Source organism: Apium graveolens, chromosome 3, assembly GCF_009905375.1.
Source record: "Apium graveolens cultivar Ventura chromosome 3, ASM990537v1, whole genome shotgun sequence".
NCBI lineage: Eukaryota > Viridiplantae > Streptophyta > Magnoliopsida > Apiales > Apiaceae > Apium > Apium graveolens.
In genome coordinates, this window is record NC_133649.1 from 160,694,101 (window position 1) to 160,766,189 (window position 72,089).

Genomic DNA, 72,089 nt, shown 5'->3' on the forward strand with positions numbered 1-72,089 from the left:
TGAGAATGCTCATATATTGTTAATTATTATACATATTATTTCGGTGGGCTTGTTGCTCACCCTTGCTTTCTTCTTTCATCACACAATAATAGATAGACAAGATAAACAGGACCAAGCTCCCAATTTACGAGCGGATAGGAAACGTTCTGCAGTTTCCTGTAGGCGTTGATGCCGCTGTAGCTGAGGTAGGAATTACCAATAGGCTAGGCTTTCAACTTCTGATGTACCAGACTTATGTATCTATATGAATTGTAATAATGGCAAAGAAATGTAAATTTATTCAGAACCCATTTGAGGTGTAATGACTTATAATTGTGGAATAAAATGACTTGTGTTATTTTTGGTTTTCATCTCTGAGACTATAACTTGTGGTGTGTGTGTGTATATTGTGGGGTCACAGTACGCAGTAGTTGATTGTTTATTAAGATTAAGTGTTATTAAGGGAAATGGAAGTCGTGACAACCCGGATCCCCGACCCTAGATTTGGGGGTGTTACATGCAAAGCCCCGATGAGTTCTTCATCGAGTACGCTTTGAAGGTGGAATTCCCAACAACAAACAACGAAGCAGAACATGAAGCTTTGATAGAAGGTTTAGGCTTTGTTACAGCTGTGAGGGCCAAGAATCTTAAAGTCTGTGGAGACTCAAGGCTTTTAGTTCCAAGTCAGCGGAGAGTTTGAGGCCAAATATGATACAATGGTGAAGTACTTCATAGTCTTGAAAGGAATATTGACTCAGTTCAATAAATAGTACGCAGAGCATGTTTAGAGAGAGGAGAACACGACGACTGATGTCCTATCTAAGTTCTCCTCATCTAAAATCGAGAACTATCCGAGATGTTTCTACTTCCAAGTCCTGAGGACCCTTACCATACATGTCATAAACTTGATAGCACCAATTGGTATGGAGAGTTGTTGGATTGATCCAATCAAAACTCATCTTGACACATGTTGGCTCCCCGACGATACCCAGGAGGTATGCAAGTTGACGGTGAGAGCATTGAGATAATCTTTGATTGAAGGACTTCTATACAAAAGGTCTTTCATAATTCCATAATAAGTGTTTAAGACCTTATGTAGTAGAGGATGCATTTAAGGATGCCGATGAAGGGATTTTTGGTAGCACTTGGGGGGAGGGGCAGGGTCCTCGCTCATAAGATAGCCCGATTGGGATTTTACTATCCAGTAATGCTAGCCGATGCAAAGGCTTATATGAGGAAGTGTGATAGATTCCAGAGACAGGCTCCTCTAGTTTGACAGCCCCCAAAGAGGCTTACGTCTATCAGCTTACCTATTCTTTTTGAAATGTGGGGCATGGACATACTTGGTCCCGTTCTCATAGCATCTGGATCAAGTAATTTCATCATGGTGGTTATAGACTACTTCACAAAGTGGATTGAGGATAAGGTGCTAGCTAAGATAACCACCAAACAGATTTCCCAATTCTTCTGGGAAAATATGATACTGATTTGGAATCTCATGCATCCATGTCAATTATAAGGAGCGTCAAATTTATAATGGAAAGTTCAAAGAGTATTATAATAACAACAACATGGAACTTTATTTCACCTCAGTTTCCCATCCACATGCAAATGGGAAAGTAGAGGTTATTAATCGAATCATCCATGATGGATTTAAGAAGAGGGTTGAACGCTCAAGGAACACTTGGGTAGATGAGTTACTATAGGCATATCGTACCATTTGCAAAGTTAAGACTAAAGATACCCCATTTATGTTGGCTTATGGAGCCGAAGTCGTGGTGCTTTTAGAGATCAACCATAGATCACCAAGGGTCAAAGCCTATGAACCAAAGACTAATAAAGATGCATGAGGCTCACCCTCGACCTAATTGACGAGGTTCGGGATGAAGCTAATGCCCGTAATATAGAGCATCATTGGAGAGCCTCCCTCTATTACAATAGAAGGGTTAAAGAAAGGTTCTTTCAACAAGGAGACTTGGTCTTAAGAAAGATTGAGGCATTAGGAGTCTGTGAGAAAGGAAAGTTATCCCCTAATTGGGAAGGACCTTACAAGGTCAAGAAGACACTATGAACACGATCCAACAAGCTGGAAATTCTAAGCAGTGACAAATAGATCAAACTTGGCACGCTACAAACCTGAAGGTTTATATGTTTAGGACATACAAGGCATGTTTCTAGAAATTATTAGTAAATATATAAATAAATTTGATGAAACCATTTTCCATTCTATGTAAGGGTTGAATCCATTTTCCAAGATATTATCTACTTATACAAGTTTATTTCTATCATCTTTTCTATCAATTATTTATATACAAGCATCTAATAGATGCAAGTCTTGAAGGACCATATACCAAAAATAAAAGACAAGTATAGAATCAAACTAATAGTGCATAAAGATAAAATATCCTGAAGGATCACAAGTCGAGTCCCGAAGGACAATTAGTAATTACACCGAAAATTTTCATAGTTCATGAAGGACCGCAAATAGATAAGAAAAAAATAAAAAACCGAAAGTGGTATATAAAGCCATGCAAGAGCACGATAATCACTCATCCAAAGAATCTTCACCTTCTTCATTATTTTCCCCTTCTGGTTGACCTCATCCTTTTCATTTTTCTTGGACTCGTCAGAAGCGGAAGAGGATGAAAAGCTGCCACACGTAGACACAGGCTGTCGAATCTTCCCGTAAATAGGTCACTTGGTATTAGGGCTCGTAGATGGAGGCTTTCATTTGGAGCCAGAATCTCTTTGGATTGAGCTAGAACCAGAATTTTACCAAATAATCTCAAGTCCAGAATCAGATGCTTGGCCAATAAGGGCAATATCAGGAATAGCCCAAGGGCTAGGAAAGCCTTGTAGGTCAACTACATCCGGATAGGTGCCATGAATTAAGTCAATGGCTTTGTTGCAGCCAATGGACATGTTGACAGGTTTCATCTGATTATCATGAGTTTCCATCAGCTTGCGTAAGTCCTCAGATTGATGATAGTCATTAAAAAGCTTCTTCCGCTCCATCTTTTTCTTCTTGACAATATCTAAATATTTCTTCTTCAAGTGGGAAGCCATGTCCTCTTCCAAGATGGATCTAGACTCCAAATTTTTAGATGACACCTCAAGTTTCTTCATTGAGTCCTCCAAAGCCATGTGCTCATTCCTCAACACATGGACCAATCCAAGGTAAGTCCAAGATTCCAAATAGTGAGTCTGACGTGCAAATCCCCCGGGATGGCTTAAAAGGAGTGTTACAGCTTTCATCCAAGCCCTTAACCCTCTTCTTTCCAGAGTCAAAAGGTTCTATGAATACAGAGACCTTCAGAATATGATTTGTGTCTTCATTGTCTTTCTTTGCCGTCCTCTTGGTGAGAATGTCGCCCTTGACATTAAGCCGATTCAAAGCTTTAGCGGCTGAAACAAAATAAAAAAATAATTGGTATAAGAACAAACTTGAATGAAAATGAGATAGAAGAAAATATATACCCTCTAAAGATATGCCACTAAGGCAATCCTCCACAAGTTTCTTTTCTTTAACAAAATGCCAAAAAGGGTTTGGCCGTTATCTTTAGTAAGATGATCGCGAGCATGTAACTCATGAAGGCCAAGGTCCAAGATAAAATATGTAAAAACCCAAATTATTGACATCGGTAAAAGTCCTTTATGAATAGTAACCTTGCGGTTTAATAAAAACTTTTGCTACCACACCATATACGAGTTTTTAATTTAAGATTCCGAGTTGATATTGTGATTATACGTACCAAGTGAGTGTATGTAAATGCTATAAGTTTTCGAAGAAAACGAACTTTGAAAAATGACCGTATCTATGAACCATCAAGGATTACGAGAATCACAATATAATTACAAATATAAAATCCTACAAATTCAAATCCAAGTACGATACTTCAAAACGTAAAGAACGTATAAGAAAATATTTACACCGTGAACCGTTTACGAGAGTTTATTACAAAAACCAATAAGCGACCAAGCGAACGCGTTGATGATTATATAAACGTATCAAACTAAGCTAACTATACAAGCTAATTATAGTAAAAAATTAACCATGGTTAAGTATCCAAATAGTAACCTAGCTAAATAGGAATGATCCCTTTTGATGAAAAAATGGACATTCCATTTCGACAAAAGACCCACACCCAAGTTCCATTATCCCGATCATGATTTTTCTACCCCCAGAGGGAACCTAAAAGCTAGCAAATAGTAACCAAGTACCTAAACTAAGTAGTATAGCTTGAAAACTAGGATGGCTAGCAAAGATTTCTATTGATTTAGTAGTAATAGGATATATAAAAAGATCATATCTCAAAATATTTCACAAGAAGCATCCAAGAAAATCACAAAAACTCTCCCTCTCTCTCTTCAAAACACAATGGTGATTTCAAGAACACCTTGGAAAGAAAAATTCATATCTCATCTTCTACTCATTCAAAAATCACCGAATTTTTAAAAAACCTCTTTTATATCATGGGTAAATCACGCACCAAATTTCAAACCCATCCATGAAGTTTTCAATTTTATAAAAATGTTTGAAGTTGAGGGTGAATAGTAACTCCGAAAATCACTAACTTGTTTTCTTGATTTTTCATGGAAGTTTAAGGCTCCTAAAGCTAGACCAAGGATTCATCAAGGATCTTAGGACTTTATTAAGTATTAAAAATCTTTAAAGAAGGTATAAACATTCATACAATTTTTTTTAAGTTTTAAGTTTCAAGAAAAGTAAGGATCTTGGATATAAGTATGGTTTTGATGATTGATTTGATATTTAGTTAGTTAGTATTAAGGTTGATGTTTGTTTCCTCAAAAACATGATGTTCTTGAGAGGATTTAGTGTTGAGATGATGATATGGTTGTTGTTGATGGTTGCATAATGATTTAGGACGTAAACGAAACTCAAATCGTAATCGTAATCTCGTTAAAATGAACAAATCACAACTTAAGTTTTCTGCAGAAGTTCCAGAATGTATAAACTGTAATTTATTGAAAAGTAAGACTTTATTATGATAGAAAATGTTATGAGGACGGTTTAGGTGCTTGAATCTCTTGATTTTAATTTACGGATCAAAAGTTATGACCGTTTTAGTAAAAATGATTTACGCAACAAAAACTGCTACAAATTACGAACTTTGTGAATACAAATGATCGACTTACAAATATTTAAAATCATGAAATTTTAACAGAGAGTAAAAAATAGAGTTTATTAAAAGCCATAAAAAGTCAAGTAAAAATATATATGGATATTTAGATTTTATAAAAATGTCGGAGCCGAGGTCGCGCGGAGTACGAATATTAAAAACAACCCCTGTTAGAAACTGCTTCTTCGGGATTTTATCCCTCTTCCCAGAAAACCAGTTTATAAAATTTTGTTCTAAATTTTTTCTAAATCGTGTACGCGAAAACAGTGCATCAATTGAGTTAACGGTTTCAGAGAAATCAATGTTTTAGTGAAAGCGGTATGAATAGTAAAACTCCGTAGTTGACTGAACTTTTAATATTCTTTTCACCTATTTAAACTCATTTTATTAAAATGAAACTTTTATGATCAATATTAAAAGAACTCAAGAACTTCCTTGAGGTGGTTTCACATTAAAGTATTATTTTTTCGATTTACTAAAAATGTTAGAGTACAAGTCATGTAATATTAATATTTGGTAATATCAACTCTAGAAGATTACTTTGACCGTCCGTTTCGACCAAGGATTGATACTTATTTCGAGTCGGTCGAATATTGAAAATTATGAAGTATTGTACCTATTAGAAATATAAGTTGGTGATGGGATTACTAATTAAGATTATGGTATTTGTTGATTAGAAAACCCGGAACGAGAGAAAGTCGGAAAACGTATCTTGGACTCCAGGCAAGTTTTAAAACCCTACATTTTAAGAACTGTTGTGTTGCGATTGCTTTTAAATACTGCGATATATGCATGATAAATGTTTTACGGTGATTTACAAACTGTTATATACTGAGTCATAAGATATGATAATTTTGGTATAATGGAAGTACCAGATTTGAAATGATATATTTAGACCGAGGATTGGTCGGTATAAGTTTATAAAAACCCGGAAATATTCCGGAGTTGTTATATTTGAGAAATGTTAACTCTAGAGAGTAGCGTGACATGTATATTGTAGACCGAGAGTCGGTCAATATGTATATTATAGTAAAAACCCAGGAATCATCCCGGTGATGTTTTGGACGATCAAAAGTCCGTATTTATTTTATTCTAAGGGACTCGATGTCCTTTTGTGAAATATTAAAGTACCTCGATTTTTATTTAAAAATGATTTTTAAAGATCGTATTTCCTCAACTCTATTTAATTACCCGAACAATGAATATTATTTCAAATATTCATTTAAAAAGGGAGAAGTATTCTCCAACGTTTATTTTATTTTAAAACCAATTATTTTATATATATTAAAGATTAATATAATTACTTAAACATAAATTAGTTGAGGAATATTATTTTAAATATTCTTTTAAAGAAGAACTATTCGAGGTTTAATTACTTAATAGTTATTATTTAATTATTCATTATTTATTAAATGATTTAATATGATTTAAAAATCATAAAACCTATTTTAAAATATTTTCTGAGTTTCAGAAAATCATAATAATACTTTCAAATCGTCGAAGAATATTATCTCGACATACCTTATATATTTTGACTATAGTTTCAAAAGAAATCCCCCTTAATTATTTATCTGTTGACAACGGTGAACTCACATTACCTTAGTACTTTCTCCAAAAATTCTCGGAAGTACATATATATACATATAAGATGAGTTGTTTATATCAACAAGCAAAACGCTTTGGGAACTTCGATGTGGTTCGAGTTCTCGAGATATGATAGGGTTCTTTAAAGGACTTGGAGGGGTAGACTCTAGTACGATGAGTACTAGGGAGACTACCAAAGGTACCGCAGGCGAAGGTACTTTGTGTACTCAGGAACTTGTGAAGTGTGTGCATACCTGAAATGAGACACATAGCTTGAATGCAGCAAGGGTAATAACCGGGATACGAAGGTGTCGTCCTTAGACTAGTAGAAAAGATTACTAGTTTCCGTCTTACGACTGATAATCGTAAGCGGTGGCTCAAGTGAATATCATATTCTTCCAATTGGAATTGAGATTCAATACAGTAACCCAAGCCTAGGAGCTGGGTTTACCATTAAGGTATTTGCAGACTGATAAGTCAATCAAAAACATTATTTTGAAAAGAGGTGTGTATCACCAAGAAAACTACTTGAATAAATACATATCCTTATACGGATTTATATAATTTCTTTAAACAGTCTTTTCATACTATTGATTATTATGGCTGTGCATTATTGCTCACTCTTGCTTTCTTTTAAATGTCACAACACAACAGGTTACCAGTATACCAGTGTGGACTTAGTCACTTGAAATTGTGGGGAGAATCCCTTACAGCTTTGTCTTAGGTGGACCAGAGTATCCAGATAAGTATAAGATGTTAGTAGTAATTATTGTAACTTTATGTATAGGTTACGAATAATTGTTTAAGATCCTATAAAGTATATTTGAGTGTAATAAAAGAAGATTACATTTTGTACATCATTTCTAAGGCTATAACTAGTGTGTGTGTGTGTGTGCGCGTGAGATTGGGGTCTGTTGGATTACTGAATCAATACAGGTTACACATGAGTGAAGGATGGCGTGATGACCCAGATTCCTGACCCCAGATTTGGGGGAGTTACAAAATGAGAAAAATCAACTGGACAACCGAAGTCATGTCTAAAAAGTTCTCCCCAATCTCCTCCTTCTCACTCAAGAACAACGAATTTCTTGTTCCATTTATGAATGGAATCTGGGGGAGAGTAAGAATTCACAACGTGAGGAACTCGAGGTCTATGGTGAATCTAAATCCATCCAGCTAGGAATTCTTTACCATAAAGATGCTCCTGAGCAAAGTCATGCTTAAAGAAATGCCATGGTCGTGGCATCGCACCATGAATACAACTATGAATGCCCAAACTTTGGGATAGAGTTGAAAATGATGAATCTTCATCTCTGCCAGCAAATGACCTATTAAAGGTGCACGGGAAACCTCACCCCAAAAATAATAGCTTCCCTAGACATGCACAACCTCATCTGGCTCCAGTTGCAAGACCTCTCATTGGATTTCACTTGGCGCACCTTGATCCACTCTGGAAAATAATAATCTGTCTTGATCTTACTCACTTTATCTCCGGTAAGCATACTCATTTGTAGACATGCGCGAGGTTAACATTTCTAGGATACACATCTGCTAGTTGTCTAGCATACTCTTCAATTTGTTTGAACAACAGTTAAGAAAAGGATGAAACTAAAGCTTTACATTTAAGTAACCAAAGTCGAGCATGCTTGTTCATCACTTTCTCGATAGAAAGAGAACGCTTATTGAATTTACCCTCGAATATATTGAAAATATAAGAACTTGAAAGTTCAAGAGCTTTAGAAGCAAAGAAAACTAGAAAGGGATTGAGAAATAATAGTGTGAATGAAAATGAGCACTACTCATCTTCTTTTACAGAAAAAAGAGTACCTGTTGTAGGGAGTCACGACACAAGCTGGTTCGCGTTTGCAGGTTGCACTTAGGTAAAGACCGTTAAAACGGAAAAAATCTGTCAAACAGAAGGAAGAAAAGACATAATAAACAATTTAAATGATACAAGATATCGAGTAACTGGTCCTTAAAGCAAGCTTAAGGAAAGCCCAAGTCAGGTATTAGTCTTAATCCAAGATTGATTATGTTAGTCATGCTACTCATAAAGAATAGGGAAAAATTAAGAGAAAAAATAAGGTTCGACTCTCACGCTACCACTTATGGCCGACTATAGCCACGAATGTGCCTCGGGAAGGCTACAGTTCAAGGAATTCATAGAAAAAAATCCGAGGAAGTCCACAAACCCACGCCCCGACCGCCTAGGGACCTCGCGGTTGAAGGTCTAGGCCAACCTTCCTATATTGATAGGTTTTGGGCCGCCTAGGACATTTTGGAAAGGACGTCCAAAGATGTTCAAGAATAAAGTATAGAGATGTCCCCAAACAAGGTTCTAGGATGTCCACGAACTAAGGTTCAAGTAAACCCATAAAAAAGGTTCAAGGAATCCACGAACCAAGGTTCAAAGGAACCCACGAAGAAGGTTCAAAGAATTCACGAACCAAGGTCCAAGAAATCCACGAATAAAGGCCAATAAAAGTTCTCGAAAAAGGTTTAAGGAATCTATGGGCAAAAATCAAAGGAATTCCATGAACCTACGCCCTGGTCGACCAGGGACTTCACGGTTTAAGGTCCCGACCGACTAGGTTGGGCCGACCTCCCAAAATGGAGGCTCTTGACTGACTACGACGTCCACTGACGGATTCCTGGACGACTAGAATGCCCTAAAAAATCAAGGAATCCTCGAATTGACGCCCCAGCTGACAAAGGACCTTGGTCGAAAGTCCTGGCCTACTAGAATGGGACAACCTCCCAAATTGGGGGCTCCTAGCCGACCAAGACATACACGGATGGAACCCTCGATCGGCTAGAACGTCCCCCAAATAATTTTTTATAGCTCATCAGAGAAGTTTTTTTCCAAAATGAAAAAATTCATATTTTTGAATTAGCCTTGATTAGGGCTTTTAATGAAACTGAGTTTAAATTAGGGCTTAATTAGGGCCAATTAGTGTATGTTGCTTAAAATTAGCCTATATCACGGGTAATTAGAAACTTGTGTGTTATAATTAGCCCCCATTAGGTTCGTTTAACTTATTTTTTTCTCATAATTAGACTAAACTAGGTTAATTAGTTAATTGCCATATTGATTTACCCCGATTAGGATAGATTAAACTCGATTAAGGTTAATTAGCGTACTATAGCCTAAAATTAGGTTGTATTGAGCTAATTAGCAGCTTATACATGAACCTTAGCCCTGATTAGGGCCCAATTAACAGCTGCTATCTTATAATTAACATTTGTTAAGGTTAAAAAGTGACTAACGCTCGTTCATCAACCCCTAATTAGGGAAGTTTATCTTGAAACACTACTCAATTAGTGTATACCAAGGCCCGAGGTGTGAAAAATCACGTGACATATGTAACTCATTATATATATGTAGGTCGCTCCACACTTTGTGTGATGGTCTCAACCCCGGGGTCAGGGGCTGATGTCACCATAAATATAACAAACCACAATATAATCTACTAATTAAACATTATTATACCAACACGACCCCAAAACCAAGATCCGATACAGGTTCAAATATTATTTAGGTTACAGACTAAAAACTACTTATTCGACAAGCCTGACACTCTAACTTATTACAACAACTCATCAGACAACATGGTCTGATACAAACTACCTCAGAGGAGCCAGGTCCTGAAGGGGTTGAGACTCGATTCTGCCAAGGTCTGATGGGTCTTCTAGACATCTGCAATATATATATAAATATATATATATATATATATATATATATATATAACAAGCTGCAAGGGTGATCAATCAATTGCTCAACAGTACCACTATATGAATAGCAATTAAAGCAGCTTATAAAAATAGTCATGGGAACAGAAATCATAACTTATTTACGAAAACAAGTAAAACAGTTATAAACTGGATATCAACAACTAGCATGCTCTATAAAATGTATCATCAGGTGTGTGCTGTGTGCATACCAGAGTCCAATTTTAGCATGCTATTTTCATTTATAAATCCATTGTTCCATTACAGGAAACACAAAATCATCTGTTCCGTTACGAGAACCACTAAACCAAAATCAGATATAGATATATATATATATGGATGAATCATAGGGATAGCTGATCAGTCTATCCCACCATAAATCTGTTCCGGAACTCAGAGACTAGCTAGGTCTCTGTCACGCTGGACTAAGTGGTTCAAATAGAGTGCGCAACCGACTTAGCCTCTTACGCAAACCCGTTGGGTTGTTACGGGCCTCTTACGCAACTATCCAATATCTGATCCATTTTATCCAGTTCCAAAATCACTCATACCTATCTCCTTTAAAACAATTATATCACAACACACTTTCTAAAATGTTTCCAATTTTAATCACAATTTAGAGATAGGCATTTTCATAAGTTACTTTTCCCCAAAACATAATTCAAACGAATATTTTCAAATACAGGGGATACATAACTTAAAATGTTACGTTACACTGTGTAAATTAAATCAGCAATTATTTATATATACTGAAATGTAAAAGATTGTACAGGGGTACTTGCCTTGCGAAGCTTTTCAACTAACCCTACCTCGACTTTAAACCGACTTTAACTTTTGAGTCCTTCCACTTGAACCTACAAAATCGAAATATCCTAGGATAGACGACCAGTTATGCTTGACATATCCTTGCTAGACACTTTACCCAAACGATAGCAATTCTCGACTCGTACTTATACGTATTAATATAGTACACGTAATAATCAGGGTTCATTTAATATTCAATTACAAATATATACGCTCGACTTGTATTTCATATTTAAAATAATTTTCAGGAAATTTGGACAACGACTCCTCTATTTATAAGCCTATCCGTCGAAACATAATCGACGTTCAAATCCTAATAATTCACAATCCACAATTTATGACTCGACACAACTCGTAACATAAATACTTATTTTCATTTCAAAAAAAATTATACGAACTAATGTATTTGTTTTATAAATTTAGGACTCATACAAAAATCATCACCGTCCACCGCCCGCTCGTGAAAATTCATCGCGGACGGCGACAAAATTTTAGGGGCACCCGGTTATTCGGATTCCAACACAAAAATTTCACCAATTATTTTAAAAATCATTTCCCCGCACGAAATACATTTAATCACAAATAATAATCATTTAATTTCCTGCAGAAAAATATTAAATACACAATTAAAATATGACCAGCAAAACGCGCGTGTAACATGCGCTAATCGGAAAACAGCAACAACACGGCCGAGAAGGGAAGGCGGAAAACAGGCAACAACCACATACCCATCCAATACCCACACATATAATCACACACGCATATATATATATATATATGCATATATGTTTAGTCGATAAATTGAAACAGAGATGGGCTGCTGGAAAACCAACCGGAAATAACCAAGGAATGGCAGCGCAACAGAGATGGGGAGCACATGTGAAGATGAGAAGGAGAAGGAGAGATAGAGAGATAGATTGAGCGAAAGAGAAGAAGAGAATACACGAGAGAGAGAGAGAGAGAGAGAGAGAGAGAGGAGAGATTGATACTGTGAGAGAGATAGAGAGAGAGAGACAAAAACTGTGATGCAGGTGTGTGTGTGTGTGTTTAATCTGATGCCACGAATAACAGTTTCAGGATACGTCGAAAAAACAATATTCTGAATGCATTACACGTGTCTCTGACTCGTGTTTTTGTAAATTTTGGGTTCGTTTTCTGTTAAAATGACGTACCAGCTACGCGTCAAAACACCTCGAAAAATTACAAACTTTATACCAAAATTCTTGAAATATTCAAAAGTTAATACAATAAAATTTTCATAATTTTTAAACCATTTTTGAAATGCAACTCATACCCACATTTAACGATTTAACGAACAAAGGCGCGGGTGAATTTAATCCCAAAAATTTCCAAAATAGTTTTAAAATTCTCATAATATTATAAACTTAATAAAATATGAGTTTCATATTTTTTGAAGAATTCTGGAATTAAATACTGACTTTACAAATAAATGCAGTCATAAAATTATTTTAAGACAATTAATTAATGAAATATTGATTTCTAAATTTTATAAAATCCAAAAAATAATTACTGAAATTATAAAATCATAAAAACAATTTTAGAGACAAATTAAATATTTATGAAAAATATATTTGCCATAAAATCACTTTTAAAAGTAAAACAAAAATAATGCAGTTCACAAACAATTATACGAATAATCCTCACGGACCAACAATCACATATAAATAATAATAAAATAATACATGGCTGACAGAAACCATACACATATTTTATTTAATTAATTATTCAATAATTACACCTTTAAATAATAAAAAAATTTACGGGTCATTATATACTTCCCCTTTGAAAAGATTCTGTCCCCAGAATCTGACTTAACAAAACAAATGAGGATATTTGTCTAGAATATTTAACTCTAACTCCCAGTTAGACTCTTCTACTCAAGGATTTCTCCAAAGTACTTTAACCATAAAAATAGGCTTATTTCTAAGGACTCGCTCCTTACGATCTAAAATCTGGATTGGCTGCTCCACATAAGACATATCTGACTGAAGCTTGATTAGTTCATACTCAATTATTTGATTCGAATCAGGAATATACAGCTTTAACATGGATACGTGGAACACATTATGAATATGCTGCAACTGCGGCGATAATGCTATTTCGTAAACAACCCTTCCTATTTGCTTCAAAACTTCAAATGATCCTAAATACCTTGGGCCGAGCTTACCTTTTTGACCGAATCGAACTAACCTTTTCCAGGGTGATACTTTCAATAATACCAGTGATCCCACTTCAAAGTTCATATCTTTTCGATATAAATCAGCATTCTTCCTCTATCTATCTTGAGCCACTCCTAACCTTTTTCGAATCAATGCTACTGCATCTTTAGTCTGTTGTAATAGCTCCGGTCCTAACAATTTCTTTTCTCCTACTTCATCCCAATACAGTGGTGATCTACACTTACCTCTATATAGGGCTTCATAGGGTGGAATTCTGATGCTAGCATGGTAACTGTTATTATAGGAAAACTCGATCAACGGTAGGTGATCGTCCAAATTTCCCTTAAAATCCAAGCACAAACCCTTAACATATCTTCTATTGTCTGAATCGTTCCCCCACTTTGGCCATCTGTCTAAGGATGATAAGCGGTGTTCATATTTAGCTTAGTTCCTAGACACTCTTGAAACTTAGTCCAAAATCTTGAATTGAATCTTTGGTCTCGGTCTGATAAGACAGACACATGACCTTCATATTTGGTTACTATTTCATCCAAATACAACTTAACTAACTTTTCTAGAGGATATCTTTCATTGATTAGGAGGAAATGTGTTGACTTTTTCAATCTGTCAATGATTACCCAGATAGCGTTATGGTTCGACTTCGTCTTTGGCAATCCTACTACGAAATCCATTTCAATCTCTTCCCATTTTCATTGAGGAATCTCCAAGGGTTGTAGCAATCCACTTGTCCTTTGATGTCCAGCTTTTACTGTCTGGCACACATGACATTTGCTAACCCAATTTGCTATTTCCTTCTTCATTCACGGCCACCAGAAGTGCTACTTCAATTCTTGATATATCTTGGTACTTACCGGGTGAATAGAAAACCTAGAATTATGAGCTTCTCGCAAAATCTCATTCTTTAATTCAGTCACATTGGGAATCCATATTCTTGAAGAAAACCTGAACATACCTTTGTTATCCTTTTGAGTACAAACTTCTTTTCCAGTCAAATTATCCAGTCCTTGATTCATAACTTTCTCTTGACACTTTCTTATTCTTTTCATCAATTCTGGTTGAAAAGTGATTTCATATATTTACTCTTTATTATATTCTAGCACTCGAACCTCAATTTCCAGCTTTTCCAATTCCTTTGCTAGTTCCTCAGAAACTTTGATTACATTCAATCTTTTCTTCCTCCTTAAGGCATCTGCTACCACATTGGCTTTTCCCGGGTGATAGTTGATGGAACAATCGTAATCCTTGATCAACTCCAACCATCTTCGTTGTCTCATATTTAAGTCCTTCTGGGTGAATATATACTTTAAGCTTTTATGGTCTGTGTAGATTTCATACTTTTCTCCATACAAGTAATGTCTCCACAGTTTCAACTCGAACACTATTGCTGCTAGTTCCAAATCATGCACTGGATACTTCTGCTCATGGGGTTTTTACTGCCTGAACGCATAAGTAATAACTTTATCATGTTGCATCAACACGCAACCTAAACCTTTCAAAGAAGCATGTCATAACCGGTATTTTATTTATTCTTAAATTGATATATATATATATGCGTGTGTGTGTATATTAAGTGGGTTAAATAATTTTTTTGTGAATATGTATTTGTGTGATTAGAATTGTGTTAACTAATTGTGTGATATTATTTAGAATTTTAGAAAAATAGGAAATACATTATTTGCTATTTATGTAGGTTATAAAATGCATTTTATTACCTAAGAAAAATTGTTTTTAAAATTATTTGTATTTATAAATTTCAAAATTTATCTTATTAAATCCCTAAAATTCTAAGCTATTTTATGACAACACTCTTGTAATTTTTAAAATTATATTTTTGTTTATAAAATTTATTCTCTATAATTAATTTGATTATTAATTAGCAAATTACCTAGATAGCCATGCATGCATTTTACTCCCAATACAAAGTCAAGGGTACCATTGGAATTTCAAACCCCACTAACTATTCTACACTAGCCAAGTTACTTAGTTAACCTTCAATGCAAATTTGGTGTATTAGTGGGAGAGGGGTAAATTGGTAAAAGCTTTGTCCACTCACCTTTGCATGTGAATAAAAAGCCAAAAGTGATGATCAAATGCCAATTCTACACTCCATCACACCACACCACTCCACTCCACTCCATTTTTCTCTCTTCTTCCTCCTCCCTCACTCTCTCGGCCGAACACCCCCATCCCCCACTCCCTTCCATTTTCATCCATTTCTCACCCTCTTTTAGTGTAATTTCACTTCCCATAATTAGTTTACTCACTTCCCAAAGATTTTTATGCTTAAAAGTTGATGATTTATGGTTGCATGTTGAGTTTTTGTTTAAACTCAAAGAGAAAAATCTTGATTCTTGTGAATCCAAGGCTTCTCAATGAGATACATTACTTATGTGCTAGTATTATGTTTTTTTGTAAAAGAAACTTAATAAAACTCTTTGCATATTAATGATCATTCATTGTATGGCTATTTCTAGTCTTTCATGTTAGTTTTAAGATGAGATTTTGGTGGAAAAATCATGATACTTTTTCTACTATATTCGAAAACATGCATGCATGATTAAACTCTTGAAATTCGAATTTATTTGTGCATAATAAGAGTTGTTGCCATGTTATTTTGCTAAAATTAGTTAAGTTAAGATAGTATGCATGATTACTAGTATTGGGTAAGTGTTGAAGTCAAAATTTGTAAGAAATGATCTTTCAAGTTTAGCCGAAATCGTTATAAATTGTTAACTTGAATTGTTTGTGGGAAATTATTTGCAAGGAGGTGCATTAGGGTATGAATGGTCTCCCCAATTGTTGAGGTATTAGTTGAGGGTATTAGTGCAATAGGGTTGCTTGGGGTAAGGTTGATTTCTTGGTTTTAAAGTGGGAGTTAAGGTGGAAGGACTAGAGTATGATACTTGGTTTTTTTCCAGATTTGCACACTAGTTGTAGGTGAGTTTTGAATGGGCATTTCTTAGGCCTTGGTAGGCCCGAGATGCAGAGAGTTGGTACTTGTGTTATACTTGAGTCCAGAAGCCTTAGATTAAATAAAACCTACCATTTAGTGAGGTGCACACACGATAACACAAAATATGTCGAAATAGGGGACAATTTAGGTTTGGTGTGGTTTGGAGGTCATAAAGTGGTGTTATGGGTAGGCCCTCATTAGGCCTCGATTAGCACTGATAATAGGGAGTATACCGGATGTTTGAAAGCCATAATTTGGTTGTTTAGAGTTAAAACTAAGGGTATAAAGTGAGAGAAAAATAGGGCATTTTGAGTGTCGCTGGGTCAGGGGAGAATCAACTTTTGGAGTAGGTCCAGGGAGGCGTAGGGTAGGCCTTGGTGGCATTCCAAGTGCACAAGTTAGTTTTAGGTTATGAGATTCCATTGTAGTAAGTTGAGTAGCAAACTTTGAGTGGAAGAAGGTTAAATGACACTAACAACCATTCAATGTCACCTAGGTGTCGCACTTAGAAGCACTTTGACTTCGCACTTAGTTTTTGAGTCTTTAGAGGTAAGGCCTGAGTTAACGATTGATTTCTTATGGTAGTTAGAGGTCATTAGGAGGTTAGGCCGGGGTTGTGGTCAAGTGAAATGAGGTTGGCTTGATAGGGCACTGCGAGTTTGGAGAGATAGTTGGTTTGCACTATACTAGTCGAGCACTTCGAGTCATTGTGTTTGTGGGGTGATATTATTCAATACTTATTAGTACACTATGTTTAAATAATATATTATGTGATTAAATGTGTTATGTGCTCCCAAATGACTATTTGGGACATGATGCTATTATGTGTATACTAGGAGTGGAACGTGTAAGTAGGCCTGAGTGCCACTATGATTTGAATTTTCTAATTAGGATGGAGATTTTGTGAGAGTATATCTTGATGAGGTCTAATATTTTGTGTAGGCTCAGGAGAAGATAGTAATCTTGTCGTCAAAGTCGAGTAGTGCTCCCGGTTTCTTCCACGATCAAGACGAGATTTAGTCTAACCTTCTTAAGGCAACTGTTTTTTCCCTCACTTATCGTTCTAGTGATGTTTTCTTTAAAATATATATTGCAAGTGTCCTTTGACCCTCTCGAGATATATTGGGAATTATTATGAACTATTAAGATGTGTTGCCAGTGTTCCGAACCACTCCTTTAATTTATGATAGCATGCTCGTATATTGATCATTAATATTGTTGTCACCATGATACATCGTTATAAATACTCTGATCTTAGATTGAGATATTGCAAATTCTATGCCATGCTTACGATTATTGAACTTGCTTTAAGTCTATGTATGTGCTTATAAAATCATACCCTTATCACTATTTTTTTCCAATTTGACCTAGTACCTATCTTTGACTTAAACCAAATGTCTTGGCCATTTCGAGATAACCTTATAAACTATAATACTTTATTTTCCTTGATTGTGTAATATCTCTTGATTAACCGCTATCCCTTTTCACTCTCACACCTCTAAGTTACCAACTCTTTACATAAATCCTTATAATCATACCCAATCTTTGTCACTAGATATATGCAATATATAGCCCTCAAAATTTGAGATCTCTATCTTGTTGAACAACTTTATGATTCTTTTTTAATACCTTCTTCCCTGGTTGTCAAACCATTTTTGTCCATCTTTAAAAACCTTGCTAGTGTGAAGTTAAATCATTCTGATACGAATTTCATAACTCGAAATCCTTGATTGATGATTTAAACCCCTTTGTTTAGATCTTTGTAAAGTTCTCCTTGGCATCAGTTTTATAAAAGATAATTGCTCTTTAAATAAAAGAATGTTTTCTTGAGATTGGTGAATTGACTAGGACGCAAGTCCCTCTCACACTTATTATATTAGGCTTAAAAGATGCCTAGGGATCTCATTAAATTGTTTAGAACCCAGCGAGGTTCGGGATTACTTCGCGGCTGATCACCGGCTGTAATCTGTTGCGTCATAAAATGATTTTGAGCAATGATTTGGTTACAAATGTTTTGACTTGAATAATGATGCCATACACCTCAATTTCCAATTATAAACACTGAATCTTTGCGATCTTGGATTATGTTGTTAATAGTCATTTGTAATAACTTTATATTTGTTAGGTATATTATGTTAGTTTATTTTGGGGCTGTGATAGGTGTTGGTATCAGAGCTAAGGTTTAGAGTCCCTGAACAGTCAATATAGGTTATATGATATATATATATATATAGGAAATACTAGAGTGTAAGTAGATATTATTCGAGTAAGTCGCTAATATTTCCTTCGTATATATTATTTCTCAACAAAGGATGCATTCTTCTTCGTTCTCGGCGCCATCTGATACTATAGCATTCTCCGTGTACGCTGACTTGAGGCTCCCATTTGATAGGCTCTAAGGGAAGTACGACCGACTTATGGAGCGACTAGATGTAGCTTTTCAGGATGATACTCGACATAAGGAGGAACCTAAGGCACAATTGATTGTGAGACTCCAGTTCATTAACACTAAGCTCGGGGAGATGCCAGCACACCGTAACCGCAGCAGCCAGTTCACCATCCAGATGGTAGCAGATGAACTTCAGGGCATTGTGAAGGTACTTCAGGGAGAGCAGTGGGAGAGATTTTGATAGCTCGAGATGTTAACGAGAAGACCTAGGCAGATGACCGTTAGGCTTATTTAGGAGCCAGACTTTCTATTCCCTTTCTGGTTGGCTATCCTTTATGTTGATTGTACTTCTCGAAGTATGTAGCTTCCTTATTTCTTTTCAGAACTATGATGTCGTTGACCTTTAAAATTCGAACCTTATTTGGTTGCATTGTAAGATAAACCTTATTTTAATAATTAATGAACTATCATTTTGTTTCATTATCGTTTCATTTCAATTACCATTTCATTTCAGTTTCACCTTCATTTCTAGAATTGTATATCACCTCTTTTGCTAATAATAGAAATCCGAATGAATGTGACCCCCATAATTTCATAGCACCTTGGCTTTGAAATGATTTCCATACTCCTAACTATTTTGTTAAACCTGTTATTTCAGAATCATGCTTGTGATTATCGCAATTGTTCCAAGCTTACTTATGCATTTTCATTGTCCCAATTTTACCTATCTTTTTCTGCTTTCCTGCTTATAATCATGTATAACTTTGTTAAAATCTAAAATCATGTGATCAAATTAACCCTATGATAACCTAGCTTTGAAATATCTGTCATAATCATACCTGCTTTTTACCAATTTTCTTTTCATAAATATGCCTCCTAAAAAGACAAAGCAAACCAGTACCGCTTCTGCAACCGACCCCAATATCCTTTGAATATTGGAAACTCTGCAACAACAAACTAATGCAATTACTCAACAACAACAAACTTTTCAACAACAATTCCAACAACAACAATTTCGAAACCAAGAGAATCATGATCAACACCAACATCAACCAGATCCACCTGAGCCACCTTAATAAATTGTGACTTTCAAAACCTTTCAGAGTGTGAACCCACCTTCGTTTCATGACACCACTGGTCAAGTAGTAGCCAACACTTGGATAAGAGAAATAGAGAGATCTTTCGAATTGGTTCGACTAGGGGAAGAACAAAAGACCATATATGCCACATATTTCTTAAAAGGGGAAGCAATTTATTGGTGGGATTCAGTCAAAGCTTTGGAAGAAGTTCAACCAGTTACTTGGACTAGGTTTAAGGAGTTATTTTTGGAAAAATATTACCCCTAGTATATACAGAAACTGATGGAGATGAAATTCTTGGAATTGAAACAGGGAAGTATGACAGTCTTGGAATATGAGAAGAAGTTTACATAATTTTTATGATTTTTGACCAAGTATGTGGATACTGATGAAGAGAAGGCTTAGAGATTTCAACAAGGGCTCGAATATTGGATTTGAGATAGAGTGTCGATCTTTGAGATTGGTACCTACGGTGGGGTAGTTCAGAAGGCGGCATTGATTGAAAGTAATGGAGCACAATCCAGAAAGGAAAGAGATAATAAGAAGAGGAAAGTTTTCATTAGAAGGAGAGGTCAGAATCAGGTTATCAGCAAGATAGAAATATGAAGAGAATTGGATTCCAGAAAGGATGGAATGCACATAATAAAAGGGAAGTGGACAAGAGACAAGACAATGAAGGAAACCATAAAAAGATCAGGGTCAAGCGAATGATGACAAACAGCCCAGGGTCGAATGTAGGCATTGTGAAAAGAAGCATTCGGGAATTTGCAACAAGCTCATCATGACATGTTATCGATATAATCAGAAGGGGCATTTGGCCAATGAGTGTAAGGTACATAAACCTGGAGTAGCATGCTACAAGTGCGAAAAAGTTGGACATATCGCTAAGGAGTGCAGGTCAACCGGATTAATTAAAAGCATGATGAATATAGCAATCACTAGCACCGCAGAACCACCAGAAATGTTGGCGTTACCTCTACCACCTACAATGAATCCACAAGCAACAACAAGGACTTTTAATCTAAAAATGAAGGATGTTGTTCAGAATTCCGAGGTGATAGAAGGTAAGCATTCGATAAACAATGTTCAAGCTAAAATATTGATTGATTCAGGAGCTACAAGGTCTTTTAAATCAGAAACTTTTGCTAATAGATTAAACTGTGATAAGAAAAATATGAGTGAAGTGATGAACATAGTAATTTCCAATCAAGATAAGATACATGTGAGTCAATTTTGTCCTCAATATGAGATTGACATCTCCGGGCATAAGTTTTCAGTCGACTTGATACTTTTCAAGTTAGGGGAGTTTAATATAATATTAAGAATGAATTGGTTAGGAAAGAATAATGCTCAGATAGAATGTAGATCTAAGTAGGTCTATTTATGAGAAAAATATTGGGAGTAAGGTGATATTTAAGGTCCAGAAGCAAGCGCAATTATTTCTCACCGCTATTCAAGCTAGCAAGCTACTTAGGAAAGGATGTGAAGCATATTTAGCCTATGTAGTAAATTCAGAGAAAGAAGTTCCTAGCATAGAGGATATTCCAGTACTGAAAGAGTTTCCAAATGTGTTTCCAGAGAAATTACCAGGACTACCACCTGATCGACAGATTGAGTTTGAGCTTAATCTTGCCCCAGGCACTGGACCCATTTCGAAGGCACCTTATAGAATGACACCAGCAGAGATGAAAGAGTTAGCGAGTCAGATACAAGAACTTTTGGATAAAGGAGTCATAAGGCCAAGTACGTTACCATGGGGAGCGCCAGTCCTTTTCGTAAAGAAGAAAGATAGAAGCATGAGACTCTGTATCGATTATCGGGAGTTGAACAAAATGACGATTAAGAATCGGTATCCGTTGTCGAGAATAGACGATTTATTTGATCAACTGAAAGGAGCAAAGTGTTTTTCGAAGATTGATTTAAGGTCGGGATACCACCAATTAAATATTAAACCGGAAGACATCCCAAAGATGACATTTAGGACAAGATATGGACATTATGAGTTTTTAGTAATGCCTTTCGGATTAACCAATTCCCCTGTAACTTTTATGGACTTAATTAATCGAGTTTTCAAGAAATACTTGGACCAGTTTGTTGTGGTATTCATTGATGATATTCTAATATATTCGAAGATGGAAGAAGAGCACGAGCAACACTTGTGGATAGTTTTGGAGATTCTTAGACAAGAGAGGTTGTATGCAAAGTTTTCAAAGTGTGAGTTTTGGTCAAAAGAAGTTCAATTTTTAGGGCATATAATTGGAAGAGAAGGAATTATGGTTGACCTCACAAATATCAAAGCGATTATGATTTGGGAGAGAACAAAGACTCCTACGGAAGTAAGAAGCTTTTTAGGATTGGCTGAATATGACAGAAGGTTCGTAAAGGATTTCTCAAAGATCGCTACGCCGCTGACCAAGTTGACAAGGAAGAATCATAAGTTTGAATGGAATATGGAATGTGAAGAAAGCTTGCAAGAGTTAAAATATAAATTGGTTACCACGCGACTATAGGTACTACCCGACGACAAAGGAGATTTTGTGATATATAGTGATGCTTCACATAAAGGATTAGGCTGTGTGCTAATGCAACACAATAAGGTGATTGCATATGTATCACGACAGCTTAAACCTCATGAATTGAAATACCCAATCCATGATCTGGAATTGGCAGCCATAATGTTCGCACTCAAGATATGGAGAAATTACCGGTACGGGGAGAAGTGTGAAATCTACACGGATAATAAAAGCCTGAACTATATATTCACCCAGAAGGAACTCAACATGAGACAACGGAGATGGTTGGAGCTAATCAAGGATTATGACTATTCGATACATTACCATCCAGGAAAGGCGAATGTAGTAGTTGATGCCTTAAGTAGGAAGGAAAAGTTAAATACGATAACCATGCCAAGGGAATTATCTGAGGAGATTGAAAGATTTGAGTTAGAACTCTATGTTTGCGGGACGTCAAAAGAGATTTGTCACACCATGACTTTTTAGCCAAAATAATTGCAGAAAATAAAGAAATGTCAAGAAGAAGTGATGAGTCGAGAGAATAATCAACTGACGGGGGAAGAGACATGTACGAAAAAGGATGAGCAAGGAATATTAAGATTTACATCAAGGATTTGGAACCCCTCAAGCGATTGAATTGAAGAACGAGATACTACAGGAAGCACACAACTCAAAATTTTTGATTCACCCGACGATCACAAAGATGTACCAAGATTTGAAAAAGAAATTTTGGTGGCCAAACATGAAAAGAGAAATTGCAGAATGGGTCTGCAAGTGTTATACTTATCAAAGAGTAAAAGCGGAACATCAAAGACCGAGCGAATTAATTTAGCCATTAAAGATTCCTTAGTGGAAATGGGAAAATATCGTCATGGACTTCATAGTAGGATTGCCTCGAACAAAATCCGAACACGACGCCATATGGGTTATAGTTGATCGCCTTACGAAATTGGCACATTTCTTACCCATCAAAGAGAATACTTCATTGGATAGGTTGGTTCATATGTACATGCACGAAATTGTGTTACGACATGTCGTACCGGTATCGATAGTTTCAGATCGAGATCCACGATTCAATTCAAAATTTTGGAGATAGTTTTAGGAAAGTTTGGGCACAAAGCTAAATATGAGATCTGCATATCATCCTCAGATAGACGGTCAAAGTGAGCGAACTATATAAACAATTAAAGATATGTTGCGCAGCTGTGCAATTGATTTCGCAGGAAGCTGGGATGATCACTTACCACTAGTAGAGTTCTCATACAACAACAGTTACCACTCCAACATCGGAATGCCTCCATATGAAGCTTTATACGGAAGAAAATGCAGATCTCCGACAAATTGGGACGAGGTAGGAGAAGGAAAAGTTATCGGCCTGAATTAGTTCAAAAAATGAAGGAAATAGTCGCCTTAATTCGTAAGAGACTAATTGTTGCCCAAGACAGACAAAGGAAGTACGCAAATCCTGCCCGGAAGGATGTGAGTTTCCAAGTAAGTGAAGCTTTATTGCTGAAAGTGTCACCATGGAAGGGTTTGACTCGATTTGGGAAAAAGGGGAAATTAGCACCGCGTTATATTGGTCCCTTTGAAATTTTAAATCGAGTAGGAAAAGCAGCCTATGAGTTAGCTCTACCACCTTAATATCAGCATGTTCATAATATATTCCACGTGTCTCTGCTTAAAGAGTATAATCCGGATGTCAATCATGTGATAGAGTATGAGCCGTTAGAAATTCAGAAAGATTTGTCTTATGTGGAGCAACCTGTCAAAATACTCGACTAGCAAGAGAAGAGTCTTAGAAATAAGTTAGTAAAGATAGTGAAAGTTCTTTGGAGAAATCCCAAAGTCGAAGAATCGATATGAGAATTAGATTCAGAAATGCGAGTCCGATACCCTCACCTATTTCCTTAAATTCTGAGGGCAGAATCCTTTAAGAGGGAGAGGATGTCATAACCGGTATTTTATTTATCCTTAAATCGATATATCTATATATGTGTATATTAAGTGCGTTAAATAAAAATTTTATGAGTATGTGTTTGTGTGATTAGAATTATGCTAAATAATTGTGTGATATTATTTGCAATTTTAGAAAAATAGGAAATGCATTATTTGCTATTTATGTAGGTTATAAAATGCATTTTATTACCTAAGAAAAATCATTTTTAAAATTATTTTTATTTATAAATTTCGAAATTTATCTTATTAAATCCCTAAAATTCTAAGCTATTTTATGACACCACTCTAGTAATTTTTGAATTTTTATTTATAATATATATTCTCTATAATTAATTTGATTATTAATTAGCAAATTACCTAGATACCCATGCATGCATTTTACTCCCAATACAAAGTCAAGGGTACCATTGGAATTTCAAACCCCACTAACTATTCTACACTAGCCAAGTTACCTAATTAACCTTGCATGCAAATTTGGTGTATTAGCGGGAAAGTGGTAAATTGGTAAATGCTTTGTCCACTCACCTTTGCATGTGAATATAAAGCCAAAAGTGATTATCAAATGCCAATTCTACACCATACCACTCCACTCCACTCCATTTTTCTCTCTTCTTCCTCCTCATCCCTCACTCTCTCGGCGGAACACCCCCATCCCCCATTCCCTTCAATTTTTCATCAATTTCTCACCCTCTTTTAGTGTAATTTCACATCCCATGATTAGTTTACTCACTTCCCAAATATTTTTATGATTAAAAGTTGATGATTTATGGTTGCATGTTGTGTTTTTGTTTAAACTCAAATAGAAAAACCTTGATTCTTGTCAATCCAAGGCTTCTCCATGAGATACATTACTTATTTACTAGTATTACATTTTTTTGTAAAAGAAACTTGATAAAACTCTTTGCATGTTAGTGATCATTCATTTTATAGCCAGTTATAGTCTTGTATGTTAGTTTTAAGATGAGATTTTGGTGGAAAAACCATGATACTTTTGCAACTATATTCGAAAACATGCATGCATGATTAAACTCTTGAAATTCGAATTTTTTTGTGCATAATAAGAGTTGTTTCCATGTTATTTTGCTAAAATTAGTCAAGGTAAGATTCTCTGAATGATTACTAGTATTGGGTAAATGTTGAAGTCGAATTTGTAAGAAATGATCTTTCATGCTTAGCCGAAATCGTGAGGTATTAGTTGAGGGTATTATTGCATTAGGGTTGTTTGGGTTAAGGTTGATTTCTTGGTTTTAAAGTGGGAGTTAAGGTGGAAGGATTAGAGTAGGACACTTGGTTTTTTTTCCAGATTTGCAACTAGTTGTAGGTAAGTTTTGAATGGGCATTTCTTAGGCCTTGGTAGGCCCGAGATGCAGAGATTTGGGACTTGTGTTATAATTGAGTCCAGAAGTCGTAGATTAAAAAAACCCTACCATTTAGAGAGGTGCACACATGAAAACACTTAATCTTCCGAAACAGGAGACATTTTAGGTTTGGTGTAGTTTGGAGGTCATAAACTGGTTTAGTGTCGCACTTAGAAGCACTTTGACTTTGCACAGTTTTTGAGTCTTTAGAGGTAAGGCCTGAGTTGACCATTGATTCCTTATGGTAGTTAGAGGTCATTAGGAGGTTAGACCAGGGTTGTGGTCAAGTGAAATGAGGTTGGCTTGATAGGGCACTGCGAGTTTGGAGAGATAGTTGGTTTGTACTAGACTAGTCGAGCAGTTCGAGTCATTGTATTGGTGGGGTGAGATCATTCAATACTTATTAGTGCACTATGTTTAAATAATATATTATGTGATAAAATGTGTTATGTTCTCCTAAATGACTACTTGGGACATGATGCTATTATTTGTATTCTAGGAGTCGAACGTGTGAGTAGGCCTGAGTGCCACTATGATTTTAATTTTCTAACTAGGATGGAGATTTTGTGAGAGTATATCTTGATGAGGTCTAATATTTTGTGTAGGCTAAGGAGAAGATAGTAAGCTTACCTTCAAAGTTGAGTAGTGCTGCTGGTTGCTTCCATGATCAAGACGAAAGTTAGTCCAGCCTTCTTAAGGCAAATGTTTTTGCCCTCACTTATCGTTCTAATGATGTTTTCCTTAAAATATATATTGCAAGTGTCCTTTGACCCTCTCGAGATATATATTTGAAATCATTCTGAACTATTAAGATGTGTTGTAAGTGTTCCAAACCTCTCCTTTGATTTATGGTAGCATGCTCGTATATTTATCATTAATATTGCTGTCACCATGATACATCATTACAAATACTCTGATCTTAGATTGAGATATTGCAAATGTTATGCCATGCTTACGATTATTGAACTTGCTTATAAAATTGTCAATGTATGCGCTTATAAAATACTCTGATCATTAATATTGTTGTCAATGTATGCGCTTATAAAATCATACCCTTATCACTATTTTCTACCAATTCAACCTAGTACGTATCTTTGACTTAAACCGAATGTCTTGGCCATTTCGAGACACCCTTATAAACTATAATACTTCATTTGCCTTAATTGTGTAATCTCTCTTGATTAACCACTATCCCTTTTCACTCTCACACCTCTAAGTCACCAACTCCTTACATAAATCCTTATAATCATACCCAATCTTTGTCACTAGATGTATGCCATATATAACCCTCAAAATTTGAGATCTCTATCTTGTTGAATAACTTTATGATTCTTTTTCAATATTTTCTTCCCTGGTTGTCAAACCATTTCTGTCCATATTTGAAAACCCTGCTAATGAGAAGTTAAATTATTATGATAAATGTTTCATAACTCGAAACCCTTGATTGATGATTTAAACCCCTTTGTTTAGATCTTTGTAAAGTTCTCCTTGGAATCAGTCTTATAAAAGATAATTTCTCTTTGAATAAAAGAATGTTTTCTTGAGATTGGTGAATTGACTAAGACGAAAGTTCCTTTCACACTTATTATATTAGGCTTAAAAAATGCCTAGGGATCCCATTAAATTGTTTAGAATCCAGCGAGGTTCGGGATTACTTCACGGCTGATCAACGGTTGTAATCCGTAGCATCATAAAATGATTTTGAGCAATGATTTGGTTACAAATGTTTTGACTTTAATAATGATGCCATACACCTTAATTTCCAGTTATAAATTGCTCTGTTGTTAAATTCTATCTTATGATATACCTTGTTGAGCGTTTGGCTCACTTCTTGCTTTTCATTCATAATATTTCAGCTAGCAAGTATGGTTAGATTCAAGCAGACTGCTCGTAAGTCTACCGGTAGAGATGTTGAGGCTTATGTGAGAGCTCAGGTAGCATAGTTGGCATTGGTATTAGGACCAGTATCTTTATATAAGTTGTAATAGTTGTAGTGTTAGACTGTTCAAACACTGAACCTTTGCGATCTTGGATTATGTTATTAACAACCGTTTGTAATAACTTTATATTTGTTAGTTATATTATGTTAGTTTATTTTGGGGCTGTGATAAAACATCACTGTAGATCATGAAATTTCCCGTTTCATCTGGAAATGTTAGCACTGGTGTTGTCACTAATCGCTTCTTCAACTCCTGGAAACTCTCTTCACATTTCTCAGTCCAAACAAACTTTTCTTTCTTCCTGGTCAGCTTGGTCAATGGAGTTTAAATCTTGGCAAAGTCTTTTACAAATCTTCGGTAGTATCCTGCTAGTCCAAGAATACTTCTAACTTTTGTCGGGGTCTTTGGTTGTTCCCATCTGGATACAGCTTCAATCTTCATGGGATGCACTTTGATACCATCTTTACCCACTATATGACCCAAAAACTGGACTTTATCCAACCAAAATTCTTATTTTGAAAACTTAGCGTACAACTGCTTTTCTTTTAGCCTATGTAGAGCAATGCTCAGATGTTCGACATGGTCGTCTTTAGTCTTCGAGTAGATGAGAATGTCATCAATAAATACAATAAAAAACTTATCCAAGTACTCCTTATACACCCGGTTCATTAAATCCATAAAAGCTGCTAGTGTATTGGTCAATCCAAATGACGTTACCAAGAACTCATAATTTCCATATCTGGTTCTGAATGCGGTCTTTGGTATTTCTTCAGGCTTAATCTTCAGCTGGTGATAGCCCGATCTTAAATTAATCTTTGAGAAACAACACGCTCCTTTAAGCTGGTCAAACAAGTCATCGATCCTGCATAGGGGATACTTATTCTTGATGGTTAACTTATTTAGTTCCCGATAATCAATACACAGTCTCATGCTTTCATCCTTCTTCTTTAGAAATAATATTGGTGCGCCCCACGGGGATACACTTGGCCTAATTACTCCTTTATCCAGAAGTTCCTGAAGTTTCTTAGCTAGTTCCTTCATTTCCACTGGGTCCATACGATAGGGAGCCTTTGAAACTGGTTCTGCTCTAGGAATTAGATCAATAGAAAACTCAATTTCACGATCTGGTGGTAATCCTGGCAATTCATCTGGAAAAACATTTGGAAATTCCCTAACTATTGGAATCTCATCCAGATTAGGTGCCTCTTTCTCGGTGTCTACAATATTGGATAAGTAGGCTTCACATCCCTTTCTCAACAATTTCTTTGCTTTCAGTATCGAAAGAAATTTCTTCTCCTGTTTCTGTCCTTATTAATTTATCCTAACATTATTCTCTGTATACATCAAAATTTTCTTTTTCTTACAATCAATATTTGCTTTATGTTGGGATAACTAATCCATTCCTAGAATCACGTCAAACTCTCCTAACTCAAAGGGTATTAGGTCCGTTGAAAAAGAATGCCCATGGATTTCTAGTTGACACTTAGGACAAAATTGGCTTACTGAAACTATATCCTGATTGGCCACTTCTATGGTCAAGGGCTCAGCTAAGTCTTCCAATATTAAATCCATTTTATTCACACGTTCTTTTGATATAAAGGACTTAGACGCTCCTGAATCAAATAAAACTTTAAAACATACGGAATTAAGAGAAAGCGTATCTGCAACTACATCCGAATCCTAAGCATTAGATCTCTTGAAGGTTCTGGCTCTTGCTGTGCTGGTTGCGATCCTTGGGATGCACTACCTCCCACGCTGCCCTGAGCGACCTTACAGTTTCCGGCAATGTGTCCAACCTTCCCACACTTGAAGCAGGTGACTCTGGGATTCCCTGAATTGAACTCTGACGCGTAATGGCCTTTCTGATCACATTTAAAACATTGGACGTCCTTTCTACATTGGCCATCATGCTTCTTACCACACGACCTATATTCCACTACTTGTTTGGTTGACTGAGCCGGGGTAGAAGCAACTGAGGTGACACTTGGTCTCACCTGAGGGAAACCTGGTCTTCTGAATCTCATAATCCTATTTCGGCCATATCGCTTTGGAAACTTCTGGTTGGATTCTCCTTGATCCACCTTGTCAGTATCGCCTTCAGACTTTATCTTCTTATCACCTTTTTCTTTGACGACCAACTTCTGATCACTCTCAATTACTAGGGCGGCTTGAACTACAGAGTGGTATGTCTTGAGTTGTAACGCCACAACTCCGCTACAAACTTTAGGCTTCAATCCTTGTTGAAACCTTCTTGCTTTCTGAATCTCCGTACTCACATATCCAGGAGCCAATCTGGCCAATTTCGTGAACTTGGCCTCATATTCTAACACACTCTTTTAACCTTATTTCAACTCCTGAAACTCGACCTCTAACTGATTCTGTAAAAAATATGGAAAATACTTCTCCAAGAATAACTCGGTAAACCTGGTCTAAGAAACAGGACCCTCTTCTTCTAAAGAACGAGTGGATTCCCACCAATAATTTGCTTCACCCTTAAGAAAGTAGCTCGCATAATCCATTTTAGAATCATCACTTACTTGAATGAGGGTAAAATCCTTCTCCATCTCCTTAAGCCAAATTCTGGCGGCAACTGGGTCTACTTCACCCTTGAACTCTAGGGGTTTGACAAACTGAAAGGATTCGAAACTAACGGTTTGGTTTGGCTCTCTTTGAGGGTGTTGCTGTTGGAGCTGCAACCATTGTTGTTGGATTTGTTGGTGTTGTTGTATGAATTACTGATGTTGTTATTGCTGTTGTACAAATTGTTGTTGCTGGAATTGTTCTTGCTGCTGAGCCATCTGTTAGTCGCTAAACACGCGCTAATAATACACGCAATATACGAGTTCACAAGTAGTATAAGATATAAATCAGATTCGATCCCACAGAGATTGTATTGGTTAACTAATCAACTCATGCACTTAAGCAACAATGTATGGTTATTATTCAATGCTAAGACGATAACAAAGTGAGGTTGTTTATAACTAAGAATTAAACTAATTATTAAAACTATGAGAATAAGATTGATTGAGTTAATATATATGACAGACATGGGATTCTAACTTCATTAAGTACTTCACTCAATAGCCTTATTATTCTTAACCTTAGCATGCAATGGTGATGAAACTAATCAGACAACACAAAACTGATAAACGCCAACTTTCATTGCACGAGTACCATTCTACCAGACATCCACAAAAGAGATAGAAGCGGAATAGGCACCAATTATATTGAGACCCTATATGTCTATAGAATTTGATAACATAACGGTTTAAGCACAAGTTATCTATCTTGATTACATAGGGCAAGTAAGATGGTTAAAATTACCTACAAATCATGCATAACAATACATGAACCTATGCTAGCATGGCAAGTTCTAAATCCTTAAATTCACTTTCGCTTCATTAAGAATTGACACACTATCTTATAAGTTCGCGACGCTCACAAGACGAATACGCACAACCAAAATAAGGATATCATAAAATCACCACATACTAAGGTATCAAACAATTTAACTAAAGAAATCCATAAATAAATTCGCTAGAACCCCACGATAACGATTAGCCCATTATCAAACTCATCGCCAACATGGGTTCCAATGACAACATGATATAGCAAACGTAGTATTTATACGAACAAATAAACCAAAGTACAATCAAGAATATAGATTCAGAAAAACAAGAAACAAGCATTCAAATTACAACTCAAAATAAAGATTCACAAGAATAAACTAGATCGTCTTCGCCTTTGTTGAATTGTGCCCAAAAGGTCTCTTGTCGTCTTCTCCTTGCTTGATGTCTTGATATCTCTGAATATCTCTTAAAAACAACCTAAGTTATGTTTATATAGCAGGCCATGTATCCCAGGAGTCCAGCAATTCGAATTATAAAAGAATCAGGATTGGTTTATCCCGACCCAGCGCGGTCGCGCGCTGCGCTTCACCAGCGCGCGGCCGCGCTGACTTCCTGATTTCCCGGCGCGGCCGCGCACAACACCAGCGCGGGCGCGCCTGCCTTCTGCCTAAAATTATTTTTTCTTCTTCTTTATTCCTTACAGATTTCAGCCAATCTTTCAAGCTTTTATTCCAGCACATCCTAAACACCATATTACCATCAAAATAATGCAAATTCACCTGATTCACTAAGTAAAGCCTGAAATGCAAAAACACTTGAAAACACGTTAAAACACAAATAACTTGAGTACAAATACACCAACTCAAAGCTTATTAGAGCATAAATAAGTGTCATAAATGCCACTTAACACACCCCAAACTTTCATCGATGCTTATCCTCAAGCATAAACAGACTCAAAGAACAAGAAATAAAAATGCATGAATGCAACTAATATGAATGCAGCGATTCCCAAAGAATAACTAAACAAATCAACCAGCAACACCTTTAGCAAATGCAATTATTCGCATAAAGATCCATCAAATCTCGCAAATCAATCTACACACCAGATACGTGCATGCAAATGCTTACAGATATACTATCGCAACTAGATCGACAATCATAACTCACTACTTATCAAAACAATCACAAGTTTATAAATAGAATAAAAGCTAACTCAAAATAACTTATAACACTTCAATTCTTATATCGGTGTTAACATGAATTCATGCTTTTATTCACAACAAATCAACACAAATATGCTTATTTGACAGTGCAATGAATGAGGTCCACAAAAGACTTATACAATAGTACCCATGTAGCGAGCGTTATGTTAGCGGATCCCATACTATAGAAGCCTTAGGTCACTAGGCACAAAGTTCTCTAAGAACTTAATAACTCGAGTACTAAAGAGCCCACTCGTGATAATTATACATAATACTTATTCTTTTTTTTCTCTTTTTTTTTTCAATTTCTGAATGAGTGTGTTTTGCTCCATCTCATTCAACCCTAGACTACTCATAAAAATATGAGTCGACTACTATCCATTTGACACCTAGACACATAACATACAATGAAATCTAATTTCTCTAATTTTTAAATATCCATGTCTTTTATTATTAAGAGAATACCCTAAATTCTAACTATAAATAAGCGATTAAACCTCGACAAACCAACAAATCATGATCATGATCTAGCACTCTAGCAACCTATAAGACTTAGTGAAATACAAATGTCTCTAGCATGCAAATCAATCCAATAAGACTCAACATCACTAAATACGACATCACTATACTAGCATCAATATCACCAATTAATCGGAGAAATTATCTAAGGGAATCATAATATAATGCAAATGCATGAAACTACATGAACAAACTATCATAAAAACTACAAAAAAAAACTACATGGCAAAATATATGCAACTATATGAAATAAAACTATCATGAACATGCAACTATATGAGACTCACACAAACATATTCCATAAACTACTACCCCCAAACTTAAAATATTCACTATCCTCAGGGAAGGTAATAGTAGGGAATCAGGCATTCCTACTGTGAATCAGAATCCTCACCCTCAAAGGGTGGAGTGTCAGGTGTGTCCGGAGGTGGATACACGGAATCTTCACCAAATATTGGCCACTTAATGTCAACTCCGGTGGCTCTAAATACAGTTCCAAGTGCCTGGGTGAGATCGCATGCAAAATGACTATGGATGTCGTGCATCACATCCATCCTCCTCGCAAGATGCCTATACTGCGTTGTACTCAAACCAGCTCCCATCTCTGCTCCTGTTGCCTCCTACGGCTGCTACGACGGACCAACTTCCTCTCCCAACTCGGCTCTCCAAGCCTCCTTGCTAGCCTGCTATGTACCACCGACATATGACTGAGGGGCTGGACATCCTCCTGGTAGATGATCATATGAATAACCAAGCCCCTTAGGATCGGGCTTCCCTCCATATCACTCGACCATGCTGTGCAGCGTAGAACTGTCAATAGGAGCACTGGGAATCTGAAGGTGCTCATGTGCGGGCCAATGAACACCAACTGCCATGCACAACTTCGTCACAATGGACGCATACGGAATTGCCCCAGTAGTACCTCCTCTTAAAAACCTTGGGATCCCCTGATATATGACCATCCCCAAATCAATGTAATCACCCTGCAGAATACCCCAAAGCAGACGAGCACAATCCATCATAATCTCATGCACATGCGAAGATGACATGATGTTTGCATAAATAAATGAGTTCCAAGCCCGTGTATACCTGTTTATGCATGAAGCAGGGAACGTGGAGTAATCAGTAGTGCCCCTCTTGAACTTCCAATGAGTCTCAGGCACACAGAGAGTAGCAATGATGAGATCCAAATCGAAGTCCTCAGGAGTCTTATCATTCCAAGTGTCATGGCCCACCTTCCTCGTAGACTACTCAATAACCGTCCTGATTGCCTCAGCACTGTACTCAACAGTCCTCCCCCTCACCACCGTAAAACCATTCTTCTCCACTTTAGCTTTGGCGTAGAACTCCCGCACAACACTCATGGGCACAGCAGTGGGAGCCTCACAAAAAGGAACCCAGCCCATCTCCAAAATCGTCACCAACAGCTTACCATCTTTTCCTGATGGCAGAAATCCTCTCTCCCAAGCAATAGGCTTCGAGAGAAGCCTCGTGTACTCCTCCTCAGCCTCAGGAGTAGAGAACCAGAGCCTCACACCACTCATAATAGAAGAATCGGTGGCGCTGCTTCCAACTTGAGTTCTCTGTCTTTTGGGTGCCATCGGGATTGACAAAGAGAGAATGAAAGCTTAAGTGTTTAGAGAGAATATGTGTTTGGGAGTTTGTGAATTGGTGAAGAAGATGTATGCAAGTGTATGTATTTATAGGTGGAGGGGTGTGAATCTGATAAGGAATAGAAGTGGGAATTGATTATGGGAATTGTGGGAATAATGAAATTGATTAGGAGAGGGAATAATGGGATGTGGAAGAGTAAAAATTGGGTTAAAATTGATTTTGGAATTAAAATCCCGATTTTCTCTTAATAAACTGCTATTTTTTATTTTTTTCTGAATAGGGACTCGGCGCGGCCACACGCTAGGACAGTGCGGGCGTGCTCACATTCTGGAAAACCGGCGCGGGCGCGCACTAGGACAGCGCGGGCTCTCTTGGTTACTGGAAAAATGGAGCAGCCGCGCCCTTGGCCAGCGCGGGCGCGCCCAGCTTCTATACTTGGCCCAGAGTTTTTTTCTTTTTCTGATTTTTTTGTGGTTTTCTATTTTTTTCTTGCTTCTTCTACCTACTAATGTACAACATACTTGGGTTGCCTCCCAAGAAGCGCCTATTTTACGTCGCTAGCTCGATGTAGAATCTCAAGATCAAGTGGATAATAAAACGGCACTAACCACCTCACGGTTTGTCATGTCACCATAACAATGCTTCAACCGTTGACCATTTACCTTGAATACTTGGCCTGGATCATTCTCAAAAATTTCCACCGCTCCATGTGGGAACACAGTTTTGATTATGAAGGGCCCTGACCATCTTGATTTCAACGTTCTAGGAAAAAGACGGAGACGAGAGTTGAATAAAAGAACTTGTTGCCCTGGCATAAATTTCTTGAGCACTAGACCCCGATCATGCCACCTCTTGACTTTCTCCTTGTACATTTTGTTGTTCTCATATGCTTGAAGGAGAAATTCATCAAGTTCATTCAATTGAAGCATCCTTTTCTTCCCATCCACATCAAAGTCCAGATTCAATTTCTTCAAAGTCCAATAAGCTTTATGCTCGAGCTCCACCGGAAAATGACACCCCTTACCATAAACCAACTGAAATGGCGACATTCTCAATGGAGTCTTATATGCTGTTCTATACGCCCAAACAGCTTCATCAAGCTTCAAAGACCAATCCTTCCTTGATGGACATACCACTTTCTCCAAAATGCGCTTTATCTCTCTGTTAGATACCTCAGCTTGACCATTTGTCTGAGGATGATAAGCCGTAGCAATGCGATGATTCACATTATACCTCTTCATCATGGCAGTGAACTTGCGTTTGCAAAAATGCGACCCCTCATCACTGATTATGACTCTTGGGGTCCCAAAACTTTTGAATATCTGCTTGTAAAGAAAATTAAGCACAACTTTTGCATCGTTCGTTGAAAATGCCTTAACTTCAACCCATTTTGACACGTAATCAACTGCCAACAAGATATACTCATTGTTGGAAGACAAGAAAAATGGCCCCATGAAGTCAATTCCCCAAACATCGAAGACCTCAACCTTTAGAAGCACATTAAGAGGCATCTTGTAATAACCCCAAAATTTTGAACTTTTTGTAACCCTTATGAATAGTGTTTTTGCTGATATTTTTGAATAAGAAAACTTTTCATGTCACACTATGTAGGGTTTCTTTTATGGATATTCTGAGATTTTATTGGTACTCTATATGATATATAAGTGTATGTAAAGATCGTCAGAATCCAAATTTCAACCTTTTGATTTTCCCGAAAATCCACCAGATATCGAAAGAATTGAGTATAAGGTAACATGATAAAAAGGATTTAAATTCAAGGATTTTAATAGAGGATCATAAAAAGGAATATAATGTATTGAGAAAGGTTAAGGGAACCTAAGTAATAAGATCCCGGGTATGATCCCTCAAACGATAAACGAAAACGAAAGTTAAGCGAACCGTATAACAGATCAGCGGTCATTAGCCAAGTAATTAGAAGCTAATCAAAGAGATTAGAGGGGATGATGTCATCCAACCAATGAGAAGAGGACAAAGGAGGGAGGGTGACATCACATGATGACATAAGCATGACATAAGGGAAGGAATTGTTGGATGATTGTGAACCACACAATAATTACCATGGTAAAAAGGTAAGAAATCAAAACAAAACAAATCAAAAAAATCAACCAACCAAAACAAATCAAAGCAAAACACAAAATCATTTCTTTCTTCAACCAAGGAGCTCTCGGCTTTTTCTTCATTTCAAGAAGAAGAATTTCAAAAATCAAGTTCCAAGCTTCCTTAATTGGTAAGATAATTATCTAGTACTCCTTATGCATAGATATAGCTATCCTATAAGTTTAAGCCTCCAAATCATTCACAATCTTCTCCAAGAAATCAATGAAGAAGATAATGAATAGTGATTTCAAGATTTTTAACTTGATTTTTCTTGTTTTTCCTTTAAGATCCAAGCATCCCTAAGACATCTCAAGGCTTCTTAAGGCTTCCTAGCTACTCCAATCACTTCAAGGAAGGTATAACATCTCTAAACCCTAGCTTTACTTTGTATATTAGGATGATTTTGATTGTTATGGTAAAAGAGTAGCTTGATGCTTGCATGTTTAGAGTTTGGGTTGGAGTTGTAGTATATTGAATGTTGAATCTTGTTGATTAGTAAAGGACTTAAGTATAGTTTTAAATTCAAGTTTAAGAATAAGTAAAAATTGTTAATGTTGAGTTGTTGGGGCTGTTATGATGTAGTATGGATGGAGTTTTTATTGGGTTGTGAATTGGGGTTGATTGGTGGTTGATTTGGAATGGTATAAATTTGGGAAATCGCGTAAACATAGCCGTCGTAATGTCCGATTTACTTTAGACTGCTTTTGTTCATAACATTAGGACCCGAGAACTCCCTACTAGATTTTGACCATTGCCATTTTTAGATAGTTCATGTTACGAGCTTCGTTTTGACATGTGGTTCGTTTGATTCCGATGTACGGTTTAGGAGAAACGACCGTTTTAAGTAACGACGTTTCACGAACGAACCATTACCCCTCACCTTACTTTGAAACATAGGTTAAAGACCTTAAAGGACTAATTGGAGTATGAAACAATTATGTTAAGTGGATTAGGCAGTTGGTAAGGTACTCGCGAAAGAATCGCCTTAAAACTCGTAATGGTTAATTTACTAAAAATGGTGGAGCCGAGGGTACTCGAGCGACTTAAGAGAATCAGTAAGCGCAAAGAGAGCGTTAGAGTCTAATTTGGTTAAAGTATAGATTTACAAGTGACTTTGGTTTAATTCCAACTTACATGTTGTTTATAGGTTACCAGACTCGTCCCGAGTCATTTGTAACCCCCAGTCGCTCAGGCAAGTTTTCTACCCGTATAACTGTTGTTGTGATGTATATGTGTATATGCATGATCTTGTGATAAATGCATATTTTTAATTAGCAAATTCTTGCGATATATTATAGCATGTGATATGGTATATATGCATGCCTGTTCGTATTCGTGATTTATATTTCAAATTCTTATTAGTCGCATAATACCTATGCTAGAGATAAGCGGTATTTGAGTTTACCCTTAGTATAGGGGATCAAAAGGTGAACTTTTTCTAAAACCGGGAGGCGAGGCTCTCGAGTATTATATATATATATGAATAGTTTTTAAAACTATTAATCGAATAAGGTTTATTCGATAACTTTATATTATTTAATGAATATTACTTGAATATTCATTTGAGGAATTATGACTCACTTTATATTATTTAATGAATATTACTTGAATATTCATTCAAGGACTTATGACTCACTTTATAATATTTAATGAATATTACTTGAATATTCATTCGAGGACCGATGACTCCGCTTATATTATTTAATTGAATATTATTTGAATATTCATTTGAGGACCTATGACTCCGATTATTTTCTGAAATGTATTCTTTATTTTACTAAAGAATAAGGTGTCGATAATCAAACTTATTTTGATTATTCAAATAAAGATAGTACTTTCGTATAAGTATATCTTTGGTTATTTAATACTCATTTCAAGTATAAGTTTTACAATTTCTACTTCAATTATTTGTATAAAGATTATTCTTTATGGGAATATTATTTAAATAATAATATTCAGATATTTTCTAATATATTGAGACTGATTTACTTTATTAAATCAGCATTACTCCAAACACTCTTTAAAGTGTTTTCGAGTCTTTAAAATAATTTTTAAAAAGTTAGAGCGGATCCCAAAACTCATTTTTATATATTTAAGATCTTCCTTTTTAAAGGGGATTTAAATACTCGCTCAAAACCAGAGGGATCCGGCTCTGTGGTGTATTTTATATTCGCAACAAGGTTGCGGTTTTGGTAAATGAATTGATTACTTACCCAACGTTCGGGAAGTAAGTCCATCTATCGAGTCGGCATAAGCAACATGGGCTCAGTGGGCGTCCATGATAGTGTAAGTGGCTCAGTGGGAGTCCATCAAATGCGTAAGTGGCTGAGTGGCAGTCCAGCATAAGGTCCTATTGCGACCAGGGTGATGACCAGTGGGGAATTCGTCCATCTACTAGTAGAAAAGGTTACTTATTAGTATCTTTGTCTGATCAGCAAGATATCGGGTTTATGCCACAATTCTTTTCCCTTCCAAAAATTTATTGGATGTTACAAACTCTGTTCATACTTTACATGACAGAGGTTTTCAGGAACTGTATAAAGAAGGTATATATATGTGTGGATATCTATATCGGAACTTAATGAAGTATATCATAACTTCATTTCCTTCAATAATACTTCAAAGATTTAATCTATTCAAATCTTGTCTTGTAGTCTCATCTATGTGATGAACTGTTGAAAGCTCCTTATACTTTGAACAGTGGTAGTTCAAGTAGCTTTATAAATGATATAAGTATAGTGAAGTATTTGGTAACTTCATCCCTTGTTTTTGCTTATATCCAGTAAGTAATTATCTTACACTTGATAAAGGATTCTAGTAAGTTATCCATTTAGATACTTGCATTATTGTTTACACTATATATTATCTTGCGAGCTGTAATGCTCACTCTTGCTTTATTTCTTCATCACACAACAACAGTTAGGAAAGATGGCCAGACTCAAGCAGACCCAGTGCAAGAGCGTGGGAAGCACCCCGCGCCTTCCCGTTGAGATCATAGCTGCTATAGCTGTAGAGGTAGATTTATCTGTAGATCAGACCTTCTACTTTTGGGAACCAAATATTGTATAATTATAACTTGTGGCAGATAATGGCAATTAACTGTAAACTTATCAAGTAATCATTTTGGGTTGTAATAACTTTTAAATTGTGGATTCAAGGACTTGTACTTATTTCAATTTCATCTCTGAGACTATAACGGGTTGTGGTGTGTGTTAGTATGGGGTCACAACATAAGGTTAATTATTATTAATTAAGTGAAGTGATATTGTACAAAGAAAGACCGTGACGACCCGGATCCCTGACCCCGGATCTGGGGGTGTTACAGAAATGGTATCAGAGCTAAGCGTTATAAACCTCAGAGATGATGCGACGATATAATAATAAACTCACAAAGATAATAAGAACTCTTGCCAAGTTCATGGTCGGACTACTTAAAGTAGCGTTGACAGTTAAAACCCTTACGGGAACCCTTATAAGTATCATGATAGTAACTTAGCTCATTTAATGTGTAGGCGCATGAGATAGAGGACCCTGAGATGTTCGAGCGTGAGCATGATGAGGCACTGCTAGATGTCGAGGATCAGGAGGAGCCTGAGATGGAGGAGGATGAGGAGGACCCCTCAGAGGAGTAAGAGACAGAGGTTGTTGCTATTTCAGATGAGGAGGACCCGAATGAGGTCCCAGTGGCTAAGGAGCGTGTCAGAGCTATGGTTGTGTACACTGGTACCCCTTTACCCACACTCCCGGTGGTCAGAGCTCCTACCCCTCCACCACTATTTTGGATCCCCTATGATGACAGCTCAGAGACCCATACTTCCGAGCCTAGGCAGACCGAGGAGGCACCCCCAGCGGCTCCGGATTCACCACCTCTCGACCCTGCCCATAGGCGGTCTTTGTTAGCCCACGGCTATGTTCAGGATGTACTGAGGACCCGAGTGGCTGTTGCTGAGGCCCGGCTGGATGAGACCAGGAGGGAGTTGGATGCGGAGAGGGCGGGTAGGCGTACCCGAGCTTATGAGACTAGGGCTGCTATACCCCGATCCTTGAGGAGGGAGCTGACGGGGATAGAGCTCACGTCCCGAGCGAGACTCAGATCGCTCCAGGGGGACAGGCATGGTAGGATCTCCAGGCGGCAGGCCGACTATATCTTCCGTCATGCGATGGAAAGGGTATGGGAGCTGACCCGCTCTGGTGTGTGATTCAGGATTGACGATGGAATAGTCTAGTTGTCTAGTTAGTCGAGGCCTTAGTAAGAGCCAATATTCCGGGATAGTTGACTTGTATATACCATCCCTTTTTCTGACTAGACAGATAGACTCTTGTGTATCACTTTTGGGACAGATGGCTGTAGCACTGTTGTACTTTTAACCAGATCAAACTATGTATTTCTCGCATTATGTATATATTTGTTTCCTTTCGGTTCAGTTCCTTAGTGACGAGATCACTGTTTTTATCATTATTATTACTGCACTTCTTATTAGAACTGTCATAATATAATAGAATTGCGAGATACATTCTCCCCATTATAGAGCTATGCAAGGCACAATGTTGTGTATGATTGTGACCTAACGTTGAATTTCTCCAAATAATTATCAGTATCATGTAGCCAAGAAAGATTGGAACTTGGGCGAACCCTGGATCTGAGGACCAGGGAAGCCATAACCAGGACGGTAGGAACCAGGAACACAGTGAAGAGGAAGATGAGGATTATGTGGAACAGGATGACTCCCTGTATGAAGAGGAAGAGGAAACATATGACGTTGAGGGATTTGAGATAGAGGCTGAAGAAGGAGAAACTGAGGTTGAGCAGCCAATACCAAACCCCGGCATGGATCCCATGGGCCAGTTCATGCAACTACTAAGGCAGAACTTGGAACGTCAACCCAACCCACCCCCTCAAGGAAATAACAATGTTGTGACAAACTCTTTCAGGGCTTTTAAGTCCCTTAAGCCCCCTGAGTTCCATGGATCAGCCGACCCAGTTGAGGCAAGGGCATGGTTAAAGGAAATGGAGAAATCCTTTGATATTTTGAGTACCGATGAGACACAGAAGACTGTATTTGCTACCTACCTTCTGAAAGGAGAGGCTAACTACTGGTGGGAGGCCAAGAAAAACATGGAGACATATGCTATTATAACCTGGGAGAGATTCAGTCAGTTGTTTCTGGGAAAATATTTCCCAAGGTTTATGGAAAACCAGATGGAGCTCAAGTTCTTGGAGCTAAAGCAGAATAACTTATCTGTGGCAGAGTACGAAGCAAAATTTACTGAGTTATCAAGGCTTGTGCCGGAATTTGTAAGCACCAAGGAAAAGAAAGCTAAGAGGTTTCAGCAGGGACTGAAACCGTGGATTCAGAATAGGGTGGCAATCCTTGAGCTTACGGATTATGCCACTCTGGTGCAAAAGGCAACAATTGTAGAAGCCGGAAGTGAACAGATACAGAAGGAAAGAGAGAAGAAGGGAATAAAGAGGAAAAGTATGAGCATGGGTGGGGGTTCCGCAGGAAGTAGCTTCCCAACTAGATTTAATCGAGGAGCAGTGTCCCTACCGAGAAAGAACACTGGGTTTAAGCGGCCAATGAGCGTGAATATGAGCCAGAGCGGCCAGAAGTCAAGAATGTCCTATTCCAACCAGTCTCGACCCCCATTGCCAGCCTGTAACACTTGTGGAAGGATACACACTGGGGAGTGTAAAGGAAAGCCAGTAACCTGCTTTAAGTGCGGTCGAGAAGGTCACTATTCAACTAAGTGCCCTTCATCAACCCCTGCCGTCATTCCAACCACCACTTGTCATCAGTATGGACGCCCGGGTCATTGGAAGAGGGAATGCCCAATGAACAAACCAGCAGCTTCAGGAGCCAGCAGGGCTGCCTCCAATAAGCCACCTACTGCGAGGACTTTCAACATGACAGTCCAGGATGCTATGAAAGACTCAGATGTGATAGCAGGTACCTTTTTACTAAATTCAGTCAGTGCAAATGTTTTATTTGATTCGGGAGCAACTAAATCTTTTATATCAAAGGACCTTGCGCGTAAGTTAAGACTTAAGGCTAAACCCTTGGTAGAACCCTTGCAAGTAGAAATAGCCAATCATGAAATTATTCCTGTTAACCAGATTCGCCCCGCCTGTGAGTTAGGCATAGGGGAGCAATCTTTTAGTATTGATCTGATTCCTTTTAAATTAGGGGAGTTTGATGTAATTTTGGGAATGGACTGGCTATCTAGCAATGATGCTCAGATAGACTGTAAGGGGAAGAAGGTTAAGTTAAATATCCCAGGAAAGAAAGAAGTTATATTTAGAGGAAAGAGGCAGACGCGGAAATTTTTGACTATGTCCCAGGCCAGAAGGATGCTACGAAAAGGAAATGAGGCTTACCTAGCCTATGTGGTGGACACGCAGAAGGAGGTGCCCAACTTATAAGATATTTCGGTAGTCAACGAATTTGAAGACGTATTCCCACAAGACCTTCCGGGATTACCACCCGATAGAGTGATTGAATTTGCTATTGAGTTGGCTCCAGGGACGGCGCCAGTTTCAAAGGCACCTTACCGGTTAGCCCCATTAGAAATGAAGGAATTAGCTACCCAATTACAGGAACTCTTGGATAAGGGTATGATCAGACCCAGTGTGTCTCCGTGGGGAGCACCAGTGTTATTTGTTAAGAAAAAGGATGGGAGCATGAGGTTGTGCATCGACTATTTAGAGTTGAACAAGCTAACCATAAAGAACAGGTACCCGCTACCTAGAATAGATGATCTATTCGACCAGCTAAAGGATGCTGTTTATTTTTCCAAGATTGACTTGAGAACTGGATATCACCAGCTAAAGATTAAACCCGAAGATATTTCCAAGACCGCGTTCCGTACCAGGTATGGGCACTATGAGTTCTTGGTTATGTCCTTTGGATTAAAAACGCCCCAGCGGCTTTCATGGATTTAATGAACAGAGTATTTAAGAAGTACTTGGACAAGTGTGTGATAGTTTTTATCGATGATATTTTAATCTACTCAAGGACTGAGGCAGAACATGCAGAGCATTTGAGGATAGCTCTAGGAATACTCATAGATGAGCAGTTATATGCCAAATTCTCGAAGTGTGAATTCTGGCGGAATGAAGTACAGTTTTTAGGACATGTGATCAATAAAGAAGGAGTATTGGTCGACCCCTCCAAGATAGAGGCGGTCTCAAATTGGGAAAGGCCAACCACACCCACAGAGGTAAGGAGTTTCATAGGATTGGCTGGCTACTATCGTAGATTTGTATAGGACTTTGCGAAGATCGCAACCCCTTTGACACGACTTACTCGTAAGACAGAGAAGTTTGAATGGACGGAGAAATGCGAGAACAGTTTTCAGGAATTAAAGAAAAGGTTGGTAACGGCCCCGGTATTGGCATTGCAAGACGGAAAAGGAGATTTTGTGATATATAGTGATGTGTCGCACAAAGGATTAGGGTGTGTGCTTATGCAGCATGGTAAAGTGATTGCGTATGCGTCGAGACAACTGAAGGAATACGAGATTAGATATCCTACTCATGACCTTAAGCTCGCGGCAATAGTCTTTGCCCTAAAATTTTGGAGGCACTACATGTATGGAGAGAAGTGCGAGATTTTCACAGACCATAAGAGCCTCAAGTACATATTTACGCAGAAAGAGCTCAACATGCGCCAGAGGAGATGTTTAGAGCTAATCAAGGACTATGATTGTGAGATTCTCTATCACCCGGGGAAAGCCAATGTGGTGGTTGATGCCCTTAGTAGAAAAGAAAGACTCATAATGATAACGACTTCGGAAGAATTGATAAAGGATTTTGAGAGAATGGAAATAGAAGTAAGGGTAACCGGAACCGGAACTGAAAAGCTTTTTGAGATCTCAATGCAGCCAGAGTTATTGGAAAAGATCAGATTGTGCCAAGAGAAAATAATGAATGAAGGCAGAGAGTCAATGACTGGAGAAGAGATCCACACTGAGAAAGATGATAAAGTGATAATGAGGTACTCCTACCGGATTTGCGTTCCGAATGTTCAAGAGCTTAAAGATGAGATTTTGGATGAAAGCCATAGTTCAAGGTATTCCATTCACCCGGGAAGCACCAAGATGTATAGGGATTTGAAGGAATATTACTGGTGGCCCAACATGAAGAGGGATGTAGCAGAATGGGTAAGCAAATGTTTGACTTGCCAAAGAGTAAAGGCAGGGCACCAGAGACCCAGTGGACTTTTACGACCCCTGGAGATTCCCGAATGGAAATGAGAACAGATAGCCATGGATTTTGTTGTCGGTTTACCAAGGACAAAAGCCAACCATGATGCCATATGGGTGATCATAGACCGACTGACAAAGTCAGCTCATTTCATTCCTATCAATTAGAGATACACAGTCGATAGACTGGTGGACATTTACCTTAAGGAAATAGTGACGCGACATGGAGTCCCAGCGTCCATTGTCTCAGACCGAAACCCCAGGTTCAACTCCAGAGTTTGGAGGAGCTTTCAAGAATGTGCGGGGATCAAGTTAAATATGAGTACCGCGTACCATCCCCAGATGGATGGGCAGAGTGAAAGGACCATCCAGAAACTAGAGGATATGTTGAGAGTCTGTGCAATAGACTTTAAAGGAAGTTGGGATGATCACTTACCGTTGATCGAGTTTTCTTATAACAATAGCTTTCATGCTAGCATCGAAATTCCACCTTATGAGGCCCTGTACGGAAGAAGGTGTCGATCTCCCTTATACTGGGATGAAGTAGGAGAGCGGAAGATGCTCGGACCCGAGGTGGTCCAAAGGACCAAAGACATAGTGGATCTTATCAGAGGACGGCTGGTAGCAGCCCAAGACAGACAGAAGAAATATGCAGACCTAGCCTGAAGGGACAAGGAGTATGGAGTAGGGGACTTAGTACTACTAAAAGTATCCCCTTGGAAGGGGTTAATGAGATTTTGAAAGAAAGGAAAACTAAGCCCAAGATACATTGAACCTTTTGAGATACTAAGACGAATTGGGAAGTTGGCTTATGAGCTAGCCTTACCTCCGAACCAACAACAAGTTCATAATGTGTTCCATGTGTCAATGCTATGGAAGTATCATCGGGATGCCAGACACATAGTGGAGTACGAGCATGTGGATATGCAACCAGATCTGACTTACGTGGAGAAACCAGTAAGGATTATAGATAAGAAGGAGCATGTGTTTCGGAACAAAGTGATCAAACTAGTCAGAGTGCTATGGCAGAATCATAACGTGGAAGAATCAACTTGGGAACTAGAGAGCGCAATGCTAGAAAAGTACCCCCATTTGTTTTCTATTTGATTCCGGGACGGAATCCTTTTAAGGAGGGGAGACTGTAATAACCCCAAAATTTTGAACTTTTTGTAACCCTTATGAATAGTGTTTTTGCTGATATTTCTGAACAAGAAAGCTTTTCATGCCACACTATGTAGGGTTTTTTTATGGATATTTTGAGATTTTATTGGTACTCTATATGATATATAAGTGTATGTAAAGATCGTCAGAATCCAAATTTGAACCTTTTGATTTTTCCCGAAAATCAACCAGATATCGAAAGAATTGAGTATAAGGTAACAGGATAAAAAGGATTTAAATTCAAGGATTTTAATAGAGGATCATAAAAAGGAATATAATGTATTGAGAAAGGTTAAGGGAACCTAAGTAATAAGATCCCGGGTATGATCCCTCAAACGATAAACGAAAACGAAAGTTAAGCGAACCGTATAACAGATCAGCGATCATTAGCCAAGTAATTAGAAGATAATCAAAGAGATTATAGGGGATGATGTCATCCAACCAATGAGAAGAGGACAAAGGAGGGAGGGTGACATCACATGATGACATAAGCATGACATAAGGGAAGGAATTGTTGGATGATTGTGAACCACACAATAATTACCATGGTAAAAAGGTAAGAAATCAAAACAAAACAAATCAAAAAAATCAACCAACCAAAACAAATCAAAGCAAAACACAAAATCATTTCTTTCTTCAACCAAGGAGCTCTCGGCTTTTTCTTCATTTCAAGAAGAAGAATTTCAAAAATCAAGTTCCAAGCTTCCTTAATTGGTAAGATAATTATCTAGTACTCCTTATGCATAGATATAGCTATCCTATAAGTTTAAGCCTCCAAATCATTCACAATCTTCTCAAAGAAATCAATGCAGAAGATAATGAATAGTGATTTCAAGATTTTTAACTTGATTTTTCTTGTTTTTCCTTTAAGATCCAAGTATCCCTAAGACATCTCAAGGCTTCTTAAGGCTTCCTAGCTACTCCAATCACTTCAAGGAAGGTATAACATCTCCAAACCCTAGCTTTACTTTGTATATTAGGATGATTTTGATTGTTATGGTAAAAGAGTAGCTTGATGCTTGCATGTTTAGAGTTTGGGTTGGAGTTGTAGTAAATTGAATGTTGAATCTTGTTGATTAGTAAAGGACTTAAGTATAGTTTTAAATTCAAGTTTAAGAATAAGTAAAAATTGTTAATGTTGAGTTTTTGGGGCTGTTATAATGTAGTATGGAAGGATTTTTGATTGGGTTGTGAATTGGGGTTGATTGGTGGTTGATTTGGAATGGTATAAATTTGGGAAATCGCGTAAACATAGCCGTCGTAATGTCCGATTTACTTTAGACTGCTTTTGTTCATAACATTAGGACCCGAGAACTCACTGCTAGGTTTTTACCATTGCCATGTTTAGATAGTTCATGTTACGAGCTTCGTTTTGATATGTGGTTCATTTGATTCCGACGTACGATTTAGGAGAAACGGCCGTTTTAAGTAACGACATTTCGCCAACGAACCATTACTCCTCGCCTTACTTTGAAATAAAGACCTTAAAGGACTAATTGGAGTATGAAACAATTATGTTAAGTGGATTATGCAGTTGGTAAGGTACTCGCGAAAGAATCGCCTTAAAACTCGTAATGGTTAATTTATTAAAAATGGTGGAGCCGAGGGTACTCGAGCGACTTAAGAGAATCAGTAAGCGCAAAGCGAGCGTTAGAGTCTAATTTGGTTAAAGTATAGATTTACAAGTGACTTTGGTTTAATTCCAACTTACATGTTGTTTAGAGGTTACCAGACTCGTCCCGAGCCATTTGTAACCCCCAGTCGCTCAGGCAAGTTTTCTACCCGTATAACTGTTGTTGTGATGTATATGTGTATATGCATGATCTTGTGATAAATGCATATTTGTTATTAGCAAATTCTTGCGATATATTGTAGCATGTGATATGGTATATATGCATACCTGTTTCGTATTCTTGATTTATATATCTGTTGGTTCAAATGCTTATTAGTCGCATAATACCTATGCTAGAGATAAGCGGTATTTGAGTTTACCCTTAGTATAGGGGATCAAAAGGTGAACTTTTTCTAAAACCGGGAGGCGAGGCTCTCGAGTATTATATATATATATATATATATATATATGAATAGTTTTTAAAACTATTAATCGAATAAGGTTTATTCGATAACTTTATATTATTTAATGAATATTACTTGAATATTCATTCGAGGACTTATGACTCACTTTATATTATTTAATGAATATTACTTGAATATTCATTCGAGGACAGATGACTCCGCTTATATTATTTAATTGAATATTATTTGAATATTCATATGAGGACCTATGAATCCGATTATTTTCTGAAATTTATTCTTTATTTTACTAAAGAATAAGGTGTCGATAATCAAACTTATTTTGATTATATAAAAAAAGTTAGTACTTTCGTATAAGTATATCTTTGGTTATTTAATACTCATTTCAAGTATAAGTTTTACAACTTCTACTTCAATTATTTGTATAAAGATTATTCTTTATGGGAATATTATTTAAATAATAATATTCAGATATTTTCTAATATATTGGGACTGATTTACTTTATTAAATCAGCATTACTCCAAACACTCTTTAAAGTGTTTTCGAGTCTTTAAAATGATTTTTAAAAAGTTAGAGCGGATCCCAAAACTCATTTTTATATATTTAAGATCTTCCTTTTTAAAGGGGATTTAAATACTCGCTCAAAACCAGAGGGATCCGGCTCTGTGGTGTATTTTATATTCGCAACAAGGTTGCGGTTTTGGTAAATAAATTGATTACTTACCCAACGTTCGGGAAGTAAGTCCATCTATCGAGTAGGCATAAACAACATGGGCTCAGTGGGCGTCCATGATAGTGTAAGTGGCTCAGTGGGAGTCCATCAAATGCGTAAGTGGCTGAGTGGCAGTCCAGCATAAGGTCCTATTGCGACCAGGGTGATGACCAGTGGGGAATTCGTCCATCTACTAGTAGAAAAGGTTACTTATTGGTATCTTTGCCTGATCAGCAAGATATCGGGTTTATGCCACAATTCTTTTCCCTTCCAAAAATTTATTGGATGTTACAAACTCTGTTCATACTTTACATGACAGAGGTTTTCAGGAACTGTATAAAGAAGGTATATATATGTGTGGATATCTATATCGGAACTTAATTGTAATAACTCCAAAAATTTTGAACTTTTTGTAACCCTTGTGAATAGTGTTTTAGCTGAATGAGAAAACTTTTCATGCCACACTATGTAGGGGTTCTGATATGGATATTCTGAGATTTTATTAGTACTTTATATGGGATATAAGTGTATGTAAAGATCTTCAGAATCCAAATCCGAACACTTTGATTTTTCCCGGAAATCCAATAGATACGGAAAGAATTGAGTATAAGGTAACAGGATAAAAGGATTTAAATTAAAGGATTATAATAGAGGATCATAAAAAGGAATATAATGTATTGAGAAAGGTTAAGGGAACCTAAGTAATAAGATCACGGGTATGATCCCTCAAACGATAAACGAAAACGAAAGTTAAGCGAACTGTATAACAGATCAGCGGTCATTAGGCAAACAATTAGGAAGTTAATCAAAGGGATTATAGAGGATGATGTCACCCAACCAATGAGAAGAGGACAAGGAAGGGAGGATGACATCATGAGGATGACACAAGCATGACATGGGAAGGAAGGAGATGTGGTGACTTTTTCACCACACAAAATCAAGGGCAACTAGGTAATTTACTAAAACAAACACAAAAATCAAACCAACCAAGCCAAGCAAATCATTTTTCATCAAAATCAAAAAGAAACCAAGGCATTGTTCTTCATGCTCTCGGCCAAAACAGAACCAGCACACTAAAACTGCTGTATCTCCTTCATTTCTCACTCAAATATTGTGTTCTATAGCTCATTGGAAAGGTATTGAGATGGCCTACAACTCTTGTTCACAAGTCTCGTCCAAATAATCATGGTAAGACCCTCATGTTTACATTTCTTTAAATCGGACTTTTAGAAACTTCAAAGCCTAACTTTGTGTTCTTGATTTCTTTGGAAAGATCAAGCTTGTAGGAGGCTCGCTAAGGCTTCCTAGCAACTTAACACCTCCCAAGGAAGTTATAAACTTCAAACCCTAGCCTTTACTTTATTTGTTAGTAAGCTTAATGGTTGGTTTTGTGAAATGAGAAGCATGGATTGTGATTATTAGTAGTTTGGTTTGATTTGGAAGTGTTTTGGTAATTGAAGCTTGATTATAGTTCATAGGTCTTGATTGTGGTTGTTTGAGTTGAAAACCTTGCAGATTATGGACTGATGTGGTATGGTTTAGGTAAAGTTTTGTTGTATTGATGGTTATGAGTTGGTTGGTGGTTAATTGGAGTAGTTTAAACATTGGTAATCGCGTAAACATAGCCGTCGTAATGTCCGATTTACTTTAGACTGCTTTTGTTCATAACATTTGGACCCGAGAACACCCTGCTAGATTTTGACCAATGCCATTTTTAGATAGTTCATGTTACGAGCTTCGTTTTGATATGTAGTTCGTTTGATTCCGATGTACGGTTTAGGAGAAACGGCCGTTTCAAGTAACGGCGTTTCGCGAACGAAACTTTTCCCCTCGCTTTACTTTGAAACATAGGTTAAAGACCAAAAAGGGTTAATTAATGTATGAAATATTTATGGTAAGTGTGTTAGGCATTTGGTAAGACACTCGCGAAGGAATCTCCTTAAAACTCGTAAAGGTTAAATTATTAAAAATAGTGGAGCCGAGGGTACCCGAGTGACTTAAGCAAATCAGTAAGCGCAAAACAAGCGTTAGAGTCTAAGTTAGTTAAAGTATAGATTTACAAGTGACTTTGGTTTAATTCCAACTTACTTGTTGTTTATAGGTTACCAGACTCGTTCCGAGCTTTTTTTTTTCTTTCACCCCAAGTCGCTCAGGCAAGTTTTCTATCCGTTATACTGTTGTTGTGATGTATATATGTATATGCATTATCTTGCGATAGATGCATGTTGGTTAATTAGCAAATGTTGCGATATATTGAAGCATGCTGATATGGTATATATATGCATGACTGTTTCGTATTCTTGCCAAATATATCTGTTGGTTCAGTTGATAATACCTATGCTAGAGAATAGCAGTAATTTGCATATACCCTTAGTATAGGGACCCAAAGGTGAAAACATTTTCTAAAACCGGGAGTCGAGGATCCCGAGTAGATTTTATATATATATATATATATATATATATTTATATATATATATATATGTTTATAGTTTTCAAAACTATTAATCGAATAAGGTTTATTCGATAACTTGATTTTATTAATGAATATTATCTTGAATATTCATTCGAGGACTTATGACTCCTTTATATTATTTATTGAATATTACTTGGATATTCATTTGAGGATGTATGACTCCTTTATTTTATTTAATGAATATTATTTATAATATTCATTCGAGGGCTTATGACTCAGCTTATTTATTTATTGAATATTATTTCGAATATTCATTCGAGGGCTTATGACTCAGCTTATTTTATTTATTGAATATTATTTGAATATTCATTTGAGGATCTATGACTCCGATTATTTGCTGAGATATATTCTTTATTTTATTAAAGAATAAGGTGTCGATAATCAAACTCACTTTTGATTATTCAAATAAAGATAGTACTTTCGTATAGGTATATCTTTGGTTATTTAATATTCATTTCAAGTATAAGTTTTAAAACTTCTACTTCAATTATTTTTATAAAGATTATTCTTTATGGGAATATTATTTAAATAATAATATTCAGATATTTTCTAATAATGTTTTGTGAGTCTTCAAAATGATTTTTAAAAGTTAGAGCGGATCCCAAAACTCATTTTTATATTTAAGATCCTCCTTTCGAAGGGGATTTAAATACTCGCTCAAAACCTGAGGGATCCGGATCTGTGGTGTGTTTTATATTCGCAACAAGGTTGCTGTTTTGATAAATGAATTGATTACTTACCCAACACTCGGGAAGTAAAATTCTTGGAACAAGTTAATCCATTAACAGGCATCGCCTGGGAAATATCGGTGAGTTTTCCTTTCCAACTAGATACGACTTCTTGGTGGAGCCGTATCAACAAGTTTCTACTTGGGGAAAGGGGGAACGAGCTTTACGTTTCAGAGTCATGGATTTCATCTGAACTAGGAGTGGCGTAAGTGGTCGAGTGGCGCCGGCCCAGCCTTATTATATTGGCCCAAATGGCCTGAAAGTTCCGCTAAGGCGGTCCATTCCTTAGGAGTTCAGTGTTCGGTTGACAAGTAAATCCGACAGGTTCTCCTCTACATGTAAAAAATGGTGGGGTTGCATTACTACGACTGATCATCGTAAGTGGTCTTCCTGGCGCGGCAAACTCCCGTAATGAGTTCATCATCCAATTGGATATTTCTGCAACACTACCCAGAGCACTTCGATAGAAAGGCTACGGTTGGGCGATTGCTGAGTGTTGGCAGGGTCAAGTTTTCAAAATGATGTTTGCATCAAATGAAGTATCTCGTAACTTCATTTTATTTTGATGATATTTTAAAGATTTAATCTATTCAAATCTGGTCTTGTAGTCTCATCTATGTGATGAACTTTGGAAACTAATTATAACTTGAACGGTGGTAGTTCAAGTAGTATTTGGAAAAGATATAAGTATATTGGAGTATCTTGTAACTTCATCTTTTAAACTTATATCTAGTAAATGATTATCTTATGCATGACAAAGATTTTCAGAAAAAAAAAACGTTGAGACAAGGTTAGATATATGAGATCACCTTGCAACAATATTTTTATACAGCTATAAACTGGAACTCTGTGTATATTATGTATGGAAGAGGACTTCCAAGATTTTGAAAAGTATATATGTATATATACTGAATATTTTGCGACTTCATCGCATTAAGATATCAACTTGGTTCATTTCTTTTGACCAAGACTTTCATGAGTACTATGAGAAGGCTCATATATTGTTAATCATTATACATATTATTTTGGTGGGCTTGCTGCTCACCCTTGCTTTCTTCTTTCATCACACAACAACAGATAGAAAAGATGAACATAACCAAGCTCCCGATTCGCAAGCGATTAGGAGACGTTCCGCAGTTTTCTAGAAGCATTGATGCCGCCGTAGCTGAGGTAGGAACTACCAATAGGCTAGGCTTTCAACTTTTGATGTACCAGATTTATTTATATTTATGAATTGTAATAATGGCAAAGAAATGTAAATTTATTCAGAAAACCTTTTAAGGTGTATTGGCAGATAATTGTGGAATAAAATGACTTGTGGTTATTTTTGGATGTTCATCTCTGAGACTATAACGTGTGGTGTGTGTGTTTATTGTGGGGTCACAGTACAGAGTAGTTGAGTAATTATTAAGATTGGGTGTTATTAAGGGAAATGGAACTCGTGACGACCCGGATCCCCGACCCCGGATCTGGGGGTGTTACAGAAATGGTATCAGAGCTAAGCGTTATAAACCTCAGAGATGATGGGACGTTAAGATAATAAGTTCACTAAGATAATAAGAACTCTTGCCAAGTTCATAGTCGGACTACCTAACGTAGTACTGACAGTTAAAACCCTTATGGGAACCCTTATAAATGTAGCGATAGAAGCGTAGTTCGTTATCGTATAGAGTAGCGGGACTCCGAACCCTGAGGTTGAGGAGCAACAGCGCGATGATGTTTTATTACTAATTGGAGATCGGATTGTGGATCCGATAGAGTGTCCTAATGCAGGACCGGATGATGTTGATATTGAGGATGTAGCGGTTGAGGATGTTGTCCTAGATGGGATTGTTGCTGAGGAGGATCTCGTGGAGGATCCTGACAAGAATGAATAAAGGACCACTGATGAATTGATGACCATGGTTAGGGCAACTCCCAGAGGTAGGATTGGCCGGTCACTACCGGAGGTTCGTTCAAGTTTGTAAAGATAGTAGCCCCTTTAACGCGGCTTACTCGTAAGACTGAGAAGTTCGAATGGACAGAGAAATGCGAGAACAACTTTTAAGAACCGAAGCAAAGGTTGGTGACGTTCCCTATGTTGGCGTTGCCGGATGGAAAATGAGATTTTGTGAAGTGTAGTGATGCTTCGCATAAGGAATTAGGGTGCTTCTCATACAGCACAGCAAGGTAATCGCGTACGCGTCAAGATAATTAAGGTAATATGAAATTCGATATCCCCGCCCATGAGCTTAGGCTCGTGGCAATAGTTTTACCCTAAAGATTGGAGGCACTACTTGTATGGAGAGAAGTGCGAGAATTACCTAAGCCATAAGTGCTCTAGTACATTTTCACGTAGAAAGAGCTCAACATATGCCAGAGGAGGCAGTTAGAGCTAATCAAGAATAATGATTGGGAGATTCTTTATCATTCGGGGAAAGCCAATGTGGTGGCTGATGCCCTTAGTAAAAAGGAGAGACTCAAGATGATAATGTCTTTGGGAGAGTTTATAAGAGATTTTGGAAATAGTAGTGAAGGTAACCGGAGCCGGTACCGAAAAGCTGTTTGAGATTGCAATAGAGACCGAATTATTGGAAAAGAGCATACGGTGCCAGAGAAAGGTGATGAATGAAGGCAGAGAGCCAACAAATAAATATGAGATTAATACCGAGAAAGATGATAAGGGAATAATGAGGTATTCCTATAGAATTTGGGTTCCGAAAGTTCAAGAGCGTAAGGATGAGAACTTAGATGAGAGCCATAGTTTGAGGAATAAGATTTAGAGCAAACCATGAACGTGATAGTCAGGGAGGTCGCCATCAAGATAGAAGGAACCCATGACATAATGGAGTGGAAAATGAGGATTTTAAATTAAAAGATGACCCCAATTATGGGGAGTAGGATGAAACATTTCATACTAAGGAAACAGAAAGTCGAGTAAGGAAAGGAGACCCGAGACGGTACTCCTATACGGCAATTCATGGACCTGTCTAGATAGAACTTAGACTATTATCCCCAACCACCAACTTGAGGAAACAATGCGATAGGAAATTCTTTCAGGACCTTTAAGTCTCTAAGCTCTCAGAGTTCCAAGGAACAGGTTGACCTAGTCGAGGCAAGAGCCTGGCTAAAGGAAATAGAGGAATCATTTGAGATTCTGAATGATTGACGAACCACAAAAGACTGTTTTTGTCACTTACCCTCCTAAGAGAGAGACCACCCGCTGGTGAAAGACCAAGAAAGGCACGGAGCCAGAGGTTAGAATAAACTGATTTAAGTTCAGTCAATTGTTTTCGGGAAAGTAATTCCCAAAGATAAGGAGATAGTGTAAAAGCTTTGGAGCTAGAACAAAAGTGGATGAGTATGATGAATTATGAATCTAAGTTGTAAAAGTTATCAAGATTCGTTCTGAGGACACGAATCCAGAATGACGGGATGTTTGGAATCAATACTTATGTTGTGTTAGTTCATGAAATAGTGATAAGAGAAAGGGAAATAAAAAGGAATTGAAGTGGAAAGGAATATAAAGGCAACAGAGTTTGAGGAATGATAAGGGAGTTGGGTATGAGGAAACCCTAAAGACTCATATTAATAGAAATAGAAAAGTATATGATCGTCAGGATGAGGGTGATTCACCATGAGTTAAAGTTGACGGTTGAAGGCATAAGAGATGCATATATTTTATCCCCTTTAAGTTGGGAGGATTCAAGGAAACATTGAGATAATTCGAAGGATAAACAATGAGATGCGGATAGACTGAGGAGACAAGGAAGTAAGAAATTAGGAAAATTGGATGAAGGAAGTGACCTTCAAGAATGTGAAGTGTAAGACCGGTGGCTTGATACCCAGAAAGGGAGACGCCAGGTATGAAAGATATCCCAACATTGAGATGACTGTTGAGATAAATAAAAGAGGTAAATGAGTAGTTAGAACTAAAAGGTTCACGTTGAACACGACAAACATCTTCTAGAACATCCCTATTATCATTACTGAATCAGGCAAGAAAAGCGGATAACCGTTCTTATCTTTTGGAGGCCATATTGATTGACCTTATTTTGAATACAGATGTTATTGTGAAATTAGGCATATACTATCGAGGTGGGAATGATTGAATAAGATACCCTTATCAGGGATATATGACTTGATTTATCCATGGAAGGATGCATGTACCTTTTAAAGGTGGAATTAAGGATAGAACATCGGTAACTTAAAATGAATCCTCGGGGAATGCATAAAGGTTGGAATTTCACCCTTAATAGGGATAGTATGAGTTTTGACAGTATGAATTGGAAAGGATTAAGGTAATAATAACCTTTAAGGATTAGTGGAGAAATTCTTCAGAAGTATATAGACAATGGTTCTAGTATTAGTAAGTGGTATTTTGATATGCCCTGTATATAGGGAATACAGGAGGAACGATTAAAGGATAACCTTAGAGGTTTTACAAGGAGAAAGGAAATATTCGAAATTCTCAAGAATAAAAATGTTGATAAAGGAAATATGACATAATTATAATGTTGCCAAGTGGGGCACGTGTTAAACCACGAGAAAGTATGGATCGAACCAGTAATGGTCGAAATTGTTCAGGGCAATTAGGACTTAAGATAAAAGATGTTCTAATTATGATTGAGAGTCAGTCATGACAGTGATTAACCTCTAAAGACTGAGGCAATAACTTATGGAAAAAAAATGGTGATTTTTTTTTACTCATCAGATTTTAAGGAAAGCATTTTCACATAAGCTGTGATTGAAATAAGGTAGAAAATTTATTTGGAGGTGGTTAAAATGACATTGACTGTAAGGAAATTTTACTATCAGGAAAGGCTAAAGAGGTGGCTGACACTTTAAAGGTAAGAGGATAATTATAGGCGCTTGTGCCAAAAGAATACAGTGATGATGGTTAAAACTGTAAAGGTTATATTATGGTTTGGAAGATTGACATTCCTCCTGATGACTGTGCAATACCCAACCGTAATAGTAGTTGGTAAAGGTTTAATTCGTGTAATCGCCATGAACGGGCTATCTATCTTAGAAGGTCCTATCTTGAGATAAGCCAGGACCATGTTTCAAAAAGGACTAGATGAACCCTTGAGTTAAGTCTTCTATTTAGGGCGTATGATTAAGAATGGTATTAACCTGCTATCGTTGCTTTGATTGAAACTCTTCTGCACTTTTATCTGCTTCATGTCATGTATGTATGTCAGGATCAGGAGTGTTCTTCATGAATCATGAATGGTGATTATGTTACCTCCTTAGAAGGATTTGATACGACATGTATGGACTCCGTATGGTTAGATATTAAGATTTTATGGAAAGGTGAATGACGACAGTAGGTCAGTGGTGGACCATAGTAATGCAGTAATGATTCCGCGAGTAATGAGTTGATTACAACCGTGAGAGTTATATTGGAATGGGTGTTGAGATTGAGTACCACTAATCGGGTCATGGTAGTGTATAAGTTATCATTGATAGAACATTGATAGACTAATTAAGTAGAGTATCTACCTATTGAATATTTATTCTTTCTTATCAATAGAGAGTCATATTATTATACGAGGAAGGTTACGGTGCAAGCATAGAATTCTAGTAACGATGATGTCTAGAATGAGATCCCAGATTCGATTTTCGATATCGAGGGAGTTTCAAAGGTGATTGTGTATAAGCTCGAGGAAGAGCATGGGTCCATAGAATGATGGACGGAATATAAATATTTAGGCATGGGAAATATGATGCTATAATACTTGATGCTGATATAAATACATATATGTTTTGTTCTCCTATGACAAACCTCTATAGTTCAGAGGTAGGTTCCAAGCCAGATATTTTGTTGCAGTATATTTTTCATATATACAATTCTCTTCAATTCGTTCTTTTCTCTTCTTTTCATTTCATGTAAGCTGAGAAGAACAACCCTTCCAGAAAGGGGAGGTATTGCTGAATGACTATCTATCTGTGTGATAGAAGCCTAGTAGGATACCATCTATTGTTTAAATTGCTTGTCAAGTACTAAAGGCTGGCCACCTTCTGTACTAACTAAGCGATATAACAAGTGTTCATGATCATAGTGATCTCTCAACAAATTCATTTACTTCTATATGATTGATCAAACTTTGGGAAATAGAAACAGCTGAAAAAGGAGTAATAAAGTTGTGGTAGTATTCAGAATGGAAATACATTCGTGATACTAAGGTTGACGTGGTTATTAAAAGGTTATAGAACGCTAACGAGCAAAAGTATAACCAGTATAATATTAGGAACGGAAGGTAGTAGCGATTACGAACTGGAAAAGAATGGGTATTGAGACGCCAAAGCTATAGTGCTAGAAGTTGTGATAAAATTCCATGTGATAGACTTGAAAGAATTTGGAATGATCACTTAACACGGATTGAGTTTTCTTACGATAATAGATCACATGTCAGTATTGAGATATCGCCTTATGAGATCCTTGAGGGAAGACAATGTCGATCTCCCTTATGTTAGGATGAAGTTGTAGAGCGGAAGATGTTCGGACCCGCAGTAGTCCAAAGGATCAAGGATATAATAGATTTTAATCAGAGGACGGCTGGTAGTAGCCCAAGATGGGAACATGAAGTATGTTGATTTGACACGAAAGGACAAGGAATAGGAAGTGGGGGACCTAGTATTGTTATAGGTATTCCCTTGGAAAGGAATGATGAGGTTCGGAAAGAAAGGGAAGCTAAGTCCACGAATTGTTGGACCCTTGGATATATTAAGACATATTGGGAAGATAGCATATGAGCTAGCCCTACCCCCGAATATGTAGCAAGTTCATAATGTGTTCCACGTATCAATGTTAAGAAAATGTAATTCGGATGCCAGATAAATAGGGGCATATGAGCGCATAGGCATGCGACCAGACATAACCTATAGGGAGCAACCAGAAAGGGTTATAGAACGAAAAGGGACAAGTGCTTAGGAGAAGGGTTATCAAACTAGTCAGAGTTTGGTGGTAGAACCATAATGTGGGAAATTGACTAGAGAGTTAGAAGGCACAATGCTAGAAAAGCATCCCCAACTGTTTTCTATCTGATTCCGGGACGGAATCCTTTTAAGGAGGGGAGACTGTAATAACTCCCAAAATTTTGAACTTTTTGTAACCCTTGTGAATAGTGTTTTAGCTGAATGAGAAAATTTTTCATGCCACACTATGTAGGGGTTCTGATATGGATATTCTGAGATTTTATTAGTACTTTATATGGGATATAAGTGTATGTAAAGATCGTCAGAATCCAAATCCGAACACTTTGATTTTTCCCGGAAATCCAATAGATACGGAAAGAATTGAGTATAAGGTAACAGGATAAAAGGATTTAAATTAAAGGATTATAATAGAGGATCATAAAAAGGAATATAATGTATTGAGAAAGGTTAAGGGAACCTAAGTAATAAGATCCCGGGTATGATCCCTCAAACGATAAACGAAAACGAAAGTTAAGCGAACTGTATAACAGATCAGCGGTCATTAGGCAAACAATTAGGAAGTTAATCAAAGGGATTAGAGAGGATGATGTCACCCAACCAATGAGAAGAGGACAAGGAGGGGAGGATGACATCATGAAGATGACACAAGCATGACATGGGAAGGAAGGAGATGTGGTGGCTTTTTAACCACACAAAATCAAGGGCAACTAGGTAATTTACTAAAACAAACACAAAAATCAAACCAACCAAGCCAAGCAAATCATTTTTCATCAAAATCAAAAAGAAACCAAGGCATTGTTCTTCATGCTCTCGGCCAAAACAGAACCAGCACACTAAAACTGCTGTATCTCCTTCATTTCTCACTCAAATATTGTGTTCTATAGCTCATTGAAAAGGTATTGAGATGGCCTACAACTCTTGTTCACAAGTCTCATCCAAATAATCATGGTAAGACCCTCATTTTTACATTTCTTTAAATCGGACTTTTAGAAACTTCAAAGCCTAACTTTGTGTTCTTGATTTCTTTGGAAAGATCAAGCTTGTAGGAGGCTCCCTAAGGCTTCCTAGCAACTTAACACCTCCCAAGGAAGGTATAAACTTCAAACCCTAGCCTTTACTTTATTTGTTAGTAAGCTTAATGGTTGGTTTTGTGAAATGAGAAGCATGGATTGTGATTATTAGTAGTTTGGTTTGATTTGGAAGTGTTTTGGTAATTGAAGCTTGATTATAGTTCATAGGTCTTGATTGTGGTTGTTTGAGTTGAAAACCTTGGAGATTATGGACTGATGTGGTATGGTTTAGGTAAAGTTTTGTTGTATTGATGGTTATGAGTTGGTTGGTGGTTAATTGGAGTAGTTTAAACATTGGTAATCGCGTAAACATAGCCGTCGTAATGTCCGATTTACTTTAGACTGCTTTTGTTCATAACATTTGGACCCGAGAACACCCTGATAGATTTTTACCATTGCCATGTTTAGATAGTTCATATTACGAGCTTCGTTTTGATATGTAGTTCGTTTGATTCCGATGTACGATTTAGGAGAAACGACCGTTTCAAGTAACGGCGTTTCGCGAACGAAACTTTTCCCCTCGCTTTACTTTGAAACATAGGTTAAAGACCAAAAAGGGTTAATTAATGTATGAAATATTTATGGTAAGTGTGTTAGGCAGTTGGTAAGACACTCGCGAAGGAATCGCCTTAAAACTCGTAAAGGTTAAATTATTAAAAATGGTGGAGCCGAGGGTACCCGAGTGACTTAAGCAAATCAGTAAGCGCAAAACAAGCGTTAAAGTCTAAGTTAGTTAAAGTATAGATTTACAAGTGACTTTGGTTTAATTCCAACTTATTTGTTGTTTATAGGTTACCAGACTCGTTCCGAGCTTTTTTTTTTCTTTCACCCCAAGTCGCTCAGGCAAGTTTTCTATCCGTTATACTGTTGTTGTGATGTATATATGTATATGCATTATCTTGCGATAGATGCATGTTGGTTAATTAGCAAATGTTGCGATATATTGAAGCATGCTGATATGGTATATATATGCATGCCTGTTTCGTATTCTTTCCAAATATATCTGTTGGTTCAGTTGATAATACCTATGCTAGAGAATAGCAGTAATTTGCATATACCCTTAGTATAGGGACCCAAAGGTGAAAACATTTTCTAAAACCGGGAGTCGAGGATCCCGAGTAGATTTTATATATATATATTTATATATATATATATGTTTATAGTTTCAAAACTATTAATTGAATAAGGTTTATTCGATAACTTGATTTTATTAATGAATATTATCTTGAATATTCATTTGAGGACTTATGACTCCTTTTATATTATTTATTGAATATTACTTGGATATTCATTTGAGGATGTATGACTCCTTTATTTTATTTAATGAATATTATTTATAATATTCATTCGAGGGCTTATGACTCAGCTTATTTATTTATTGAATATTATTTCGAATATTCATTCGAGGGCTTATGACTCAGCTTATTTTATTTATTGAATATTATTTGAATATTCATTTGAGGATCTATGACTCCGATTATTTGCTGAGATATATTCTTTATTTTATTAAAGAATAAGGTGTCGATAATCAAACTCACTTTTGATTATTCAAATAAAGATAGTACTTTCGTATAGGTATATCTTTGGTTATTTAATATTCATTTCAAGTATAAGTTTTAAAACTTCTACTTCAATTATTTTTATAAAGATTATTCTTTATGGGAATATTATTTAAATAATAATATTCAGATATTTTCTAATATATTGGGACTGATTTACCTTGTTAAATCAGCATCACTCCAAACATTCTTAAAAATGTTTTGCGAGTCTTCAAAATGATTTTTAAAAGTTCGAGCGGATCCCAAAACTCATTTTTATATTTAAGATCCTCCTTTCGAAGGGGATTTAAATACTCGCTCAAAACCTGAGGGATCCGGCTCTGTGGTGTGTTTTATATTCGCAACAAGGTTGCTGTTTTTATAAATGAATTGATTACTTACCCAACACTCGGGAAGTAAAATTCTTGGAACAAGTTAATCCATTAACAGGCATCGCCTGGGAAATATCGGTGAGTTTTCCTTTCCAACTAGATACGACTTCTTGGTGGAGCCGTATCAACAAGTTTCTACTTGGGGAAAGGGGGAACGAGCTTTACGTTTCAGAGTCATGGATTTCATCTGAACTAGGAGTGGCGTAAGTGGTCGAGTGGCGCCGGCCCAGCCTTATTATATTGGCCCAAATGGCCTGGAAGTTCCGCTAAGGCGGTCCATTCCTTAGGAGTTCAGTGTTCGGTTGACAAGTAAATCCGACAGGTTCTCCTCTACATGTAGAAAATGGTGGGGTTGCACTACTACGACTGATCATCGTAAGTGGTCTTCCTGGCGCGGCAAACTCCCGTAATGAGTTCATCATCCAATTGGATATTTCTGCAACACTACCCAGAGCACTTCGATAGAAAGGCTACGGTTGGGCGATTGTTGAGTGTTGGCAGGGTCAAGTTTTTAAAATGATGTTTGCATCAAATGAAGTATCTCGTAACTTCATTTAATTTTGATGATATTTTAAAGATTTAATCTATTCAAATCTGGTCTTGTAGTCTCATCTATGTGATGAACTTTGGAAACTAATTATAACTTGAACGGTGGTAGTTCAAGTAGTATTTGGAAAAGATATAAGTATATTGGAGTATCTTGTAACTTCATCTTTTAAACTTATATCTAGTAAATGATTATCTTATGCATGACACAGATTTTCAGAAGAAAAAAAACGTTGAGACAAGGTTAGATATATGAGATCACCTTGAAACAATATTTTTATACAGTTATAAACTTGGAACTTTTGTATATTATGTATGGAAGAGGACTTCCAAGATTTTGAAAAATATATATGTATATATACTGAATATTTTGCGACTTCATCGCATTAAGATATCAACTTGGTTCATTTCTTTTGACCAAGACTTTCATGAGTACTATGAGAAGGCTCATATATTGTTAATCATTATACATATTATTTTGGTGGGCTTGCTGCTCACCCTTGCTTTCTTCTTTCATCACACAACAACAGATAGAAAAGATGAACATAACCAAGCTCCCGATTCGCAAGCGATTAGGAGACGTTCCGCAGTTTTCTAGAAGCATTGATGCCGCCGTAGCTGAGGTAGGAACTACCAATAGGCTAGGCTTTCAACTTTTGATGTACCAGATTTATTTATATTTATGAATTGTAATAATGGCAAAGAAATGTAAATTTATTCAGAAAACCTTTTAAGGTGTATTGGCAGATAATTGTGGAATAAAATGACTTGTGGTTATTTTTGGATGTTCATCTCTGAGACTATAACGTGTGGTGTGTGTGTTTATTGTGGGGTCACAGTACAGAGTAGTTGAGTAATTATTAAGATTGGGTGTTATTAAGGGAAATGGAACTCGTGACGACCCGGATCCCCGACCCCGGATCTGGGGGTGTTACATTAATGAAGTATATCATAACTTCATTTTCTTCAATAATACTTCAAAGATTTAATCTATTCAAATCTTGTCTTGTAGTCTCATCTATGTGATGAACTGTTGAAAACTCCTTATACTTTGAACAGTGGTAGTTCAAGTAGCTTTATAAATGATATAAGTATAGTGAAGTATTTGGTAACTTCATCCCTTGTTTTTGCTTATATCCAGTAAGTAATTATCTTACACTTGATAAAGGATTCTAGTAAGTTATCAATTTAGATACTTGCATTATTGTTTACACTATATATTATCTTGCGAGCTGTAATGCTCACTCTTGCTTTATTTCTTCATCACACAACAACAGTTAGGAAAGATGGCTAGACTCAAGCAGACCCAGCGCAAGAGCGTGGGAAGCGCCCCGCGCCTTCCCGTTGAGATCATAGCTGCTATAGCTGTAGAGGTAGATCTATCTGTAGATCAGACCTTCTACTTTTGGGAACCAAATATTGTATAATTATAACTTGTGGCAAATAATGGAAATTAACTGTAAACTTATCAAGTAATCATTTTGGGTTGTAATAACTTTTAAATTGTGGATTCAAGGACTTGTACTTATTTTAATTTCATCTCTGAGACTATAACGGGCTGTGGTGTGTGTTAGTGTGGGGTCACATCATAAGGTTAATTATTATTAAGTAAGTGCAGTGATATTGTGGAAAGAAAGACCGTGACAACCCGGATCCCTGACCCCGGATCTGGGGGTGTTACACATCTCATCCTTTTTAGACATATTGCCCACACATTGACATCGATCACATTTCAAAATGAACAGATGAGCATAAACAATGTTGGCCAAAAGAAACCTGCTTGAAGAACACGAGCTGCTGTCTTTTCTCCACCATAATGTCCTCCATAAGCCGTTGAGTGGCAATCTCGCAAGATCCCCCCCATTTCACTGTAAGGAATACATCTCCTGATGATTTGGTCAGCTCCTTGGCCAAAAAGAAACGGCTAATCCCACATATACCACTTCACTTCATGTAGAAACTTCTTCCTTTGAGCATAAGATAAGTCGGGAGGCATGATATTACTCATAAGGTAGTTCACAATGTCTACAAACCACGGATCTTCTTCTTGCACTCCAAACAGCTGCTCGTCGGGAAAATACTCATTTATCAAAGTCTTATCCAATGAAGTAGCATTAGGATTCTCTAAACGCGAGAGATGATCAACGACTTGATTTTCAGTTCCTTTTTTATCCTTGATCTGTAGTACAAATTATTGGAGCAAAAGATCCCATCTAAATAATCTAGGCTTCAAGTCCTTCTTTGAGACGAGATATTGAATGGCGGCGTGATCAGTAAAAACTGTCACCTTAGTCCCAATTAGATAAGATCGAAATTTCTCAAAACCATAGACAATAGCCAAAAGTACTTTTTTCGTAGTAGTGTAATTCAGTTGAGCACCATTTAAAGTCTTACTTGCGTAGTAGACTACATGATATATATTATTCTTCCTCTGCCCAAGAATTGCTCCAACTGCGTAGTCACTTGCATCACACATCATCTCAAAAGGTTCATTCTAATCAGATGCAGTTATGACCGGTGCCGAGATTAGACTCTTCTTCAATGTCTCGAAAGCCGTGAGGCACTCGTCATCAAACTTGAAAGGGACATCTTTCTCTAGTAAACTGCATATTGGCTTTGAAATTTTTGAGAAGTCTTTGATGAAACGCCTATAGAAACCCCCGTGACCAAGAAAAATGTGAATTCCCTTGACATAAATAGGTGGGGGAAGATTCTCAATGACCACTACCTTGGCTTTGTCCACCTCTAAACCCTTATTAGAAACCTTGTGCCCGAGAATTATGCCTTGACGCACAATAAAGTGATATTTCTCCCAATTGAGAACCAGATTGGTCTCAACGCACCTCTTGAGAACGTGTCCAAGATTTTGCAAGCATTCATCAAAAAAATCGCCAAAGACTGAGAAGTCATCTATGAACACCTCTACATTCTGGCCAATCATATCAGAAAAGATGGCCATTATACATCTCTGAAATATGGCTGGTGCACCACACAGACCAAAAGAAACTCGTCTAAAGGCGAACATACTGAATGGACAAGTGAAGGTAGTTTTCTCTTGATCTTCTGGAGCAATACAAATCTGATTGTAACCCGAATAACCATCCAGAAGACAATAGTACTCATGACCAGCCAACCTGTCAAGCATCTGATCAATGAAGGGCAAAGGAAAGTGATCCTTCCTAGTGGCATTGTTCAGCTTCCTGTAGTCCATACAAACTCTGCACCCCGTGACTGTTCCTGTAGGAATAAGCTTATTCTTCTCATTTGCTACCACAGTAGTGCCACCTTTCTTTGGAACACATTGAACCGGGCTTACCCATGAACTTTCAGAGATAGGATAAATGATCCCTACATCTAGCCACTTCAGAATTTACTTCTTCAGTACTTCCTTCATGATTGGATTAAGTCTTCTTTGTTGCTCGAGTGTAGGCTTGCTACCATCTTCTAGCATAATTTTATGCATGCAGTAAGAAGGGCTGATTCCCTTGATATCTGCTATAGTCCATCCAATTGCCAATTTGAACTCTCTCAGAATTCTCAAAAGCTTTTCCTCATCGCTACCTGAAAGGCCAGATGCAATAATAACAGGCAGAGTAGATGCATCACCTAAAACATCATACCTCAAATGTTCAGGTAAAGGCTTAAGCTCAAGAGTAGGAGCTTCCTCAATAGAAGGCATGAGGCGTTTAGGAGCCTTGCTCAATTCTTCCATTCCAAGAGATTTAAAAGGCATATCGATCTTCCTCTTCCAGGGAGAAGCATTCAAATATTGCAATTGCTCATCACCTTCGTCATCTTCACTGTCTGAATTTCCCAATAAGGCTTTTTCTAAGGTATCAGACCTTAGCATTTGATCAAGTTCCGATGTGACCACCAAATCGACCAACTCGACTTTTAAGCACTCCTCAGTATTAGTAGGAAATTTCATAGCATTGAACACATTGAAAGTCACATCCTGATCCAACACTCGCATTGTAAGCTCACCCTTCTGCACATCAATCATGGTTCGGCCAGTTGCCTCCTTAATTATGGGAATCTTCGTATCCTCCTCGAAATAAAAAATGATGAAATCAGCAGGTAAGATGAGTTTATCCACCTTGACCAAGACATCCTCCACAATACCTCTCGGATATGTAATAGAACGGTCGACCAACTGCAAGGTCATATAAGTTGACTTGGGATCAGGTAAGTCTAATTGCTTGAAGATTGACAAAGGCATCAAATTGATGCTAGCTCCTAAGTCACATAAGCATCTATCAAAAGACACTTTTCCAATAGTACATGGAATAGTGAAGCTTCCTGGATCTTTAAGCTTTGGAGGCAACTTCTGCTTTAGCACAACACCGCATTCCTCCGTGAGAGCGACAACCTCTAGATCATCAAGCTTCACCTTCCGAGTTAGAATACCTTTCATAAACTTTGCATAACTAGGCATCTTCTCGAGAGCCTCCGTGAAAGGTATGTTGATATGAAGTTTCTTGAACACCTCCAGAAACTTCTCGAACTGCTTGTCTAGCTTTTTCTTCTGCAACCTCTTAGGAAAAGGCGGTGGAGCATAGATCTATTTATCCCCTGTATTACCCTCAGAAAGAGTGTGCTCAACATTAGTCTTCCTTGGTTCCACTTCTACATCCTGCTGCTTTGCTTTTTTCTTAACCTCAACTTCTTTAGTCAACTCTTGAGTTTGTACGGGATTCGCAACCTTCCCAGACCTCAAAGTGATTGCTTTACCTGCTCCTTATCTTCCTTCTTTCCTGGCACTTCAGTGTCACTAGGCAATGCACCAGGTTGACGATTTAGCAAGGCATTGACAATTTTCCCAATTTGATTTTCCCAGGTCTTGATAAAAAGAGCTTGACTCTTGCACATGAGCTTCAACTCCTCTAATTCAGATTTTTCACAAGCTTGTTACAACTGGAGTTGTTGTTTCGGTGCATACTACGGTTGCTGAAAACTAAGGGGGTTGTACTGTTTGGCTGGATACTGCTGATAAGGCTGTTGAACCGCATTCTGTGCATTGCTCCAGCTGGAATTTGGATGATTACGGTTGTTGGGATGATAGGTGGCTGGCACAGGTTGCTGCGATCGCTGGATGTTGCTCACGAACTGAGCTGATTCACTAGAAATTACGCACTGATCAGTCTCATGGGCTCCAGCACAAAGCTCACAGAAACTAGTGATTTGATTAACTCCATAATTAGCCAAAGTGTCCACCTTCATTGTCAAAGCCTTAAGTTGGGCAGCTATAGCAGTTGTTGTGTCCAACTCCAGAATTCCTTCTACTTTCCCCTGAGTCAGTCTCTAGGAAGGATTCTGGTACTCATTAGCAGCCATCAGTTGAATAAGTTCATAAGCTTCATCGTAGCTCTTAGCCCACAAGGCTCCTCCTGATGCTGCATTAAGAATGGGCCAAGAATTAGCACCCAATCCATTGTAGAAACAATTGATAATCATCCAATCAGGCATGCCATGGTAAGAGCATAGATTCCAAGCCTCACACATAGATTCTCCAGTTTGTTGAGCAAACTGAGTAAGAGCATTCCTAATTGCAGCAGTCTTCGTCATGGGGAATAATTTAGTGAGAAACTTTTGAGCAAGATCTTCCCAAGTGGTAATAGATCCTACTGGTAGAGAGTGTAACCATCACTTTGCCTTGTCCTTCAAAGATAATGGAAAGAGACATAGCTTGATAGCATCTTCAGTCACATCATTGAACTTGAAAGTGTCACAAATCTCGATGAAATCCATGATGTGCATGTTGGGGTCTTCAGTAGGAGACCCCCAAACTGAACTGAGTTCTGTATCATCTGGATCGTGCTTGAATTGATCTCAAAAGTGTTAGCCCTGATGGCTGATCGAATGATGTTAGACTGAATATCATTAATCTTAGACTTAGAATAGTCTATCAAAGCCTTCAGATTTTCTACTTGATCACCCATAGCTACTATAATTGGCTCTTCAACGTTCTCTTCTTCTTCTACTTTCTTTTTTTCCTCAAAGACTTCCCAACGAACTACCACAAGTTGTTCCTCGGCTTTATCCAGTATTCTCTTACGAGTACGCAAACGCGTATGCATACACCCTCGCTAGATCACCTGAAATAAAACAAGGAAACAATTAAGTAACAATGTCTGAGTCAATGAACTTTAACGACCACTGATGGAAAGCACATAAACTTAATAATTAACACTGCAGTCCCCGGCAGCGGCGCTAAGAACTTGTCAGTCGCTAAACACGTGCTAATAATACAAGCAAGTATACGAGTTCACAAGTAGTATAAGATATAAATCAGATTCGATCCCACATAGACTGTATTGGTTAACTAATCAACTCATGCACTTAAGCAACAATGTATGGTTATTATTCAATGCTAAGACGATAACAAAGTGAGGTTGTTTATAACTAAGAATTAAACTAATTATTAAAATTACAAGAATAAGATTGACTGAGTTAATATAGATGAGAGACATGTGATTCTAACTTCATAAAGTACTTCATTCAATAGCTTTATTGTTCTTAACCTTAGCATGCAATGGTAATGACACTAATCAGAAAACACAAAACTGATAAATGCCAACTTTTGTTGCACGAGTACCATTGCATCCACAAAAGAGATAGAAGCTGAACAGGCACCAATTATATTGAGACCCTATATGTCTATAGAATTTGACAACATAACGGTTTAAGCATAAGTTATCTATCTTGATTACATAGGGCAAGTAAGATGGTTAAAATTACCTATGAATCAAGCATAACAATACATGAACCTATGCTTGCATGGCAAGTTCTAAATCCTTAAATTCACTTACGCTTCATTAAGAATTAACACACTATCTTATAAGTTCGCGACGCTCACAAGACGAATACGCACAACCATAACTAGGATATCATACAATCACCACATACTAAGGTATCAAACAATTTAACTAAAAAAATCCATAAATAAATCCGCTAGAACCCCACGATAACGATTAGCCCATAATCGAACTCATCGCCAACGTGGGTTCCAATGACAACCTGATATAGCAAATGTAGTCTTTATACGAATAAATAAACCAAAGTACAATCAAGAATATAGGTTCAGCAAAACAAGAAACAGACATCCAAATTATAACTCAAAGCAAAGATTTACAAGAATAAACTAGATCGTTTTCACCTTTGTTGAAATGTGCACAAAAGGTCTCTTACCGTCTTCTCCTTGCTTGATGTCTTGATATCTCTGAATATCTCTTAAAAAATGACCTAAGTTATGTTTATATAGGAGGCCATGTATCCCAGGAGTCCAGCAATTTGAATTATAAAAGAATCAGGATTTGTTTATCCCGATCCAGCGCGTCCGCGCGCTTCACCAGCGCGGGCGCGCTGGCTTCCTGATCTCCCGGCGCGGCCGCGCGCAACACCAGCGCGGGCGCGCCTGCCTTCTGCCAAAAATTATTTTTTCTTCTTCTTTATTCCTTGCAGCTTTGAGCCAATCTTTCAAGATTTTATTCCAGCACATCCTAAACACCATATTAGCATCAAAACAATGCTAATTCAGCTGATTCACTAAGTAAAGCCTGAAATGCAAAAACACTTGAAAACAGGTTAAAACACAAATAACTTGAGTACTGATACACCAACTCAAAGCTTATTAGAGCATAAATAAATGTCATGAATGCCACTTAACACCATCTGATTAGACTGTTGGCACAGCAAATCTAGCAATTCATCCATAGTTGGGCCCCCAATAGAGTCTCTACTAGAGGAATTGGACGGGATATTCTTCTCGGGCGGCATTCTCCTGAAACACAACAAAATTTTTAATGTAAAAATTGTGCACCCGGGTAACAATATTTTTATGCATCAAGAGAACGATGCCACAATAAAATATTCCCTTCTTTATTTACTTGGGGTCCACCAACGATGCATGGCTAAATTTAACAAAACCAGCAACAAATACAAAAATAACAATAACAGTAATAACAATAATGTAAAAATAAAAACCAACAACAACGTTTATATAAAAGAACTACAATACAAGAACAATACAAATATCCAACCAACAGTTACACTACAACACTAATAATAGCACCGAATACACAAGAAAATTAGCTATCATAAAAGCCTCTGCCTAATACATGCTACAACATAATATACATATAAAAAAACTACAGAACTCTTGAAACCAACTATGAGCTCTGTCTATCACTCCTGCCCCTCTGCTCTAACCACTGCCACTACCGCTGCCACCGATAGTGCCTAAATCGAACACCAACCAGTTAACCAGCTCTTGGTACTGAATGGCCCAGAACTCGGAGCTAATCAAAGGGTCAATACACCTATCTCTCTCAACAAAAGTCTGAGTCAAAGTCCTCACTCGGGTCTGGATATCGGGTGAGGAGATAGGGATGCCCTGGAAAGGTCCAACTGGGACTCGGTCAAGATGCGCGGACAGCTCCGGACTTTGATCTCTAGTAAAGGATCGGTTCACCGCTCGGTGAACATGATATGCAATCGGGGAGGAAGTCCCTGTAGGAGCAAATGGAGGGACTGGAGGTCTAGAGGAAGAAGAGCTGGGTCTGCAACCCGGTGGAAATCCCTAATAGCTAATACAGATCTCCGTACCCAATGAGGACGGTAACTGGGTCCAGGCATACCTCTCGGAACAAACTGAGGCACTGGCGGGGGAGGCAAAGGGGTCTCCTCAGCTATGACATCTAGAGTCTACTCTGAATCTGAACCATCTGAATCAGAACTGTTCTCCCGATATGGAGAACTGGAGATCGCTATGGGCCACTGCCAATAACATAAATATACAGGAACGACATAATAAGGTTAAGGCAGTTCTATCAAAACATCAATAGATGTCAGGGTAACGCCTTCAGAACCCTCGACTGACTCATAGGTTTGCTCCTCTACATGAGTTGCTGACTCACACCTTAGGACACAATTTCTATACCTTTTTGACTCAATCTCTAACCTAAATAAGGGACTTGAACCTGTAGCTCTGATACCAATTGTGACGGTCTCAACCCCGAGGTCAGGGGCTGACGTCACCATAAATATAACAAACCATAATATAATCTACTAATTAAACATTATTATACTAACACGACCCCAAAACCAAGATCCGATACAGGTTTAAATATTATATAGGTTACAAACTCAAAACTACTTATTCCACAAGCCTGACACTCTAACTTATTACAGCAACTCATCAGACCGCATGGTCTGATACAAACTACCTCAGAGGAGCTAGGTCCTGAAGGGGCTGAGACTCGGTTCTGCCAAGGTCTGATAAGTCTTCTAGACATCTGTAATATATATATATATATATATATATATATATATATCAAACAAGCTTCAAGGGTGAGCAATCAAATTCTCAACAGTACCACTATATGAATAGCACGTAAAGCATTTTATAAAAAATAGTTATAAGAACAGAAATCATAACTCGTTTACGAAAATAAGTAAAACAGGTATAAACTGGATATCAAAATCTAGCACGCTCTGTAAAATGTATCGTCAGTTGTGTGATGTGTACATACCAAAGTCCAATTTCAGCATGCTATTTTCATTTATAAATCCACTGTTCAATTACAGGAAACACAAAATCATCTATTCCGTTACGGGAACCACTAAACCAAAATCAGATATATATATATATATGGACAAATCCTAGGGACAGCTGATCAGTCTATTCCACTACAAACCTGTTCCAGAACTCAGAGACTAGCTAGGTCTTTGTCACACTGGACTAAGTGGTTCAAATAGGGCGCGCAACCGACTTAGCCTCTTACGCAAACCCGCTGGGCCGTTACGGGCCTCTTACGCAACCATCCAGTATCTGATCCGTTTTATCCAGTTCTAAAATCACTCATACCTATCTCCTTTAAAACA